Source organism: Chelonoidis abingdonii, chromosome 7 (assembly GCF_003597395.2).
Source record: "Chelonoidis abingdonii isolate Lonesome George chromosome 7, CheloAbing_2.0, whole genome shotgun sequence".
In the NCBI taxonomy this organism is placed as follows: Eukaryota; Metazoa; Chordata; order Testudines; family Testudinidae; genus Chelonoidis; species Chelonoidis abingdonii.
The window spans coordinates 104,984,175-105,054,431 of NC_133775.1; the positions used below are offsets into that span (position 1 = coordinate 104,984,175).

The 70,257-nt window shown below is 52.0% G+C and overlaps 1 protein-coding gene across 3 annotated transcripts; it reads left to right on the forward strand.

Annotated features, from left to right (window-relative positions):
- Positions 1-5,271: 5,271 nt before the first annotated feature.
- Positions 5,272-34,681, forward strand: NDST1 (N-deacetylase and N-sulfotransferase 1). Of its 3 annotated transcripts, none has more exons than XM_032772006.2 (14): positions 5,272-5,826; positions 8,962-9,444; positions 10,215-10,302; positions 11,398-11,552; positions 20,935-21,120; positions 21,894-22,022; positions 22,665-22,847; positions 23,561-23,657; positions 24,072-24,195; positions 24,743-24,917; positions 25,440-25,610; positions 27,183-27,292; positions 29,494-29,596; positions 29,910-34,681. In XM_032772006.2, the coding sequence occupies exons 1-14, from the start codon at positions 5,317-5,319 to the stop codon at positions 30,027-30,029; spliced, it is 2,634 nt and encodes an 877-aa protein (XP_032627897.1). In that variant the 5' UTR covers positions 5,272-5,316; the 3' UTR covers positions 30,030-34,681. The 3 variants fall into 3 exon arrangements, with proteins under 3 accessions (XP_032627897.1, XP_032627913.1, XP_074924286.1); XM_075068185.1 differs by having other exon boundaries at positions 5,772-5,826; positions 8,673-9,444; XM_032772022.2 differs by lacking the exon at positions 25,440-25,610.
- The last annotated feature ends 35,576 nt before the right edge of the window (positions 34,682-70,257 follow it).

Sequence of the window (70,257 nt, forward strand, 5' to 3'; positions counted from 1 at the left end):
GTGGCCTTTTTGCCTGCATCCTTGCTGCAATGTGGGTGGGTTCCAGCCTGAGTAAAGCAGAGCCCGGCTTCTCACCCGCACCACCCCGCTAGCCAAGTCAGCTAGCCCAGGCTTAAAGCACCACCACCCCCAGGTCACAGACTTTGCTCTGTGGATGGTAGGGGGCTAAGGACTGAAACGGGGGCAAGAGCCTGAGTTAATGGAGCAGTGTAAATGCACCCTGGGAGCCTATACAGAAGTGTTCACAGCTGCCCACTGGCTTAGGAGTGAACTCCAGCAGGAATGGGAAGTAGCCTCATTAGAGCTGAATTTTCTATTTGTAGAGACTGTGTGTGTGTGACTGTGATTCTGTGATTTCGTCTGAATGCTCCCCGACTTGACACAGGCTGTCTTGCAGAGCATTGATTGTGGCCAGCTGTTTCCTTTCCTTGTATCTCTACCCCAGCAAGTGGTGATCTTGCACTCCAGACCAGAAGAAACTGGGCCTTGCCCTTCTCTTGAAAAGGGCAGTGAGCCTCAGCTGGGTGCATATACTGTCCTCCCCTCTCCCCTGCCCCTTCCCCACCAGTTTGTAAAGTGGAGAAGAGGAGGGTTGTTTTCGTGCAGGGCGTTGGCTTTAACCTACAGTTGGTGAGGATGGATATAGTAGCATTTCCCAATAGTGTGATGTTGCCATGGTATCTCCATGGCCGCTGGAGCATCTCATTCATTATCACCAGCACCTTGGCAGGGAGCGTTGGGCCTGCAGTCAGCTTAGGCTAACGCGAGGCGGTACTGTGCCCTGGGGAGCTGTGGCCTGGAGGTTCCTAGAAAGCATAAGCAGGGTAGAGAGAGTAATGAAACTGGCTGGCCTGTCCTTGCCCTGCTGGGGCCAAGAGGGACATGCACGCTGCATTTTCACTCAGGGATCGTGGGGGATGGAAGCACTGCCCAGGTGTGTTTCAGAAAATGCCCTGCCTGTATATGAGGAAGCAGGTGAAAGGAATACTAATACAACATTGGATAGTTAAAATAACAGAGGGGAATCAGAGTTAAAAACTATTATATAGAACAGCAAAAAAGGGGATCTGAAAAGAATTTCTGTTGGCCCAGGGTAATGGTGGCCTGCTTCTGGGGTGTCTGGCTGTGGGAGGTTGTTGCTGAGGTTTTCTTTAACCACCATGTGCTGTTTTGTTTACTTATATGAGTATAATCTATAGAAAGCAGTTACGCCTGAAGAGATACCTAGTCAGAGAGAGATTGAGGCAGAACAGACATCCCTGGTGAGTGAGAATTGACCACAGTAAGCAATTGGCATTTCTCAAAGATCTCACTCCTGCACATTCAGCTGAACAGACTGAGCGAGGCCATCTGCAACTCAAATTTTTGAATAAAAAACGGGACATGCTTTTCACACACACATTTGAAAAGTATTTGTTTTGTGACGGGCTGGGATTACAAGTGACTGGTCACTTTCTCATTGCCTGAGAGATGAGCCCCAGGTGACAAATTTCTCGCCAGCTCTGGATTTTCCCAGAGTTTGGGTGTGTCTGACTCTGGCCCCTCTTTAGACCTGGCGGACTGTGTCTGTATCATTCAGGTCTGGGAATTAGAGATGCCAAAACTCATCCTGCCTAACTTCCACCCCCCCACCCCAGTCACAATGTCCCTGATGATGTTTGGGCTCCTACCTTGCTTAGGAGAAATGGTGAAAGGCAAAGCGGAGAGGGGGGAAAAAAATAGGCTGAGGCTGGGGTGGAGTGAAAGACCAATACCATACGTGCTGGGTGAGTAAAGCCTGCCTTCTCTGAACCTGGGTCAGGCACCTCAGCAGCTCTGAACTGCTTTGGGAATTCCATCAGTATTCTGAAGTCTTGATCATTGCAACATACTCAGTATGAAGGTTGCACGGTGCAGAGTGACCGAGAAAAGGAGTTGGGGGCAGGGAGGGGGTGTATAAATGTGAACGGGGACAGCTGCATTTCTCTCTATATCTAGTTAATTATAATTGGGTAGGGTCACAGAGGAGTGTCCTGCATTGATTAGGGATGAGAATTCTCCCCTTTTATTTTCTACCAAGTTGGCTCTCTTTCTAGTTGCTCTGTTCTGCTGCCAGAGCCAGGAGTGGGCGTTGCTGGTGGGTAGGGCAGAATTCAGTTTATTTTGACGTCTCATGACTTGCCAGGCCACCTGTGGCTTCACCAGCTCTCGGAGCTCAGTTCTGGTCTATTTCTGACTCCGGTCTCCTGCGCATGTCACATAGGAAGAGCCAAATTCAGAGGCGATGTGGAAGGTGGTGCAGCTCCAACTGCCTTAGATCGGCCTGTGCCCACTTCCCAATGAGTAAGGAAATCCAGGCTGGTGTCACTGACACGCTGGGAAGCCTTACAAGGGGGTAGGGGTTTACTACTTACTCTGCTTCGCTCTTCTCTTCTGCCCCTTGGCATGTGAGTCCCACTCAGTCTGGCTTGCTGGGCTGAATCCCGCGGTGATGCGTAAGGAAGGGGGATACAATTCCCGTTGGTAGGTGGATGGGAGTGTAAGGGGATGTCTATGCTGCAATCAGGACTTGTTGCAGTAGGTGTGGATGTTCCTGAGCTAGCTAGATCAAAGCTAGCTTGAGGAACAACAGCAGCGTAGTGAACCAGTTGTTTGAGTACATACCTGGGGTTCTGGGCTGGCAGGGCTAACTTGGGCAGGTGCAGGGGCTTCCCTGCTATTGTTACTCAAGCTACCTTTGCTCTGTGCTTACACGTGCTGAATCACACCTCCCGATGCAGTGTCGACATGGCCAAGTCCAGACGGCATCTGGATTAGTGCAATACGCGTGTTAAAGGGCAGGATATTGACTCTCCTCTGAATTTGGCCCAGAGGTTGTCGCAGTAGCAGGCCTGCTATCGCCTGGCTCCAGGCAAAGGCAGGCATGACAGGATTACCAGGCAAAGTCGCAATGTATAATCCATGTTACTTTTCAGCCAACAAAAACTTAATCCCATTATTTCTCTGGATTATATTTTTAAAGCAGCCATTCACTCGCTCAGCGCGGAGTCCTCCGTGCTGCATCCCGGGATGCAGAGTGCGTGGAGCTGGCTTCCCTGGAGGTCTCTGCCCCCCAGGCCCTGCGGGGGTGGGGGCCCACAGCATCTATCTGTGTGCTGCAGACATCGGTTGTGTTTGCGAGTGCTGGGGCGGGGGAGGAATGGGCTGAGAGCTGGAGGCAGGCAGCCTCCGAGTGATTTACATGGAAGATGGGAAAAGCCTTCGCTGTAATGCTGGTGACTCATCAGAATCTATGAATAGCCCAATCCACCTGCTAAGGTGTGAAATCCGAGGAGAGCCACTGACCTAGTTCTCTGTCCTCTCCGGCTGTCTCTGGGCAAGTTTGATCCATGCAGAGCAGGGCTGGGGGAGTGAGAGACGAGTGCGGTCCGCTGCACGCTGCAGCTAAGCCAGCACAGACGCCGTTTGGCTCTGTAGATCCCTGCCAGATCCTGTGTGATGTTGCGGTCTTGCGCACTGTTGTGGGGGGGCGAGAGGGACGGGCTGAGGCCCTGGCTCTGCAAGGCTCTCCAGCATGCACCTGGCTTGAAGCACACGAGCAGGTTGACTCAAGGCCGAGGACAATAAGCAGGAGCACTGGTTGAGTGGATCGGTCAATACATACACACGCCCCTTGTGCGGATGTCTGAGAGGCACAGATTTCCCATCCCTGCAGGGTTGATGCTTCCTCCTGCTGAGCTGCAGAGTTCCCTACAGGTGTCTTTCAAAAGTAGATCTTTAAACGCCGAGGCCCTTTCTGGTGCCTGGACATGAATGATCCTGCCGGCCTCTCCATCAGGGGATGCGTTCCCACCATTCCCAAGCATGTGTTCTAGTTCTCAAATAAACCACGGTATAGGGGGCCAGATTTGGAGGTTGGTGTAAATTCAGAATAACTCTCTCTTGGTTTCAGTAGTAGATTTGCCCCAGTGTCAGTGAGATTGGAGGTCAGGCCCAGAGTATTGGAAAAGCATTTCTCTGCACTGTGCTTTTTTCCTGCATTTTCAGTCATTTATGATTCTTTAAAAATAGCTGAACTTTGGGGATCTATATGTATCTGCTGTGTCAGCCCCTTCATGTGACTCCTCAACGCTCCCCATTGGAGATGGTGGGTGGCTGAGGCTGGCACCGAACAGGTGCTCAAATGCTTTGCGGATATGCTTTGTCTTCCTAGCACCTTAGTGTATTGCTGACCTCAGGCTGCTTGAGGCAATTTTTGTAGCTCACCCAAAATCCCGAAAGACCCAGGCCTGGGCTGAGCGTTCGGGGTGAAATACAGCCCTGGGCTGAGGGCCACTACAAGGACACCACTTATCACTTCCATGTCTGAAGTACTGAAGCTCTGCAGGCAGAGGCTTTGGAAGTGGCAGGCAGAGCTGAGAAAATGGGGCCAGACTAGTTTTTAAATGGGGCCACGTGTATATGTTTAAATTGCATTAGACTCTGAATGAATTAAACTGGGAGGAGATTCCCATGCTCTTTTCTTACTGTCTTCTTGCAGCTGGTTGGCAGGTAGCTGGTATTACCCCCATTTCACAGACAGTGAAACAGAGGGAGAGTGCAATTGTTACCTGCCCAAAGCCAGACAGTGAACCAGCAGCAGAACTCCTCATTCACCACTGGAATTCCTCATTCACCACTGTTTGCTCAAACCACAAGATTGTGCTGCCTCTCAGATACGCGCCCAGACTCACTGCTCTGTTCCCACAGCTGACACACCAGCATGTTGGGAGCTTGAAAAGCATTCTGGGTACTGGCATGCAAATAAGCACACGGAAGGATCCATTAAATGGGCTCCACTGTGGCATTAATAGAGGGTTCGGAGCAATGCAGCCTCTGTGTTTGTTGCACAAGGATCTGAGTGATGCCCCCGCAGCACCTACTTTTTAGGCAGCCCCCTCTGCGCGTTCTTTCCAGGATTGCTTACTTATGCCCCTGTCTCCCCCCTTCTCTCTCCAGAGCACCCAGAGCTGCAGCAGAACTGGGCCACCATGACCGGACCCAGGGAGCCGACGTGCCCTTGCACCCCTTGAGAGAAACGCCCGACCCCGAAGAGGCAGCGAGGTCGATGTCGGGACTCTGCTGGTGTTTCTGCTCTGCCAGGGGACTCTGAATGGATTTGCCATGGTGACATGAAAAAGACGGGGGGGATACCCGACTGCCAGCTGGGAGATCCTACACACACACACGCAGCCTGATAGTATTTTAATTTATTACTGTGTTTTCCTGTGAAGGGAGTTGAGAGCAGGAGGGGGTGGGGGGTGGGGAGGAACCTGCAGTGGCTTCTTGGAAGCAAGGATGACCATGCTGGGGAGGCTCCGGAGGGGTTTCCGACAGGTGTCTCCTCAGGTGGTGCTGCTCCTGCTCTTTGCCTTCTGCCTGCTCAGTGTTTTCATCTCGGCATATTATTTATATGGGTGGAAGAGGGGCCTGGAGCCCTCTGGGGAGATCCCAGGCCCAGACTGTGACGAACCCAAGATTGCCCCTTCTCGCCTGCTCCCCTTGAAGCCCCTCAAGGTGGCTGATTCATCCCGCACGGACCCCTTGGTGCTGGTGTTCGTGGAAAGTCTGTACTCTCAGCTGGGCCAGGAGATCATTGCCATCTTAGAATCCAGTCGCTTCAAATACCGGACAGAGATTGCCCCCGGGAAGGGGGACATGCCCACCCTGACCGACAAGGATCGGGGACGCTTCGCGCTCATCATTTACGAGAACATCCTCAAGTATGTGAACTTGGATGCCTGGAACCGTGAGCTCTTGGATAAGTACTGCGTGGAGTATGGCGTGGGAGTTGTCGGCTTCTTCAAGGTACGTGGGGACCCAGCTTGGGGATGGAATGGGCCATCTGGGGAGACAAAAGGCCAACCAGGCTCTCCGTGCAGGGCAGGGTGGCCAGAGACAAGCCCTTTGGGAGGTACCCAGGGTCTGTTTCTGTTCTGGATCCCCTGCCTTGCCGCAATTGGGAATCTCGGCTGGGGTCCCGTCACATTGCTCTGCAGAGACAAGTCACTGAGGCATAGTCAATTGATTGGCCATGGGAGGAGTTGGATCCAGCCCTGCTAAGCTAGGCAGCTGATGGCAGAACTCTGAGGGAGAGTGTCTGGGTAAAGGGGTGGGTTAAATAGGTGGAGAAGAAGATGGAGACCTTCTGCGTGACCTGGAATTGACCCATCAAACTGTTCCACTAGCAGAAGCTCTCCCCAGGCCATACTGGGCCCTGTGCATTTGTTGTGTGAGTAACAGACTCCCAGGTGACCGGAGATCATCGTGGTTTGCTCATGGGAAGGATCACGTGATCCATGATCCAAGCACGCTCTGTGGGGACAGCTGCTTTGTTTTGGGTGTCACCCTCGGGGCCTTATAAACCCAGGGCTGTGCTTTCAACTGGTGCCAAGTGTGGATTCACAGACCCACCCGTGTCGGGGTGAGGGTACGCTGCTGCCATCTTCTCTAGCTCCACTGGTGACAGCACAGGGAGATGGGATGGTCCCTGGGAGCTGTCTGTCGGTGTTCTGAGCAGAGAGCTGGGAGAGGTGTCTTGTTTTGGTTTGCAAGGGGGTCACGTATCAAGCAAAGAGTTAGCTGAGTCTGTCCTGTGACCCTCTGAGTGTTGGAGTGGATCACTCTTGCTTTCTGTCTCTTGGATTTTGGTCAGCTTAGCCAGCTCATGGGGAGGGGCGAGGGACTTTGGCCTTCCCAGTAGATGGGATGTGCTGTTTCCTTCTGTTCCAGATGTTTGGGAAGCACAGTGGCACTGGGAACCCATTTCTGATCACATCAAGCTCCGGTTCTGTGGTGCCTCTGATTTCGTTCTCTTCGGTTTGTAACTAGGATTTCCCAGCTTCAGGCAGTGGGGGGAGCTGGACCCGCTGGAGCAAACTCGGCAGAGTCCAACCACTTGAACTGAATTTCAAGACATAATAAATCCCTGTGGGTGCAACTATATGAACAGACAGAGAACCCAGCCCTCTGCTGCTGGGAACAAGAGGAGCCTCATTGACGCTAATGCAAATACACCTAGGGTGACCAGATAGTAATTGTGAAAAATCGGGACCGGGGTCGGGGAAATAGGTGCCTATATAAGACAAAGCCCTGAATATCGGGACTGTCCCTGTAACATCGGGACATCTGGTCACTCTGTATTCACCTGTTTACATCATAGAGAATCTGGTCCAGAATTGACCCCCCAGAAGGTCATAAATTAGTAGCTGATGAGACACTTTCTAAGCAGTGACCCCTGAGATGCAGAGAACCTTCACCTGGGAGTGCAGTAAATTCCCCAGGCCCTTGGGCCAAGCTATTGCTGGCCAGAGGAGAGGAACGAGAGCAGACGCTAGACAGTGTATTCAGCCTCAGGGCCAGTGGTAGAGGGAACCCTTGCTGCCTATGAAACCAATAGCTAAATATACAATACCAGCCCCAAGGGCTGCTGGCCCACGTCCACCAGTGCAGCTGTTTTGGGAGGACTCTGCGGTGCTGGGAGTGCAGGCAGGATGAAGGCTGGCTGGGCCCACCCATGGAGCGAGGCCATCAGCATTCCAGATGTGCTCTCAGCCCGTGGGGGGCCTCTCTGGACCCTGGCCAGAGGAATCTGCTCTCCTCACACGCCCAGTGGCCTCCTGTCGACCCCACTGCCCCTTCAATGGAGGAGCCTTCCCCTGCTGAGCAGCGAGGGCCGTTGTTGAGTGGGATGATTGGTGCCCTCACGCCCTAGCAGCAAGGCATGCCCCTTCGTAGCACTTCCAGCCTCTGCTGTCCAAGGACGCCAGTGTTGGAGGACAAGCCAGCCTCGCCCACCCAGCTGGGCAGAGACGCCTCTGGAGCAGCCCTTCAGGCACGCAGCTATGGGTTTCAATTAGCAGCTTGTGTGCAGATGGATGGGCTCCAGACCCTGTGTGGGTGTGAATGGTGCGGAATAGGCAGGGCTGAGCTGTCCCCAGCATTCGCATTCCCCAGATCAGACTGTCCAGGAACTCGGCGAGTTGCACTCTGTAACTTGCTGAGTCGTGCACTCTTAACGCTTGCGCTGGAAAACTCCGTCTGCTGAATCTGGGGGGCTTATCAAACGCCTTGTCCTGCAGTTCTGCTACCTGCTTTCTAAGTGTCTGCTGCTCAGTGTGTCTGAGTCAACAGGCTCCTTTTGAGCCTCTGAAATGAGATCCTGTCTGGGATCCTCCATTCACATAGAGAGCGCTAAAACCTGGCAAGGGAGAGAAGCTTAAATGTCAGCAATGTGTCTGTACAACAGCCCTCCTCCCGGAAGTCTTCTCTCTGCTCAGAACAGGGGTGTGTGTGCAGGGCCTGGGAGGTGCTGGGCGCAGCAGGAAGGGGGCTCTCGGTTTTAGGGGTAGGATCAACACTCTAGCTTTGGTGCCCCAGCTGCGTGACAGGCCAAGTTGGCTGTGGCGCCTTATTGCAGTAGAGCACCGGGGAATGAAGATGGCCGAATTCAGACGTGGATGGTGGGGGACAGGCCAGCTCTTTCTTTTGCAGAAGAGGAGACGGCACTTGCTGTGTCGCATGTGTCTGCTACTGCGCTCAGAGCCTGAGTGTGTGAATCCAGAAGGTTCCCCAAGTGCTGCTTCTGAGGGGATTGCTGGGAAGCAGCTTGTGATGTGCTGCCTTTCCTGCTTCCCCAGCTTGTGTTCCTTCAGCTTGTCCTGCCCGCCCCATCTGGATCTGACCAAACTGTCCCCCCACCCTCCTGGCAGCCCTGCATTGCTCCCTCTACCTGTCCAGGTGATGCAGTCTGGGTATGACTTGCTTCTGAGCGCAGCAGTGGCCTGGATCAGCCAGAGGAGAGCGTGGGGGAATGGCACACAGGGTGCTGCAAGGCAGGCATGGGGATGTGAGTTGCACACCTTTAAATGCCATGGTCCAGCCTTCCCCTGTCCTCTCCCTCTGAGGCCTTTCTCATTCAGTCCACGGGCTCTCCCCTGGCAGGCCAACGAGAACAGCTTGCTGAGTGCTCAGCTGAAGGGCTTCCCACTCTTTCTCCACTCCAACCTGGGGTTGAAGGACTGCAGCATCAACCCCAAATCCCCGCTCCTGTACATCACACGCCCCAGCGAGGTGGAGAAGGGCTTGCTTCCAGGAGAGGACTGGACCGTCTTCCAGTCCAACCATTCCACCTACGAGCCGGTACTCCTGGCCAAGACCAAGTCAGCAGAGTCCATCCCGCACATGAGCGTCGATGCTGCGTTGCACACCACCGTGGTGCAGGACCTGGGCCTGCACGACGGCATCCAGAGAGTGCTCTTTGGGAACAACCTCAACTTCTGGCTGCATAAGCTGGTCTTCGTGGATGCCGTCTCCTTCCTGACTGGCAAGAGGCTCTCCCTTCCCCTCGACCGCTACCTCCTGGTGGACATCGATGACATCTTCGTGGGCAAGGAGGGCACTCGCATGAAGGTCGAAGACGTAAAGGTACCCATGTCCCAGCTCAGCCAGCCAGTGCTCTCGGGGATGGGGGGCGCGGATTCTGATGTGACTAGGGATCCCTGGCCTTAGTGCACTTGGGCACAGATCCCATTGTGCATGGAGCAAGGGCTGAGGGGGTGTCTGGGACACTGGTGCATGGAGCAAGGGCTTGGGGGAGCGTCTGGGACACTGGTGCATGGAGCAAGGGCTTGGGAGTGCGTCTGGGACACTAGTGCACGGAGCTCATTGTGCATGGAGCAAGGGCTGGGGGTGTGTCTGGGACACTGGTGCATGGAGCAAGGGCTTGGGGGTGCGTCTGGGACACTAGTGCACGGAGCTCATTGTGCATGGAGCAAGGGCTGAGGGGGTGTCTGGGACACTGGTGCATGGAGCAAGGGCTTGGGGGTGCGTCTGGGACACTAGTGCACGGAGCTCATTGTGCATGGAGCAAGGGCTGGGGGTGTGTGGGGTGCTGGTGGACAAGCTCGGAGCAAAGGCTGGGGGTATGTCTGGGGTGCTGGTGCGCAAGCTTGGAGCAAGGGCTGGGGATGTGTCTGGGTCGCAGGTGCATGATTTGTGGTCCTAGTGAACTAACATGTAGGCTCTAGTGCCCTCAGAGCATCGTGGGGGGTGAGCCCTTCCACGGGAGTGTTGTTGCTAGAGGACACGAAGCAGAAGTCGCATGGGTGACTCCCGACCCCAGTGTGCCGAAGGTGCGGGTTACTGCGCGATGATGCATGTTGGGTACCAACGATGTGTCTCTCTCCACACCATAGGCTCTGTTTGACACTCAGAACGAACTGCGCACCCACATACCCAACTTCACCTTCAACCTGGGCTACTCAGGGAAATTCTTCCACACAGGTGAGGCAGAGCGGCTTTGCCTCCAGGACCCTCGCTGTCCCTCTCCATTTTGGAGCTTGCTGGGCTGCAGTATCCATCCTGCGCAGCTTAAAAACCCCTCCGGCCCAGGATGTCCGGGACTACAGAGACGGCAGCCGTAGAAGACCCCTTCCCAGAGCTCTCTCTGTCTCAGAGACGCGGGCCTCTGCACTGTTGTATCATGGCAGGAGCTTGAAAGATGGGGGCTCTGCCCCTTTAGTGTCTCCTCTGGAAAACCAAAGGAGGAGAACTCGAGGCATTAGCTGGCAAAGGCATTGGCTGGCTTTGGCCAATAAGAATCCCTAGGGCTGCTCGAGAGTTGTCTAGCCCCAGCCCCGTTCTACAGCCAGAGAGAGAGCAAGTACCTTGGCCAGTGGCAGGGTGAGAAGCCAGGCCCTCCCCGCTGGGCTCGGGCTCTCATGCCTTCCTGGCACGTCTGGCCTGTGTCTCGCTGAATTGCTGAGTACAAGCCGTGTGAGTACAGTCGCAGAGTCACCACGTTCAGCAGTAGTTTCCCCTAGGCAGCGGGCAGTGGGCTGCGATGCCAGCTTAACGTGAAACCTAAACGGAGGCTTGAATAGAGGCTCGAACTGTTAAGAATATCCCTTCAGCAATGTAACAATAGGAAGCCAATCTATCTTGGGGGCTGGGGATTCATGCTCTGCTCTAGTGGCTTATGCCATCCATCAGGACCTTCTGAGCTGCTGGGTGACTGAAGAGCCAAATTTCTCCCTGCTGTCTCAGAGGCAGGGCTAGCAAAGGTTGCTAAGCCCCAAACACGCCTTCAGTCAGTGTAAAGATAAGGATCCACTGCAGAATGACTGCAGTGCCCTGGGGGTTCTCCCACGGCTGCTCCTTTCCACTGGCCCTCCAGGGGTCCGAGCGGCAGCTGAGAGCACGTATGAGGTCCTGTCTCTGAGCTTTTTGCTGCATCTTGGATTTCAGGATGGCAGTCCAAGCCCCCCCACCCCCCTTAACGATCTCGTACCCCACCTGAGCCAGGCGTTCAGGCTCTCGTGTGAGCCGGGCTTTAGTGTGGTAGGGTTGCTGCTGATGATGGTGGTTTGGCCCCGGCAGGCACGGATGCTGAAGACGAAGGAGATGACCTGTTGCTGTCTTACGTAAAGGAGTTCTGGTGGTTCCCACACATGTGGAGTCACATGCAGCCTCATCTCTTCCACAACCAGTCGGTGCTAGCGGAGCAAATGACCATGAACAAGAAATTCGCTGTCGTGAGTAAGATGCCAGCTGGGCAGGGTACTTAGCCGTGGGGGATGCTTGCAGGGCTGGGGAGTTAGAGATGGCATCTCAAACCCTCCCCCCACCCAGTCTCATGCCTTTCCTCCTGCCTTCTCAGGCCAAGCTCTTATTCTGTGGGGAGAATGATAATGAGCAGGAGGAAGAATGCTGCATAAGAGCAGCAGGAGTCTGCTACGTTATCTCTCTCTCCTTCAGTTTGCACCCCCTGTCCTCCCCCTTCTCCTTCATCCTGCTGTGTCTGTGTAGTGAAACCTCATGAGGATGCTCTCAGCACTGAATCCTCTGGAACCTCTTTAAAAGACCCCCAAGTGTCTTTGAATAAAGTTTTGTTTGACCTTTAGTTCTCCATCTCCTACCACCAATGCAGTTTAACTGGCTGTCATGAGCATAAATCCCAATTCTGAACCTTAGCGTCAAAAATGTGGGTGCTTGCATGAACCCTCCAAGCTTAATTACCAGCTGGGATCTGATAGCGCTGCCACCAGACAGGAATTACAGTGCCTGCCTCACTCTGGTCTCCCCAAACCTTCCCTGGGGGACCCAAGACTCAGATGCCCTGAGTCTACAACAAAGGGAAATAACCCCCTCCCCTTGTCTCCTCTTTATTTCCTCCCCGGCTTCCCCTCCCTGGATGGCCCTAGGAGATACCGTTTCAAGTCCTTGAAATGCAAACACAGAGAGATCAAGTTTCTTTCACCCTCAGTCAGAGTCCCTGCAAGTAAGCTTCTGCACTCTGACACAAAAGAGATTTTCACCTTCCCCCCTCTTTCGCCTTCCTTCCCCACCAATTCCCTGGTGATTACTAACTCATGGAAGAAATCCAACAGGTCTAAAGAAACTTTATTAAAGAAGCAAAAGGATGACAATGGGTGTGTCCTGCTATCTCAGGTTTGACAATTATTACAGGTCAATTGCTTCTAAAAGAATATTGAATCAACAGTCCTGTATCCTTTAAAGAATACAATTAAACACTCAGAAAACTACGCCAAGTGATATTACAAAAACCGCCAATGAAGCCTATATTGTGTGTGTCCTACCGTAGTACTCTACAACATTGGAACAAAAAGATTAGGAGAACTTGGAGAGGAACTATCACGTCTCGAGCCGCGAGCTACAGAGAGTGACAAAGACAACACACCAGAAGTCCCTCTTGCAGATTTGAACATCTTGTTTTCCTGACTTGATCCTACTGGGTGCTATAGTGTTTGTCTATCCTTATGGACTCAATGACATTACCCTTGCATGACTCCTGTTTAGGGACCTCGTGTGGGAAACTAAAATTGTCATTAGTGGGCGTTTTACCTATAGCCCTGTCAACGTTTAGTGGAATCTTCAACATATATACGTCCTCGGAACAGGCTGGATGGTAATTGGAATGATTTCCCGCATTGACTTCAAAGGACTCTGGTCATCTGATCCAGTGAGGATGGATGATGTTGACGATGTGCCGACAAATGGCTCCCTCCTTCTAAGCAGGTTTACAATGAATGTGCAAGCCCGACCACAAGCAGTATTGAACTGAAAGAGCCAAACTGGCTTCCTTCCTCGGAAGCCAGTTCTGCCTATTGATTGCCACTCCAATCTTCACAGATTCATTCTCCCTTGCGAGTCCAAAAAGTCAGTAAATGACATGAAGAAGCAGTGGCCCATACAATTTCAGATGAAGAAGAAGATTGAAGATTGTAACATGCAGTGTTCATGCCCTCTGAGGCTAGATTAGCCCGTGATCAAGGACCCTGTTGGAAAACAGCTCCATCCAAAGGAGACATAGGCAAGGGCAATCAAAATTGATTTGCAACTCATTGGACTCCACCAGAAACAGTCATGGCAGTAGCTCCAGCAGTCTAGGAACTGTTATTAAAGTGTTCACTGACACTTACGGCTTCTTACTCACTTCTCCGGACCTTTCGTTCTCCTCGTGAACTCGGGTAGTCATTTGACGAATTGCTTTCCAACTCTAGAGCTGTGACAGTAGGATATTTTCATTTAAGACTGAATCTTGCTTTTACTCATGTGATTTTTTAGAGGTATCAGGGATGTTCTGCCACATTATCATTGTTGTCTTTTCGGTAACTTCAGAAGTCATTCAGCATACTTAACTTACTTGATTCTGATAGTCCCTTAGGTTGCAGAGAAAGGGGCCAGTTTTCCAGTGCTCTCCTACCTTAATTCTGAAGCGACTGCTACTCCTCACTATTGGAAACCAGAAAAGGGATGAAGCTGACAAGTGGTGTCTCGTAATCTGCCATTCCTAGTGTCCGTTCTAAGCGAAAGTCCACTGTTTCTCCTCAGATGTGTTAATTTAGTGGCACTCAGTGAAAGTCAGTGGACCGCCGAACCTATTTTACCCAGCTAGGAGACATTCCTTAGTGATTTCTTTGGGAAAATAAGTTTTCTGTTTCTTCGTCAGCAAGTTATCGATGAAGCCCAGTTTTGGACCTGCGCCACACTGCTGACCACTGGATCAACTCATTTGCATGCAGAAGTTACATCCTGAAATGAAGGGACTGATTACCATGCTCCCAGCCATGTTCTCTTTGAGAAATGTCTAATACTGGACCCCAGAATCCCAGGTGTCCATCATGGAAGGGTGTGCTTATTCTAGTGGTGTTTTTCATTGGTCATGTTATTTTGATAGGAGCTGGAAATGCGGCCAGCTGGGCGAGTTTAGTGCAGATTGGAGAAGAAGTCCTAGCAATTGAGAATTCGCGATAACACAACATGGACCACACACATAGGAGAAAAAGGCCACTTTCCTCTCTTGTCTCTCGTTCGTCCCTGTGCACCCTCGATCTCATATGCTAACCAAGCTTTGAAGACTATTTCGTCCCTCAGGCCGCACTCTGTATCTCTCGTTTTGCTACCCCATCTCATCTGTTGGTGCATTTCACTGTTACCTCACAATCCCTCAGTAACACTAACTTGCTTTCATGCTAGTCAGGAAAAGTTTATTTTGCTGGTGTACTATCCAGACGGGGGGTGGGGTGCCAGCGCACCTAATCTGTTTACAACTTTATACCTGCAAGACCAGCGTGCCTTAGGCAGATTGCCCTGGACTCCGAGTGGTGGATCAGACCGTCGTGGTTGTCGTGAACCCTTCAGGATCAATTCACTGAGCAAACTTCTCCCCAACTCAAGTGTGCAGATGTGTGTACCTCTTTTACCTGTCGTCCTTTGGAGGCCTCATTCCTGTCTCCGCGGAAGGGGGATTGACGGCTATGGAGACATGACGGCAGGATTATATGATTGGCGTTATTGGTACGGTCGGCCGTTACTGGTGTGGGGAGATTATGTTGATTGGCGGCGCACTGCAGTTACCTCGCGGGTTCTGCTACTTATAGGGGGATTACGTGGTTGCGTTAATCGTGCGCAATAGGTTTTAGCTCGTCCGTGGGAACTGTGACGCTTAGAGGTAGATGCTTGATCCATGCAGGTTCAGGTGACCTCCGTGGAAGAAAGTAGTTTCATGACCTCGTATCGTATTCATGAACAGCCAGATACAGATTCACCCTGATCTGCTTGGGCATGGGGCTTTCAGAAGGCTGGTGTACATGGGCTCCAGTTGAACTCGTGGAGCTGTGTGTGCTCAGCACTTTGGGTGATAGCCTGCTGCATTTTCTAATGTTACCTTATGACTCTTTCTGTCAACGCTTCTCCCATCTGGGTTGCTGATTCTCTTATTCACCTGTGTGGATATTTTGAACTTACACAGGCTGTTTTACACCTAACCCAGGGCCTTGGTGCAACCTTGAGGTGAACTAGGCGCTCGCCTCGGTGTTGGACTTGAGGTGGGCGCCACTTTTTTGGCGAACCATGGCAGACCGATCTTCGGGCCGCTCTCAGGTCGCTGCTGGCTTTAGGCGGACGGGGTGTGGAGAGGGAGAGCGCACGGGAGGGCTGCTGCCAGCAAGTAAGGGAGGGGACGGGGCGGCACCGCCGAGAACAACGCACCGCCCCAGCTAACCCGCCATGCTCTGCTCTCTCCCAATGCCATGCATGGCTGCTTCATATCTCGCGATCCCAGGCTGCCTTGGTGCACTTCGTTTCGGGGCTGCACAGTCTGTGGGAAGCCGCGTCGGCAGAGAAGTGAGAGCTCTAGCGACAGCGGGTGTCCGCTTGGAGGGATGCTCGACGGTGTCTTTTTTGTGACAGCAGTGCAGCGCGTGGTGTGCCTGCAGGTGGCTGAGCAGTGGAGCCCATCACTTGAGGTGGGTGGTGTGTATGCGTGCAGCGCGGACCTTAGGGGTGGGGATGGAGAGGCTGCCTTAAAGGCAGGTGCTCTCAGTGGCCCGAGCACACGGTGAAGGGGCGTGTGCTCCCGCGCGGAAGGAGCTTGGCGCGGTGCTCCAGTGGTGGGGCGGGGAGCGCATGAGGCGGGTCACCACAGAGCAGGGTATAAGGGGGGCACAAAGTATGAAAGTTTCGCCCTAGAGCGTGAAAGATCAGCTTGCACCAGCGTATGCAACTAACCCCACGGTGTAAAGCGGGTTCTGCAAGAGAGTGAGTATCATTACTTAATTGTTAGGTTAGCCCTTCCGAAGAAAAGAGGACCTTCTGTCAACGGGGAATTAGGCGCCCAGCTGTTGCTCTCTGTCCCTCCTCGAGTCTATCGCATGACGTATCTTTGAGCGCCTCACCTCCTTGACTTTTCTGTGGCGATTATAGCAGAAAGATTGTCTCATCTCTGCTTTTATTTCGTGTTGCTCTCATTTACCTCACTCCGCCCAACCTGAGCTGCGTCTTGATAAAACATAAAGATCTTAAAGCGTGTTGTAAAGGGGCTTGTTTGTCAAACCTCTTGCAGTTCACTCGCCTGCTTCCATGCACTACAGCCATGCTTGTGTCTGTCTAATGGACTACACTGCAAGCATGTCGCCGATTGCACCATCACTGTCGGTGGCGTCGCAGTCTTCTTGAAACACTTGCGTAGACCACAGATGGTGCTTTATGCTGCTCTCGTGTTAGTATTACCTTGTCCTGCTATGATCTACCCTCTGCGCGGTTTTGTCATTGTGGCCAGTTAAGAGGGAGCTCCTGCTGCTCAAATACACATGTGAAATCCTTGGCTTTGTGTCATACTCCTGCATGCCTCCCTGGCCATCTACCTCAATAAAACTGCACAGAGCACATGTTGATTCCCCATCCGTGGCTGACACAACCGCACCGGGCACTTCTTTTTTGTGTTCGCCCAGCGCTGCCAAGAAGTGCGGTCCCGCCCAAATTTGTTATTGTTCTGGACAGGGGCTGTGGGGAAGCAGATCTGGAAGACGGGGGGATAGACTCGGTGATTCGGCTCTGTGGCATGGATGCTGCAAAGAAGATACCTTGCAGGCTGGCGGACACACGGGTCCAGGTATGGCCTTCTTGCCTAGCCTTACCTTATTTTAGTTATTCTCTTCTGGGCCTAGATACCCTTCGAGCCGATGTTTCACTTACGAAGCTGTTGTTTGTCCTTTCTCTTCTCCCCTCATCCACTCGCTCTCTGTGGCCCATGGGCATCCGCAGATTCCCGGCTGGTGCAATTGCCCGCTTTCCTCCCCCTCCGGAGATGGCCCTTGAGTGGCCGTATGTTGTAGCGGACCCCCTGCGTCGTCCCTTCGAGGAGAGGTGATTGTCATCGTACTTGTGGAGGTTTCGGTCTTAGGGCTAAGGGGAAGGTAGTGTTAAGGTATTTAATCGGAGATACTCGCTGTTCTGGTGTTTGTCCGTGCGCCTAGGGTGAATTGGCACACCCTCTGACGGAGCCCTCTGACCAACGAAGCTCCATTTCCATCACCGCTCCTCCCTTTACGGTAATTGATCATCTCGCTATCACACCTCCAATGCTGATTCTACTCGACGGTCACTCTCATTTGGCACGTGTTCATTTAACAATAAATCGTGCCTAATATGAGACTGCTGCCGGAACATTTAATATGATCAGTAGCCATCTTCTGAAAATGTCTCTTTCTTCCAGACATTCTTGTGCTCCATTGCCTCTTCTCCTCTCAATGGATGCTCTCCTTCAGCCAGTAGCACGGCGTCCATCTGGAAAGCCATCACCCACAGGACTCTAGTGATCTCTTTTATCTGGCGTGCTCGAGCGTCCTGCAGGCTCTCATTTGTTCTCGACCCAATGCATGGTTCGTGTATGCCTTTTCACTTTCAGGGTATTGTAAAGCAGAGAGATAGGCGGGCGCAGCGTGTATTCTCCCTCGCGCCAATGTAAACAAACTTCTCTTTGTCTTGTGAGCGATTGGCTGATGAACTAAAGTGTGGCTGAGGGGAATTTGTAAGCTCTAAAGGTTTCGACATGGTTTTATTTCTTGCTCGCAGTTGGTGTTTTGCACATACTCTCTCTTTTACCTGTGCTATGATTCACCATACTTTCATGAAATAAGGGACTTACCCTATACGTGGCACTTGTTAGTAGTTGTGTAACTACTCATTGTTCTGTTGTTTCTTTTTTACGTGCAAATATTTCATCAATCAAAAACATCACTATATAATTCTATGAGCCTGTACACTTTGGGATTTGGTGGCCTGGTCGAAATGAATAGATGAGGTTTATTGAATGTAGTATGATACTCACACTCACCTCACGTTATCACTAAATTGTTACCTCTTCTTTAATTAGCGAGGAATCTAACAGTATCGTGAGGCCATCGGTGTTACTTTTTCCTCTATGCGTGTCTGCACAGCTTTCATTTGTTCTTAACTCTTACATGTGTGACGTGCCACACACCCGGCCCTGAGCCCAAATGGTACAGACCACCTGTGAGTGGCACTTCGATGGCCCTCCTCTGATTTGTACAACTTTTTGACTACTTTTGTAGCCCATTCATGACTTTGATGTGTGATTTGCATGCATTGATTTATCCCTGTCTATTGTCTTCTACCTTTTGTACTTACACTTGGAAACAGAAGATTAGAAAAGCCTGGAGATAGAAATCACTCTCATAGCCGAGAGAGCACAGAACAGAGACACAGACAAAAGACACACACCCAAAAATCCCCTCCCTGACTTTGAAAAATCCAGTTTCCTGATTGGTCCTCTGGTCAGGTGTGTGGTTCCCTTTGTTAACCCTTTACAGGCAAAAGAAACATTAACCCTTAGCTATCTGTTTATGACACTGGCTCCCTAGGCGGGATGCTAAGATAGAAAAGTATGAGAAAACCTATCTCTCTGCTCCTCTGTTGGAGGCTGAGTAGCAGCAGGAAGAGACTAAAAAGATCAGGTCAAAGATGATCTGAAATGTGAGTGGCCTCAAGAAGGCTGCCCCTGTGTTTTGTAACCCCATACATAACTATCATGTGGCAGAGAGTTCCATGGGTGCTTGCTTAAGCCAAAGGACTTGTCTGCACACAAGCTGTACTACTTTAACTATGCCAATATAGTTACACCAGTACAAACCCCATCCCAGTGTGGACGCACTTATATTGATATAAAGGTGCCTTATAGCTAATTACCCGGGAACAAGCCATGATGTAAGCACTTTATACTGGTATAACTGCATCTACAGTATCAGTTGTACAGTATAACTATTGTGGCTAAAAAACCACACACATCTGAAATAATGATACCGATACAAAACTGTGTAGCACTGTAGTGTAGACGCTTCCTACAGTGGTGGAAGGGGTTTTTCCTTCCCTGCAGTAAATCCACCCCCTCAGGAGGCAGAATTCTTCCCTTGCCCTAGCTTGACCGAACCATGTCGCACAAGGCCGACGTTTTAACCACCCCTGAGCGAGGCAGTTAGGTGGATCTAAATGTGAAGTGTAGCCCTGGCCCAGGGCTAAGTCAAAGGGTTTGTCTTCACTAGAGTTTTAACTGGAGGCAGCTACCACGTTGGCAAAGGCTACTCGGGACCTGCCCCAAATGTTTGTTCCAGACTACGAACACTGGTGCTTCACTGCCTGGAACAAATGAGTGGAGAGTGTCCAGAGTCACTAATCCAACAGGTTCGCTGTGTCCAGTGAACAGGAAATCACGTGGGAAGTCTAGTGTAGACACAGCCACAGGCCTTGTCTTCCCTAGGTGAAAGGATACGCTCTTACCTGGAGGGCACTGACACCAGGCACAAGCCTAGTGCAGACAAGGCAGGCTGTCATGTTCAGGTGAGTTAGTCTTTATCTTGACCTGAGAGCCTGGGGTTGATCTCGACCTGCTAATTCAGATGAAAACTACAACCTGCCAGGCCTTCGCTAGGCTTTACCTTGTGTTAGTTAACTTAATTAGCAATCCACCTTTTTTCCATCTGCAGAAGCTAGTAGAATTAAAAAGCTGATTACTCAGGTTACATGAATAATAAGTGCCCCTCCCCTCCCCCAAGGTGGTATGAGCTGGGAAAAGCCTGTCTGTATGTCCTCAGGCTTCAGGGCATCAGCCAGCCACTAAGGGTACATCTGCACAGCAAAAACGGTGAGCTGACTCGGGTTAAAACATGGCAACTCAGCTTATAACTTGGGTTAGCAGCTTGACTTCAAGCCTAGAGGGGAGCTAGCAATAGCCAGGTGTACTCTGGGTATTTTATATCTTCCTCTGGAGCATCTGGCCACTGTCACAGACAGGATACTGGGCTAGATGGACCATGGGTCTGATCCAGTCTGGTAGTGCCTGTGTTCTGTGTTTGGAGAGAACTTCTGCAACCTATAAAACATGGACACCCTTTTGTGTTGGTGGAGGGAAGCATGTGGTGAGAAGCGACAAGTAACATTTTATGTGGGAGTGAATTGTATTCACCCCAACCCCCAAAGGCTTCTGAAGTTTCCAGTGGACCATTGTGTTAATACGCTTGCCGTTCTGCTTCTGAACTAAGGGTGGTCACACTGGTTCTGATAAGGTTGCTAGCAAACCAGCTCTCATCCCCTAGCTGAACCTGAACTGAACCGTGAGCCAAAACCGGGCTGAGACCCAAGGGGTTCAGCTAAGCACTGCGTTCTCTCCAACCCAACGGGAGTTTTGCCTGTCGTTCTTCCAGCCCAGTGCGATGACTCAGCAGCCCCAGCCAGGGGGATACTTGTCGCGTGGCCCAGCTGACAGCCTTGGAATAGCAGGGCACGACTGAGGTGCATTGGCCGGGTCGTGTATGGTCAGACCATGCACCTGCAGCGTACCTGGCTCTCGCTGGGGCTGGCTCTCGCCTCTGCCGGTCTGGACAAAGCAAGGAGCTCAGTTAACCATGCTCCCTGGGCACTAGAATTGAGAATTCGGCCTCTTTTCCTTGCTAACCCAACCCTATTAAAGCAAAACCCAGAGTGATGTATCTGTCCATGGAAGAGCTCCACTGAGCCCCATTAGGCTTCTGCTGGGTCATTTGTAGCTCACCGATTCTGTAGCTTAGCACAGTCACCGTCCCTCTCCTCTCCCATCAGGAGCATGGCATCCCCACCGACATGGGGTACGCTGTGGCACCCCACCACTCCGGCGTCTACCCCGTCCATGTGCAGCTATATGAAGCGTGGAAGCAGGTTTGGGCGATCAAAGTCACAAGCACAGAGGAGTATCCTCATCTGAAACCAGCCCGCTACCGACGGGGCTTTGTCCACAATGGGATCATGGTAGGTGAAACAGGGTATTGGGGCTATTCCTTGGGCCCCTCCTTGCCCTAAACCTCCCACAATCAGCTGGGTTGCCAGCACGGCTGGCTCAGAGGATTCCCGCTAAGACATGGAACTCTACGCCACTAAGTCACCGGTTTGAACGTTGCCCAGCAGTGACTTTCAGCTGTGAGCATCTCTTTGGGCTGCAGGACATGGGATTGCTGCATTTCAGCCCCAGCCTAATCCATCACCACTGTCGCAAACCACTCCCTCCATGGCTGTTTCAGCACAGAGGCCGGTGCAGGTGGATTTGGCAGGGTGGGGTAAATGGACTGGTTTGGCTCTGTGGCTCAGTTAGGAGGAGAAGCAAGACCCAACTTACTGCTGCTGACCAAGTCACCTCTGCAGTGCCTCCAAGTGTGGCGGCAGCTGCTGCAGCTGCTAAGTCCCTTTGCTACAGAGCTGCCTTTTCTTTCAGGAGATCATGGTAATGATCTAGGGGTATCCAATCCCAGAAGACCCTCCCCCCCCCCAAAATATGTGTGTGTGGTTCAGAGGTCAGGAGAATTTCCCCCTCCCCAAAGGGGGTTGGAGCAGCCCAACTCCATCCCTCCTGAGTAGAAGAATCTCGTTGGGATGTTCCCAGAGTGGTGGTGTGGCCAGTGCTAATAGCTGGCAGGTTGACACCGGCGGATCTTCCCTTAGTTTGGCATGGTGAGGCAGGAGCACCGGAGCTGGATTTCTGGAGCAGGTTGCGCGATTCCTTGGCTCTGCCTCCTCTCTGCCTCCAGGTACTCCCGCGGCAGACCTGTGGCTTGTTCACACACACCATCTTCTATAACGAATACCCTGGTGGCTCCAGTGAACTGGACAAGATCATCAATGGAGGGGAGCTGTTCCTGACTGTGCTACTTAACCCTGTGAGTGCTGCCTTCAGAGTGCTCTGCAGGGCTTGGAACGGCCCCTTGGTGCACTCCGGGCTTTCCCCTCGGCTGAGGTAGATGAGTTTCCCTGTGACTTCAGTGGCCAGGGGCGCTCAGCCTGTGGTCGAGGAGGATGGGCAGGGTCTTCTCCAAGAGCCTAGTGTGTTGGCCCCCGAATTGGGCTGGCCACAGAGTGATGTAAAGGCTTCCTCTGCAGCACTCCCAGTGAGAGTCAGAGACCAGACAGAGGCCAAGTCTCCTTCTTGCCTTTTCCTCCCCAAATTGAGGGGCTCAGGTCCATCCATAACTGACCCTGCTTGGGCTGGCAGCAGGGTCTGACCCAGGGACATTCAGTACTAAAAGCACGAAACTCTGCTGCTTGAGCTAAGGCTGGTAGCTGTGATGTGAAGCAGCCACGAAAGGAGGGCAGAGACCCTTGCTCTCCTAATGGGTGTGTTACACGTCCAGGATCCCTCGACTTTTCATGTGCACCAGTCCCTGTTTGTTCTTCCCAATTCAGAGCTGGGCCCAGGACTCCCCAGTGTCGAGAGCCGCACCAAAGTGTGAACTAAAGTTGTCCTGAGATGGACTCAGAGTGCTGACTAACTCCTGTCCTGTCCTCTTGCTGCTTCATTCCAGATCAGTATCTTCATGACCCACCTGTCCAATTATGGCAACGACCGCCTGGGTTTGTACACCTTCAAACACCTGGTCCGCTTCCTCGGCTCCTGGACCAACCTGAAGCTGCAGACGCTGCCACCCATGCAGCTGGCACAGAAATACTTCCAGATCTTCTCTGAGGAGAAGGATCCACTGTGGCAGGTACAGAGGTTCCACTGCCAGTCTGTCTGGCTTGAATGGGGGACAGGAGGCCCAAGCCTGCCAGGGAATTGGGGACCGCACCAGGCGCAAACCGGGCTGGGTTTTGTTCTATTGTGAGTGAATTTGGTTCTCTTGAAAGCGAACAGCCAATCAGCTAGGCACAGTGCGTGTGATGCAGAGTGCGAGGTTCTGCTCACCTACTGCCTTCCTCCTAAGTGAGAATCCATGCTAGGGTGGACAACACACTGAGTCCTGCTCCGGACCATACCCTTGTCCCTGGGCTCACAACATGAGTGCATAAAAGGATCTATGATAGTAACGCTCAGATTCTACATATCCATGGAGCTCAAAGCTCTTTACAAAGGAGGGTAAGTTTCATTAACCCTATTTTATGGCAGGGAAACTGAGGCATAGAGCAGGGAAGTCACTTGGCCAAGGTCACCCAGCAGGCCAGTGGCAGAGGTGGGAGTAGAGGCCACAACTCCTGACTCCTAGTCCAATGCCTTGCCTGCTTGTTAGCTGTAGGGGTTTCAGCTCCGTGCTGACCTTCCAGCAGCCTCTGGCTCTCCCTCCTCATTTCAGCCTTGGCACCCATCGTCTGTGAGAACAGATAGTCTTCACTGTATTTATTAAAGGCCTATGGAGCATCGAGGCCTCTCCTCCCAGACGCCCCCAGGTTGCACTTCCTTGATCCTCTTACTCCTGTGTTTCAGGATCCCTGTGAGGACAAGCGGCATAAGGACATTTGGTCCAAAGAAAAGACATGTGACCGGTTCCCAAAGCTTCTCATCATTGGACCTCAGAAAACAGGTACTCCAGTTCCCCTCCATCGAGCTGCCCAGCATAGAACCAGTGAAAGACGATGCAGCCAATACCAGCACACGCATCACCGTTTAGCTGTGCTGTCACACCAGTTGTGCCATTTCTTTTTATTCGGGGAATTGTCTGGTTCTCCATCCAATGCCTCCCTGCATTCTGCCTACCAGGGCAGGTCTGAGCTGGTATTGTTCCTCTAGCTGGGTCCTAGAACCTCCATCTCTTCCTTGGAGGACGGCAAAACCTACCTGTGCCGGGCTGGAGTGGGAAGCTGAACTGGGTGCCCCAAACGGCCATGCATGGGGCAGCCTGTGGCAAAGAAGGGAGGGAACGTTGTCTGGTTCGCCAAGGCGCAGGGTGGTCACTGCTGTGCTCCCAACCTTGGCTCTGCTTCCTTTCCATTTAAAGGGACGACAGCCCTCTATCTGTTCCTGGGGATGCACCCGGACCTCAGCAGCAACTACCCCAGCTCGGAGACTTTTGAGGAGATCCAATTCTTCAACGGACACAATTATCACAAGGGCATTGACTGGTAGGCCTTCGTTCATGCTACCCCCTGCCGGGGTCCCAGAGTGTCCTGGGGGTGGGGGAAGCTGCAAGCTTAGTGAAGAGCTGTGCATGGGGTTTGCCATGTGACTTCGGCTCCCAGGACCAACAAGTCAGGGCAGGAGTCCAAAATTCCCCTAGCAGACTGTCTGCCTGCCTGCCACTAGACATCCACTGAGCCAAGCAGCCCCTTGGCAGGCGGGTTGATCTACATATGACAGTACAGCCCCGGGTCCTGGCCACACCACACTTGTCCCTTGAACCAGTTCCGTCACTGTTCCAGTCTATAATGTAGACAGGATGTTCCCCACATGCTGGAGTCGGAGCCCTAGACTGGTGGTCAGACATAAGGTGGCTGTTCAGAGCAGCTGCAGGGGGTGATCAGTAGCGTGTGCTGGATCCTGAATATAGAACGCAGCTGATATACAATAGTTGGCCTCCGTTGTCTCCAGGGAAGGGGGCCAGGTGTATTTCTCTGTTGCCCTCCCCGGATGCCCTCTCTTCCCCCGCCTCATGCAGCGAACTCCCTGCAGGTACATGGAATTCTTCCCCATCCCCTCCAACACCACCTCTGACTTCTACTTTGAGAAGAGCGCCAATTACTTCGACTCAGAAGTGGCCCCCAGGCGGGCGGCCGTGCTGCTCTCCAAGGCCAAGGTCATCACCATCCTCATCAACCCTGCAGACCGGGCCTACTCCTGGTACCAGGTGAGCTGCTCGGCTGTCGCCGCCTCTCTGCAAGGCGGCTCCTTATGCTCCCACTTGGGGCTGACTCGGGCCAGAGCACAGCATTGTGTGCTGAGTGAATGGAGAATCTGCTGTCTCGCGCTGGGTCAGGTGCGCTCTGCACTGTCCTGTGGGATGGCCGCAGGTTGGCAGCCATGGCAGGGGTCCTGCTCTGCACCAGAGGAGACTGGCATCCTCAGGCCAATGCTCGAGGAAGAGGTGACCCAGTGCTGTGTTGAGTTCAGTGTGGGATGTCATAAGCTGTTCCCTTGGGGGCTGGGACGCTTCCCCGTGGAAGGGACAGGATGTGGTGTACGCAGCGTATCCCACCGTTCTGTGCAAAGCAGCAAGCTAGATGCTGGTAGCCCACTGACTGCTCTGGCACTCAGAAACCTCCCAGGGGCTCACACGCAGCCTTGGACTCAGATCCCGGTAACGCTGGCCACGCCACTGGGGTTTTGTCATGCTGCCTGAGAAACTAAACCGGTTTGCTGCTGTTAACAGCACCAGCGAGCTCATGATGATCCAGTCGCTCTGAAATTCACCTTCCACGAGGTGATCACAGCTGGGCCTGAGGCTTCTCAGAAGCTCCGAACGCTACAGAACCGCTGCCTGGTACCGGGCTGGTACGCCACCCACATTGAGCGCTGGCTGAACAGCTATCATGCCAACCAGGTAGGAAGGACAGAACCTCTGGGAGGTGTTCTTATTGCAACCAGCAGTGCGGAGAGCACTCCCTCTGCGGGGAGAGAAAACAGCGATACACCGCTTGGGCATAGAGTCCATTGTCAAAGCGCTACCGTGGGATTCGTGGACCACGAATAGCATCCTCTCTCCACCCAGCCCTGGTTAGGGGAAGCCGTGATCCAGAACTCAGCATAACAGGATGTCTTTGGGACCTGTGACTGTTTATGGCCCAGAGCATAAAACCATCCTCTTTGCCCAACTCCCAGTTTCCGTGGTTGTTTCTCACATCATGGGGGTGGAGTTGGCAGGGAATTTATTAGTCTCTCCTCCTCTCATATCCGTTGCGTTGGAGAAAGGGTGTGTGTTTGTGCAATGTGGGGGAGCGCATGAGTGTGCAGAGAGGTGTCAACCCATCAGAGATACATCTGGCTCCAGGAGCTCGGCCTTCAGTCTCACTTTTGAGCTCTCAGACACTCGGAAAGGGAGTCAAAGACTGGAATTTATGTCACAGAAAAGGGATTTCTGAAACTTGTCCAGAGCAGGAAGGAACCAGAGTCAGTGTGGTCATGGGAGGGGATGATTACATACCACTGGTGGGATATTATGCCAGGTTGCCGAGTGTGTACTGTATGCTATGCCAAACAAACTGCAGGGGTCCCTTTTAAAGAGCTTCTAACCAAAGGGAATAGAGGCTACACCACAATACAGAAAAAATGCACAGCAGAGTGTATGGTGTTGATAGTTTTATGGGGCTGTTTCATGTCCTTGAATGCCTTTCATACACCTTCTGGCTGTGACTGCAGAATCAAAGTGCATGACAAAAATAACACAAGCTCTGTACTTCATAGCACTCTCTGCAGCGGATTTATACCTTGTGATCGGGCAGCTCTCGATGTAGTTACAGCACATGGGCACTCTTCATTGGCTGTGCCTTGTCCTCAGCTGCAGCAGTGCTCCTGACGGGGGTATTCTGGGAGCGAGACAGAGAGGGGCCATCTGAGAGGTAGTTCGCGCCTAGCTCACTGAGGGCTCTGAAATAGAGGACGAGCTCTGAATGGAGAATCAGCATCGTGCTTGGTGATCTGGTGTGACGTGTTTCACCTGTCCCATATTCAGCCGCTGGCAACTTCCGAATGGCTTCCATGGCCAGGCCAGTACTGAGGAAAGTGGAGCCAGTTGCAGGGAAGTGAGGAAGGATTGTCTAGTGGTTAGGGTGGTAGTTGGGGGCTGGAGAAGCCTGGGTTGAATTCTCTGCTCTGCGACAGACGCCCCCTGTGACCTTGAGCAAATCACTTTGCTCCTCTGTGCTTCAGCTCCTCATCTGTAACGTGTGGGGGGGGGAGGGGGCAGAAATAGCCCTGTCCCACCTGTCAGGGGTGTTGAGGGTAAAGATGGTGGGGTGCTCGGACATTGGGGGGCTATAGAAGTACCTAAGGCAGATTGTAGCAGCCCAATGCATCTGTCTGTTCTTAGGGGTGGGGACGGATCCAATTTGAAGCCAGCATGGAGCTGGTACCAGACTAGACCTGCCCTCCCCGAGCTCTCTCTTTATTCTTCCAGATCCTTGTTCTGGATGGCAAGCTGCTCCGAACGGAACCAGCCAAAGTGATGGAAACAGTCCAGAAGTTCCTTGGCGTGACGAACTTCATAGACTACCATAAAACCCTGGCGTGAGTTCTCCTTGTACCCTCCTCTTCCTCTTTCAGCTAGTGTGGCCCTCAAGGCTGCTGCCCGTCATTCCAAGCATTGGGCTTTCTCTCTCTTTCCCCATGGCAGGTTTCCCACCAGGGGGATGTTTTGGTAATCAAGTGGAGCCGGATAAGCGCCGCGATAGAGAGGAAATCCTGGCCCCATTGGCATCAACAGTAAAGCTTTCACTGATTTCAGTGGGGCAAGATTTTGCCCCAGGACTCAAAGCCATATTTGCTTGGGACCAGAACCAGCACCTGAGTCTCCTTCCATGGAGGCTTGGATGACTTTTCTGAACACAGTTCCTGAGACACTAGTACTGCAGCTTTGTGAGCTCCCTCCCTGCAGGCCAGAAGCTTGCAGCAGAGGAAGGGAAGTCGGCTCCTTCCTTGCCAAGATGCTGGATGTCCATTTGTGCTTCTTGTTTGTGACCTCAACAGAGGGTCTGTCATTCTCCATTTGGCCAGTGCAGTATTTTGCAGTGCTGTAGAAACCACTGTTGGCAGAAGAACCATCTGTGACCATCCAGACGCATGCACAAGTTCTGGACACAGAAACTGAGCAGTTCATTGCCTGCATCAGGGCCAGAAATGGGGTAGGGAGGCGGTTTTGTGGATCACACTGAAGTTGCATCTGGCAGCTTTCCTTGTACCAAAAGAAATGCTTGGTACGGTTGGGTGGTTGTTGTCTTTTCCCTCCACTTCTGCTTAGAATCCACAGAATATTCTTCCCCAGCTTATGACAGCTTTTTAAAAATATATTTTTCTTAGGAGAGCCCTTCATTAAGAGTTTAAGAAATTAAAACGTGCCATTACAAACATAAGTTACCATGGGCAATGCTCCTGTAAAAATGTGTACTTAACCCCAGGCCTGGCTTGCTGTCCACACAAACTGCTGTGTCCTGTAAAGCGCGGCAAAACATTACAAAACAAAGTGCAGTGGCAGTCTGCAAGAAGGATGAGCCTTCCCTTGATTGCCAGAAGCTGCAAATGGGCGATGGTGGTGGATCACTTGATGATTATCTGTTCTGTTCATTCCCTCTGGGGCACCTGGCACTGGCTACTGTTGGAAGACAGGATATTGGGCTAGATGGACCTTTGGTCTGACCCAGTATGGCCGTTCTTATGCCAGCATTTCACAGAATCCTAGAAATGTAGGGTTGGAAGGGGTCTCGAGAGGTCATTTAGGCCAACTCCACACACTGAACCAACGTACCTAGAGCATCTCTGACAGGTGTTTGTTCAACTTGTTCTTAGAAATCTCCAGTGATGGACATTCCATACCCTCCCGTGGTAACCTAGTCTAGTACTTAACTAGCCTTATAGTTAGAAAGGTTTTTAAAAATATCTAACCCAAATCTCCCTTGCTGCAAACTAAGCTGATTACTTCTCCGTGTCCACTGAAGATAGGACAAGAACAATCATTCAACGTCCTCTGTATAAACTACCTCTTACATATTTGGAGACATATTCATGTACCCCCACAGCCTTTCCTTCTAAAGGCTGAACATGCCTAATTCTGTCAACCTTTCCTAATAGGTCAGGTTTTCTAAACCTCTTACCATTTTTGTTGCGCTCCTTTGGATGCTCTCCAGTTTGTCCATATCTAAGTGTGGTGGCCAGAATGGGACACTATATTCCAGCGGAAGCCTCATCTGGGCTGAATAGAGCCAGGCAATTACTGTCCATGTCTTACATATGAAACTCCTATTAATACAGCCCTGAGCAGCATCTCCTTTTTTTGCTGCTGTATCACACAGTTGACTCGTATTCAGTTTGTGACCCACTGTAGCCCCCAGATCCTTTTCAGCAGCACTGCTGCCTCGCTGGTTATTCCTCATTTTGTAGCTGTGCATTTTATTTTTTTCCTCTTCCTAACTGTTGTACTTTACGCTTGTCTTTATTGAATTTCATCTTGTTGATTTGAGACCAATTCTCCAATTTGTCAAGGTAATTTTGAATTCTGATCCTGGGCTCCAAAGTGCTTGCAACCCCTCCCAGCTTGATGTCATCTGCATATTCTGTAAGCATGCTCTGCACTCCATTATCCAAGTCATCAATGGATACATTGATAGTACCAGACCCATGTCCTGGAGAGCCGTCCGTTCCTGAGGATCTTGGAACAAAGCTGTTTCGTGGGCATGTTCTGATAAATGTTGCTGACTTCTCCCCTCTTGTTGTAGGTTTGATCCAAAGAAAGGATTCTGGTGCCAACTGCTGGAGGGAGGGAAGACCAAATGCTTGGGGAAAAGCAAAGGGAGGAAATACCCAGAGATGGATTCAGATGTAAGTATTGGAAACCTTACATGATTGCCACTAAATGAGCTTTGCTTTTGCTATTTTTGCTGCTAATGAGGACCACAGTTTCCCAGCAACAGTAGAACATCTGTGTGTCTCAGCAGTCCGAGTGCACTAGAAAACCACATTTACGTGCGTGAGTCTGGTTTGGTGCTGAGCACGCAAGGGAGGGGTTGGTGGGTGGATAGTGTAGGGTTGGTGCAGGTCACTGGAGCACACTAATGCATTGACTGCAGCACATTCCTGGCACACGCTAACGGTTACCGTTCGTGATGATCTCTGTCCTGTCTTACTGTTGCAGTCACGAGCCTTCCTGAGGGATTATTACCGGGACCACAATGTAGAGCTGTCCAAGCTGCTATACAAAATGGGTCAGACGCTGCCAACCTGGCTGCGGGAGGAACTCCAGAACGCTAGGTAGCTGCTGCTATTATCGCCTTACTGAGCAATAGTGACGCGAGCCCACGAAGAAGATCCCAAATCGAACACCGAGCCAAGCAGACAGGAGCGGGAGGGAAAGGCTGCCGGGAAAAGCATTTCTGAGCAATATTCAGCCAAGGTCTTTGAGCGAGAACCCATGTGGTCATCAGTATGGCATACGGGAGCGAACTGTCTCTTCTGAGGGCCCTTAAAGTTGTGCGACTGCCTGACTCTGCAAACCCAGTGCAAATTCTCCAAGAGCTGTTGTCTTCTGAGGTCCCTGTCAACGAGGTCACTTCCTGGGTTGTGATGTCATTTCCTATGAGGGGGGATTCCCTGCTTCTCCATACCTGGATGGGGTTAACTTCTCCATATCTAAGACAGTATTACAGCAACTCTGAGACTCTTCTCGTCAGATAATGGAGCTGAGGACCCTTCCAAGATGTGGACAACTCTTTGCAAAGCTGGCTTGGAGAACAGGAGCACGACGTGCTGTTTGAGGTCAGAGTCACAAAGGGGCCGACCTAACCGACCCAAGTCTGCAGTCACATTTCAAACAAAGTGAAGTGAGACAACATAAAAGAATGGAGTGTCCTGGGTTCTCGCAAGACCTAGCGCTAAGTGCTGGAAGAGGTCTCTGGATTTTTTTTAAAGAAGACTTTAAGACGTGGCAATATTAGTTTGTCACCAGTGAATTCTCCCTCTCCCCCAGCCTTTTATTTTATTGTATTTTATTTTATTGATGAGTGAGAGCTTGACTGGTGACTGTCTCATTTGGTAAGAGAACTGAACTGAGAACTGGTTCCAGAGTGGTTACAAAGGAAAAATATGCACCCTGCCCCCCTTCCCGCGTGGCAATGTTTTATATACGTGGTGTTTTCTGTGGTAAAAGACTGAGGTTGTCCAGTAGCCTGCTCACTGGAACGTGCTTCGATATTTGAACCACCGGCTCAGAAGGGGGCAGACGTCGAGCAGGGCAGATGTTGGACTAACAGAGACCGAAAGGATTCCGAGCACATTGGACCTCCTTGGATACTAAAAGCTAAAGTATTTTAATAATTTGTTCTGTTTTTCTGGTGCCACAAGTTTGTACCTGAGATACCAGGGTTTTATTTTGTCTCGTTCACTGTTACATGTGAAGGTGGGCAGCCGGTGCGGTTGACTGACTGGTCTATCCACTGATCAATGATGAACAATTCTTTTTCTAATGACAGGATAAGTACCTTGCTGCTCCATCTCTGTCTCTCTCTCAGTTCTATTCACTGCCAATGTTTCAGTATTGAGGTTTCCTGCAAGTTTCTGCCCCAACTGTCCTGGCGTGGGTGGGGCCGGTAGCAATGCTAAACCAAGAACTGTTGTCATTGGTTCCTGGGTGAAGGTCCTGGATCCCTAAGCAGGCTGATGGTGTATCGCTCACTTAGGAGCAGACGTGGTCCAGGGTCAGGGAAGACCTAGCTGAAAGGCTGAGAACCCCCAAAGAGTTGATCTGACAGTGCTGTTGGCTGAATGAGCCGCTTGCATGGTGGGCCAGGAGACTCTGGGTGTAGTAGTTTTGGGGAGAAGGAGTGGGATGGGGTGAGTTCTTTTATCTCGCTGCTCCAGAGAGATTGAGAAAAGAGGACTGAGAAGCCTAGGCTGGGGAAGGTGCATCCAACAAGGAATGAAGAGAGGAGACAGTAGAAGATGATGTGAATGCCAGTGTCTCATGGAGCAGGTACCAAGGGCTTATGCAGGGTTCTTGGACCCAGTACTCTTGGGAGCTAAGAATAGCCTAAAATTAATTCATCGGGTATCTCCCCAACTGGACGTCATTGCGTTAGCAGCTGAGTCTATTTGCACTGAAGAGGAGATTGGGTGGGAGGGTTCCCCTATAGGCCCTCAGGCTTCCCCCATGCCAGTCCCTGAGTTCCATGTTGTCTTCCTCTCATGGTGCCATGCTGGAACGGTGAGGGATGAGAGATCCACACAGACCTAGTCCCTGGGCCGTGCTAGTGGTCTTGCGTTGTCCTCTGCCACCAGCTAGGCTCTGATTCTGAGAGTCTGCCCTGTCCTGGGACAGCCCCCTTCTCCGAGAGTGCATTCCTAATGCTGTTTTAAAACCTCAGTGCCACGCGTCCCCTCTGGCACTTGCAGTAACGCAAAAGCTTCCTCTTCTCCTCAGACACTAACCTCCCCCGAGAGAAGTCAGGGGCCTCTCTTTGCAGCCCCTGTTCAGTGACGGTATTATACATATGCAGTGTTGTTGCAGCCATGTCAGTCCCAGGATATTAGAGAGACAAGGTGGGAGAGGCGATATCTTTTCTTGGACCAGCTTCTGCTGATGAGAGAGACCAACTACACACACCGCCCTTGTCTTGGTATTATACATGGCCTTTTCCTTTGCACCGAGCCGCCTTCCCACCACTGTTAAGCAGCGTTAGGTACGTCCGCACTGGAGCAGAAGGTGTCGTTTCTGGCTCAGGCAGACATCGAGCTAGACCCCCAAGTGACAGGGTGGACTGAGTCCAATCCCACCCAGGCCTTAAGCTGGCGAGCTTCTCCCGCCGCGTCTCTTTTTAGCGTGCTAGGAGTGCTCACGCAGCTATGTCTGCTTGGGCTGAAAACGACTCCTTCAGCTCCAGTGCAGACGTACCCTTTGAACAACCAGAGTAGGAGCTGTGGCCAGTCCAGGACCGGCCGTTCCCCTCTAGTTTTGTGGGGGAAGGTGTCAGTGAAATGCAGTGTGATTCTTATGCAGCCTGTTGTAGTTTCCACCCGCTGGAGCTGTGCTGCAGAGAAGCAGCATGTTCTCCTGCTCCATTGCTTGATGTAGTTACGGCAGAAGAGCCGAGGAGATCTTCCCCTTCCCGCATGTGTCTTCTCTTCTGCCTTCTTCTTGCTGCAGTGGTGGGCGTTGAGTTGAGGCTAGCAGGCTGCTCTCTCTCATTGAGCGCGGTAAGAAGGAGGGAGTGAAACCAGGCCCGTATGCCAGCAGCCAGTGAGGCCGGTTTATCGCCCTGGCCGGTGTGTGTGTGGATTAGGTGCGTACCATGCTGCGGCTTGGGGAGCATTGATCCCAAAGAACAGTTTGCAGGAGGTTTCAGTATACCACGACGACACCGACAGTGTCAGTGCCATCTTGGATTTTCGCCTTCTCTGCTCAAACAGGCTTTTTAAGGTTAAAGCAAAGCTTCCACGGTGGTCATGAGGTGAGATGGGGACTCGCTGCTTGGGGGCATAAGTCCGAAAAGGCAGATGGAGTTGGTGCTTGGGGGGCTTTGTGGGCCCCACCGGGTAGCGTATTTGAAATCACTAGTGCCATGGGTCGGTCTAAGCCCCTGTGTGTGCTCACATATACACACATGCTAATCTCTTTCAGTTGTGAGTGCTGGACTCGGACGGTTGCACATCTCAGCCATGTCAGAACTCCCTGCTCTAAGGGTCTCTCCTCCTCGATGTGCATGTGCATTGCCCACCAATGCATAGTATAGCCCCTTTGGGCCGTGGGGTTTAACAAACGAGACCCTTTCCTACCTACTCTCTCTCCGTTAGTCACTGTTCTGCTAGCCTCCAACACAGGCTTATATAAAGGGCAGCCTGCAGCTTCTGCCCCCTCTTTGATTCATTCCGCAACGCTGCAGTCTCGGGCTGGGAGCAACCACAGCAGCAAACTGTGACCTTCCCGAGCGGAACGGAGTGGGGTAGGAGTGGGCCGGCTGGAAGAGGGGAAACAGCAGTGACAGCCCGATGAGCCCATGCTCCTCTTGGCACCTAGGCAGCTCCTATCGCTGCTGTTGTCGACTCTACAGGAGCCAGGGGAGAACTGGACTCCCTGACCCCTTGATGATTGGCAGCAGCAGGAAGGAAAAGACAGCAAAAAAGCACTTAGTGCACAATCTCTCGGCCTTTCAAGAGGGGGGAGGCTCACTCCTATGGTGTCTGTAAAGCCAGGATCCCACAATAGGGCCTCGGTTCCCCACCTGCATGCCCAGGACCATGGTCCCTAGAGGGATGTTGTGAGACTAGAATGAATTAACGTAAAGTGCTTTCTCCAGCCACTGATGCAAGTCTGTCCCGATTGCGTCTGGGTGTCTTAGGCTCAGCTTAGCTCACGAGGAAGTGTGTCTGAGCGCTCCTGTCCACCAGCCCTCACGTGGCCACCGGGGCAGAGACGGGTACCGTAGGAGCGAACCACCTAGCCTTGTGTGTATTGACAAAAGCAGCCATGGGAATGGTCCCACAGTGCTGCTGCGGCTTTGCCTGCACTTTACGAGAGGAGAATGGTACCTGCCATGCCTGCCCTGTCTGTCACTAGCACAGTCACTGGGCGGCACTGGAGAGCGAGTGGGGAGAGAGATTCCCAATAGCTGGGCTTTTTTAAATTCTTCTGTTACCTTTGGTTATTTACAAAAGAGGAAGCCCCCTGTGGGTTCTCGTTTTTTATTTTTGCATGAAATTCTGTATAATTTCCCCGGGGGTGCGGGGTGGGAGAAGTGGGTATTTCCTGGGGGAGGGGGAGTTGGAGGAGGGGATATTTCAGAGTTGTCTTTGCCCCTCCTTTCAATCTTGTTGAAACCAGCCATTTTGGGTGGTATTCAGAGATTCATTATCACTAATAATGTACGGTCCTGTTGAACTAACTGCTAATAAACTGGGGCGCTCTGTTCGTAGTCACTTGCCTTGCCTCCCCCTTTGAACAATATCTCGACAAGAAAACAGAATGTCAGGGTTAAAGAGATCGGCTTGCTCCCTAAGGGGGTTTACACACACACCCCAACGGCCTTGTCAACGCACGTCACTGGGATAGTTCAGCCTGGCCACAGCTATGTGGTATAACGGTACGGGAAGGAAAGTCAGCTATCCCGGGCTCAGGTATCTGTACAGTGGTATAACTGTGTCCACGTGATGGACGGGCCAAGTATAACTATGGGTAAAAATCACCCCCTAACTCACATACTTACACTGCTACCTAAACTGTGCAGACCAGGCCTAAAGTACAGCCATTCTCAGCTCACATAGACACACCTGCGCTAGCTTGAGACGGTGTAGCAAGGGCAGCGGCTCAGCAAGCTACCCCAGTACGTACCTAAGGGGTCCAAGCAGGTACCTACCTGATCGAGCTGCCCCTGCTCTGCTGTTCTTAGTAGTGTGTTCGCCTGAGGAGAGCTGGGAATCACGCTTCCCCCTTCGAATGCAGACATTCCCTTCTGGGAGTACAGGTGCCATTGGCTTTTAATGAGACTTGTTCTTGGACTTCCTTTCAGTGAGACTTGTGCTGCCTGGCACGCTGGGCTTCTCCATGCACACACATTGTACCCTACACACACACGTTCACGCTCCTGTTGGTGTGTCAGTGCCCTCCACGCGCACTCAGCTTGGGAACGTCCCTGTTCGTTCCATGCTGCTGCAGTACCAGCAGGGTAAGCGAAAAAGACCAGCACATTAGCTTTTGGGTGCTTTGGTTAATGATTTTCAATTCCCAGAGTCAATGACAGGGAAGTACCTAACACTGAAACTCACTGAGGAGATTCAGCGCTAGATTGAGTCCTTGTGGTTAAAGCCCCATTTGCAGGCAAATGGTCACAGCTGAGAAGAAAAGAGGTTAGATATGCATGCAGTTTACTCTTGGTTTTCAGATATTTTCTCTCTCTCCCCCCCCTTGAAATAACCTGTTCTGTTACACAAAACTGAAGGCTAATGAAGCTCAGGGCCTGTATTTTGCAAGCCCTAATTTGAAGCACTCAGTTTGGATTCTTGGTGCAGTGTTCCTATCACAAGCCCTGGTTCCAAGTAGTCAGACTCCTGGATCCCAGCTCTGGTCTAAGTACAGGCCCCAATGCCTGATTATAGTCATTTAGCATCCTACTGGTAAGGGCCTAATTGAATAAGTTTTAAATCACAAGGTTTCAGTGTTTCCGAGGCTGCATTTAGTGTTTCCCTGTCTGTGAATTGCTGATGCCCCTGGTTTCTGCATGCGAACGTGAAGGTGATGTGGCCACTTCTTGGACTAGAGTCACCTGTCTGTCTGAGAATGGTGGTGCCGGTCCAGCCCAACAACCCTGGAGCTGAGTGTCACTGAAAGACTGGACATGTTTGTCTCTCGCCGGGCCTTTGACAGCACAGTGTATCAAACTCACGCAGATTAACTGCTCCCCAGCTAGTCTCTTCCCCTCTTCGCTGTGGCCGGCTCGTGGAGAAGAGAAATGGAGCAGAATGAGATCGTAAAACCCAAATAGTTGGCAGGGAGACTCAGACACAGAAGCAGAAACCACCTCTAATTTAACTCCATTTAATTTTAACTAGGCTTCAGTTAGCGCTGCCCCTTTTGAAATAAGCCCCAAGTAATAAACAATGAGACCCGACCTTGCCTTCCAAACCTGACTGATGCAGCCTCCAAGTTCCTAGCTAGGGAAGCCTGGATTTCAACCGGTTGCAATGAGAGTGGGGTGTACAGTAAATCTGCGTCCACAGGGATCCCAGTGGGCTGTTGCTAGGCTACTGCACATCCTGCAAGCTCAGTGTCATGGCGACAGTGGGGCTAGACCTGGGATTCTGCTCCACAATCGCTCGTCCCTGCCCCTCCACTCACAAGGGAATCGGGGGTATGCACAAGCCCCGGTATATTGCATCATCATGATAAACAATGGTGTCAGTGGGGGCAGGGGGGAGCGAGCTCCAATGACACACCTGCCCCTCTAGACAAGGCCTGTCCTATTTCTACTGTGTTAGCGCCCACAGGCCCCTTGGACAATGCTAGGTACTGTCCCAACACCTCGTACTGCCACCAAGAGCCTGCAGCGTGACGGGAGTTAAGAGATCCCTTTATAGTGATTGCATCACACTTGGGATTGTAGTGGCTAGGGTGACCAGATAGCAAATGTGAAAAATCGGGATCGGGGTGGGGGGTAATAGGAGCCTGTATAAGAAAAAGACCCCAAAATCGGGACTCTCCCTATAAAACTGGGACATCTGGTCACCTTAGTATTGGCATCCTCTGACTTTGAGTTAAAGACACAGCAACTGATTCTTACCTGTCCTTGGGAGTGGTTTCAGTCCAAGTTTCTCTGGACAAGTAAAACCTGATAAAGTCTCTTAATTCTTTTACTGGGTATGTTCCAGCTGGATTACTTCCTCTTGTGTATTAGCTCTTCTGTTTTTTTATTGATGCTGCTGAGATACCATGGTTACCGGCATATTATTTTCACTAGTTTTCTGTTGCTCCAGTTGATTGTCGATTAACTTGAGGTTCTTCACACATTTGCAGAGGCCAGTGAGGATCCTCCCCTGTGTATGGCTGCTCCAGGCTACAAACTTCTGCTCTTCTCCGTGGGGCTTAGATCAAATCTAGGGCGTGTCCTTGCTCACCTTTACGAACATGAGAGAGAAAGTCCAGAGAAGATACGCTCGTTATTCAGGTGGAAGACAACCTGCTAGAGATCCAGGGCCTTTCTGGGTAGCCACGGCAGGCCATGGAGGGAGAGCTATACAACAGCCATGAACTAAGGTCTTCAGCCAGCCAAGAACGACAATAATCGCCAAGAGCAGCCTAGCTGCAGGGCCTGTTGGCTGGGCACTCTGTTGTTCTCTTGCCATGTGCCACGGGGTCCAGGGCTTGGCATGTGACGACCCCAGGGGGTGAGATGTTCCTTCTCTGTATGGCAGGAGTACTGCCCCTTGCATCCCTAAGGATCCTGTGAAATGCAAAGGGGGAGTGATCCCAGACCAGTGTCTTCCCCTCACCTGTAGTGATGGAGTTTGTTCACAAGGTGGCAGCATCCACCCAGCGCCAGACTCTATCCCTGGGTAATGCTTGACAAGTGCGTTCTGAGAGCAGCTAGGAGTCGATTTTTTCTCTCCCCACAAATAGTTGGAGGGATGGGGACAGTTCCAACTCCTCCTTTCTTGAAATGTTAGAGAGAACTTGTGGATTCTCTTTCTCCACCCGTTGTTGGAGGCTGGCAGTGCAGATCTGGCACTGCCCGACGCTGTGACAGCTGGCCCTGCTGGCTACTCAGGCTGATTTGCCAATGCACCTCAACCTCCCACTAGCCACTGCTGCATTTCCCCAGAACTAATGCACCATCCACTGCTGCTCTAGCCAAGGAACCCAGCACCTGACTTGTACCACCCCAGCTGTGCTAGTTCTGAGTGCAGAGCTCCGGCCGTACAGGAGAACAGGTTCTGGTTCTTTGGCTTGTGTTATGCAGGACAGTGAACAAGATGATCATAATGGTTCCTGCTGCCCTTAAAACTCTACGGATCTACAGACCAAGGATCCAAAACACGGGCGGTTTTGTGACTGGAGCTAAACTGAGATGTCCTGCAATTGCTCCACTTGTGATCTGACGGGTCCCAGAGATGATGAGGCCTGGGCATTTAGCCCGCTGCACTCCTGATCCCTCATCTACCCAGTGGTAACATCGGGGCAGAAAGGCTTACAACGAGCAGCCTGCACCCGCTTGGAGGATCTCTCTGCTGCTGGCGGGTGAGCCTGAGGCAGGGTCAGTCCTACCAGCCCTGGGCACTCGGAAATCACGAGTCAGGCCTCAAAGTCATGAAATTGCCTTAAAAATCTTGAGATGAAGAAAGAAGAATAAAATCTGGGCTTCTTTTCTTTGTGCAGCCCTGGTGCAAAGCAGCCTCATGCCGACTCCAGCATGGGGCATGCGAGTGGGGCACCGCTCCCTTCGTGACATATTCAGGCTGAGGGCTCTGGCTCAGAGCTTATAGAGCTGCCAGCCGGAGCCCGTCCTCTCAGGGTGGGAAGTGCTGTCCCCGATGTCCTGGACACTGCCGTGAGCATGGTTCCAAAGCCAACGGATTTCCCCCGACGTTAACACACTGGGGCCCGTTTTAGGCTCGGGTCTCCACAACGGACTTCAAAGCCCTCGCCCGTGCGAGGAAGGAAGCGCTTAACTTGGCGGGCTCCCGCCCCTTGGAGTGACCTGCTCAGAGATCTCAGCCCCGAACGGCTGCTGCTGCCTTAATGACTGTGCTAGGCAAGGACAGTGTGCAAAGCCAAGCCATTGCAGGGCCCCTCTCCTGTTCTAGGGTGCTCCTGGACAGCAAGGGGCTGACTGGGGTGGGGGCAGCTAGCTTCGGCGTATGAAGGAATAACAAGTTTCTACTGCCTTGCTCGACCAATGCCTCCCCCCACCGCTATCTCAGTCCCATACAGGGCTAATGTCGCCACCAGCCTGCCAGTGGTGCTGCCCCTAAAAAGGAGGAAGACGCTGGTTGCTCAGCTGCTAAGTGCAAGGCAGGGAGATGCCCAAGGCTAGGAATCTCAGGACAGTCTGATGGGGGGAGGGATCGCTCAGTGGTTTGAGCATTGGCCTGCTAAACCCAGGGTTGTGAGTTCCATCCTTGAGGGGGCTATTTAGGGATCTGTGACCAAAAATCTGTCTGGGGATTGGACTAGATGACCTCCTGCAGTCCCTTCCAACCCTGGTAGATCCAAGGAATTTGAATCTAGTGTCACGCTGAAGCCAAACTTCCCTAAAATTTGGGATGTTCAGCTGTGGGGAAGTGGTGGCTTGGCCTGTCACATTATCCTTGTTCAGCTTCAGAGTCCAGAGACAGGCCCAATACAGAACAGAGGCCTGGGAGGAATTTCAAGATTAAATGTTTTGGATCAGGCCGATCTCTCTTCTTAAAGAGCACTGGACACACCCAGCATGGCTGCCTGTAAGTCACCCCCGTTCTGTCCCAGCCTTTGAGTGAGGCCTTGAATGATTTCTTCATGCTCTGTCTTCACCAAACTCCCCAGTGTAGAGAATGGAGGGGATGCTACGAGGGTACAATGCTGGTGGGGGCTTGGCCCTGCCATGCACAAAATGCCAGCCACAGGCGAACAGGAGCCCAACTCCAGGACACTTCTCCAAGAACCAGCCATCTTCCCCATGGAAGTCAGGGCACCAAGTGTTTAAAGGGACAGGGTTGCATTTTGGGATGCACGTGACAGGGCAGGGCTCTGAGCCTCAAGCTCGGTAACCTTGAAGCAGGGGGTGTGCACAGGATCTGACTGAGTGCTCTCCCCACCCACTGGCCGGCCATGGACTCAAACAGCCACCAAAGCACCGTTTGGATGAAGGGGTGGGGGTGCTTGTCAGCCTTTGGATCCTGCTGTTCCTTTGTGGAATGCTTTGCAAAGAGATCCAATAACAGAGACAAAAACATTCCCCAGAACCTCTGGGGTTGTGTTTTCGTCTCCTGTGTTGGGTTTCCTGTTTGTTGTGCAACACAGCTGGTGCCTGTAATTGACTCTGAGAGTTGTGTCAACAAAACGCCATGGAAGCAAACTGGCTGGGTACTTAATCTTCACTCTGCCTCTAGCTGTCTTCACCTTCACAGTCATGCAGGGCGGTGTGCAAGGATGCAGGTGTCTGCACAGCCATGCAAGCCCACAGACGTGCCCAGGCTCATGGTCGTTTGCATGCTAACATACCTGAAGGGCCTCGCTCCAGCGTGCATTACTGCAGGCGGCCTAGGGTGACCAAACGAGATGAAGAAAATATCGGGGGAAGAGGGGGGTCCGCTGGCAGAGGGAAAAAAAAAAACGCTGAGTGCTGCCGGTGGAGCGAAATATTGGGACAACTTGCGTCCCAACCAAAGATCGGTCAGGACACGGGACAACCACTCATGTCGGGACGGTCCTGATTTTATCGGGAAGTCTGGTCACCCTAGGCGGGCCCCAGCACATGTCAATACAGATACCCTCACGTGAATGCACAGGTTCAATTGCAATTAGCAGGAGTATGCCCTAGTGCATGTACGCAGGTACAAGAACATGCTTGAAACACAAGCCGTACACCAAAGGAGCATATACATACATACATACACTCACACAAGCATGTACACATGCAAGCCTATCCCTCTGCACCCAGCCACAGCTACAGAAACAACAAGGAGTCTGGTGGCACCTTAAAGGCTAACAGATGTATTTGGGCATAAGCTTTCAAATGGGTAAAAAACCACTTCACCAGCTGCATGGAGTGAAAGTTACAGCTGCAGGCTTTATATAGTGACACGTGAGGAGAAGGAAGTTACCTCACAAGTGGAGAACCAGGGTTGACAGGACCAATTCGATCAGCGTGGATGTGGTCCACTCCCAATACAACGTGCTTGTTTAACCTCCCATGCAAGCATGGATGGACCCATTGCCCAGGCCATGCACACAGGTTCAAACTCCCCATCTGATCCTGCTGGCATACATGTGCATACGCTACACGACTTCTTTATCTCCTGTGATAGCTCCAGGAAGACCCACTCAGGCAGGGGAGGGAAATCTGCAGTAAGAACCTCAGGACAGTGCCAGCTCCAGGCACCAGCCCAGCAAGCAGCTGCTTGGGGCAGCCAATGGTGAGGGGTGGCATATCCACGGCTTCAGCGGCAATTCGGCGGCAGGTCCCTCAGTCCCTCTCAGAGCAAAGGACCAGCGGCTGAATTACCACCGAAGACTGAAGCAGCAGGGGTAGAGCTGCAGATTGTGATCGTGGCTTTTTTTTTTTTTTTTTTTGCTGCTTGGGGTGGCAGAAACCCTGGAGCTGGCCCTGCCTCAGGATTGTTTCCCTGGAGAAGACACGTTGGGTTGGTGGGCTGCAGCTTGCCGTCCTTTGGCTGGGGGTGGTGGGCATGGTGGGACTCGTACTTTCTCTTCTTTCTGAGGCTAGGGGTCTGCCTCAGCTCTAGTGTATCAACCAGGGCAGCAACTGGCCCTTGCCTCCCTGGGGCTGCCTCGCAGCCTAGTAAACACGTTTCAGATGAACACCTCCAGACGCAGCACTTGCCAGGCAATCAATCAGCCCCTAAGTGCTTTTCACAGCCTTCCGTTCCAAGGCACCAGGTCCTGCCAGCAACAGCCCGGGGCGGCAATGGACTTGCTGCAGCAGTATCCCCGCCTGGGCCAGGCGTGCCGGAGGTGGAAGGGAACACGGCTCCCGTTGCCGAGGAGTCTGCTGCAAGTACAGTTAGTACCCCCTTCTCCATGGCTGAATAGCACCCTGGGGAGATTTGCCAAGGGTGACTTTTAGCTGAGACAATATGCCACTGGCTTTGCCTGTGCTGAAGCTCCTTGTTGGCCCTCTGGAAGGGGAGGGCCTGGCCTGGAGCTGTGGCTGCAGTACTGCATGCGCTGGGCCCATCCAGCCTGGTTATAACACCACAGTTACAGCGGGGTTGGGTGGGATGGATTTGGCCCTTGGCCCCCAGCAGGCAGACACAACAGCCTTCAGGAACACAGCACATTCTTGATCCCCGTGTGGGTGGGCAAGCCTGGTGCTCCCAGCAGCATGCCCTCCCCGTCCTGCTCTTCTCCCCTCGCCAGTGGGCACAGAGTGAATAGTGCCCCCCGCTGCCCAAGGAGAGTGAGTAGAGGAGCGACGGGGGAAATTCAGAAATGCCTCCAATTAGAGAGGGAGCTGTCGTTTCTGGGCCTGGACGAGAACCGGGCGCTGCCAAGTGATTTTTCATAGTTGTAGACGTTGCTCCCTCCTCCTCACGTTGATAAATCCCTGGGCAGCCCGAAAGAACTAGCAGCTGCTTTCTTGCCAACCTGCCACCCACTGCTGGCTGGACGGACGGGCCCCTGGAAGGACAACTGCTCACGGTGTTGTAGTGGTCGCCTGTGTGCCCCGTTTGTGGTGTCGGCAGGCTCAGGGGTGAGAGCTGAGCGGTCCTAAAACACCAGCGATTGCGGAGGTGTCTCAGGAGCTACCCAGCTGTTGCTAAGAGATCCACGGGGGGATCCCAGGTGTAAGAGCGTCACAGGCCGAGCTGCCTGTGGAACATGCATCCTGGCGTGGTTGGCCAGGAGCAAAGGCTGTTGGGTATTTGGGTGAGGGAGCTTGGGGGATGGGTATCGGTGCTAGCGTTTGTCCCTGGGGCGCTCTCATCCACAGCGGCTGAGTTTTCTAGTGGGTGGCAGAAGGCGACAGAGGTTTCCCCGTGCCCTGGCCGGGTGGCCATCGGGATGTGAACTCAACCCGCCTGGAGGAATGTTCGGATGCTGTGTTCAAACTGGGGTCTCCTCTAGCCAAAAAACCAGAAACCGACCGAAGGAGCCAGCCAGGGCTGCCCCCTCCTGCCTCCCCATCTCAGCCTTATGGAAAATGCGTGAGGAAATGAAGACTTAGCCTAATGAATACCAGACAGGGCATCAGCCAGGTTTGTTTTAACCCGTCGCAGTGAAAAATGAAGTGCTGTTCAGTGGGGGCTGCAGGCCCAGCGGCTGCTGGAATGAGGAGGTGCTGGGGGCAGAGGAAGAGGGGAGAGGCTGCTGGGTAGTGGCAGGGCCTGGAGAGGCCATGCATCTTGCTGCACGCAGGGAGAAAAACTAGGTACATCTGCAGCAAGTCGGGCTCCTGGCCCTGGTAGTGCTGAATGATGGAGCTGCTTTGCTGCCCTACGCCTCAAGGAGGAAAGAGTGGGCAAGAAGTCAGGCTCCATGGCCTAGCTGAATCACAGGCTGCATGTTGAGGCCGTGCCACTTTGCCAGACCATCATCTACCTTCTCTGCCCGACGAATATTGCCACCATTGCTTGCTGACCTCCTCGCCTTGCTGGTAAACAGGCAGAGGGTTGTTTGGGGTGGGGATTGTTTTTTTTTGTTTTGTTTTGTTCGGCTGGACATATTTTAAATACTAACCCACCAGGCAAAAAGACAGAGCAGTGACCAGGTATGCTGATACGCATCCCAAAAGGCCAGGCCAGTTTCTGCCTCCCCTCAAGCCCTGGCCCCGAGTGGCAGAGTTTGGATTCAGGACTGAGCCTTCCCCACTCCCAAAGAGTGCTCCGCTCTGGGGCTGGGGGACTGGGTTTGGCCCTGCCTTAGCTCAGCTCTGAGATGTAGACTGACCGCTGAGGCAGTGTTAACACAGCGAGTCCCTCCTGCGGGAGATGGGGCCCAGCCTTGGCAGGTAGGTCCTGCTCTACGTTAAAGAGATGCAAGTCAGGCTGTGAGAAAGTTGGGATCCTTTGGGCCGAAAGCTGCAGCCACAGCTTGTTAAAGTTGTGGTTGGGGTTGTGTGTAGGGGGTGTGGGCATGGCTGGGGCATGCATGGGGGGCAGTTGGAGGATGCAGAGTGGGGAGGGGCATGGGTGGCTGGATGGGTGGGGTACAATAGGGGTGGGGGTGCAGGTGTATGGGGGCAGCGAGGGGGGTGAAAGTGTGTGCAACTGAGGGCCTAAATTCTTGTTTTGTAACTAATTATCTGTCAAGTTGGGAGCAGGAGCCTTTACGTGCCAGAAGGGGCTGGATTACCTACCTATTCCCTTTTCTCCAATCACTAGGGTGGAGTGGGAGGGCCTGCGCCCTAGAGCCAACCCCAGCTCAAAGACTCCTGGAGGCCCTAGGGGGGGCTGGCATCGCTGGGGGTCCCCAGTCCCACTCCTGGGCCCTATGAGAGGCAAAGCATTGTCAATTCTCCTGGTTTTGCCAGGAGTCTTCCTGAATCGGACTCGATCTCCTGGAGGCTCCTGAAGCCAAGTCGGGAGATCGTCCACTAAAAGTCCAGTGGTGTAGCAGGGCTAAGGCAGGCGCCTTGCCTGCCCTTGCCCCGTGCTGCTCCCGGAAGTGGCCGGCACATCTCTGCAGCCCCTACCCCCCGCCTAGGAACCACAGGGATGGACTGGCCGCTTCTGGGAGCAGTGCAGGGCCAGGGCAGGCAGGGAGCCTGCCTTAGCCCCACTGCACCACTGCCTGGGACTTGGAGCCGCCCAAGGTAAGTGATGCCCAGCTGGAGCCCGCACCCTCTATCCCAGTTCTGAGCCCCCTCCCAGAGCCTGCGCCCCCTCCTGCCCCCCAGCCCTGAGCTCCCTGACACCCAAACTCCCTCCCAGAGCCCACACCCCTCACCCCCTCCTGCACCCAATCACCTGCCCCAGCCCTGAACCCCTTGCCGCACCCGAAATCCTTCCCAGAGCCTGCATCCCTTCCTGCACTTAACCCCCTGCCCCAGGTTCAGCCCAGAGCCCCCTCCCACACTCCAAAACCCTCATCTCCAGCCTGGAGCCTGCACCCCCTCCTTCACCCCAAGCCCCTGCCATCCCAGTGCAAGTGAATGAGGGTGGAGGAGAGCGAGCAACAGACGGAGGGGGAATGGAGTGAGTGGGGGCAGAGCCTTGGGACGGAGGGTGGGGCAAAGGGGTTTGGGTTGTGGGATTTGACAGCCCTAGAGCGGCACAAGCCCCGGTCCCACTCACCGGCGCCTCCCCCAGCCTGGCTCTGGCATGCCTGGGCACTGTGAAGCCCTTGAGGTCACACCAGAGCCACCGCTTCTTGGCAGGCCTGGCCGGTGCCGCCTGTGGGTGGTGGAAGTGTGAGGAAGGAGATGGCGGGGCGAAAGCAGGCTGGATTGAGGGCAGCCGGGCTTTGGGTACCCCTTACGGAGGGAGTTGAAGGCTGCCTGCAGGGAGAATAGCTGCCCTGTGTGACTGAACACAGTAGGGCCTGTGGTGTCTCCATGGCCCGTGTGCTCCTTGGCTCTGGCCCCTCGGTGCTGGAACAGCACACAGGGTTGCTCCTGGCATTGATCGGCCTCTCTGGCCCTCGCAAAGCAGGTATGAAGGGCAGCTTTGAGTCCGCAGGGCCCGAGCCGTCCCCAGCGCCTGGCTCGCGGCCAGCGGCATTTTCCAGCTTCTGCCTCTGTGGAAAATCTGCAAACTAAGCAAAACCAAGACGGGCTGGGTAAGGGCCAGGGGCTCAAACAACTGCGGCTGCCAGGGCTCTCCGAGAGGAAGAGAGCCCCAGCCAGCATTCCAGCTCTTGGCCTTTAACTCCCCTGCTCCCGAGCCATGCGGCGTTGTACCGCACTGCAGGGAATCGCTGCCCCTTGACCACCCCTGCCTGTGGTAGCCTACCCCAGCCCCGGGAGCCCTAGCTGCTGCCTCAGCCTAGGTCCTGTTAGCGGAACCCTAACGCAGCCCGCCCACTTGGAGTTACGACTAGCTGATCTGGGTTCATGTCCATGTAGTTAGTTCCGCCTGAAGTTGCCTGGGAGGGTCCTATGCTAACCAAGCAGGTGCCCAGATGCTATGGGGAGAAACCCAGTGTAAGGGCCTAAGTAGGCATCAATGGGGCATGGGCTGGTGGACTCCTGCGTGCTGGCATGCTCTGTGGGACTGGCAATAGAACCAGGCTGCCTGAACCAGGCTGTGCAGCAATCAACAGACGAGCCTTTCATCAGAGCCTTTGCTCGGCCGCAATCTGGCTGCCCCAGCAGGAGAGCGGCCTAGCGACCGCACAGCCCCACGGTGTCCCCTGCCCAGTGTGGCCAGGAGGCGGGTTGTGCAGGCAGAGGGGCACAGAGCAGAAGAGAAGGGGAGCCTGGGGAGGTGCTGTGCAGGGAGCTGTGTCCGGCTCAGGGCTGGGGTCTCCGGTGCTCAGTGTGTTGCATGTTTACCAGCTGATCCTGGAAAGCAGAGTCTTGGCATGGGGCTCAGGGGCCTGTGGAGACCCGCCCAGAGCTTGGCTCCAATAGACCACCTGGCACCCTCCAGGTGTCAACCCAGCCCTCTGGCAGAGGGGGTGGCCTAAGTGCTGCCACAAGTCTGCGTTGCCAGGAGGTTCTGCCCCCAGCCTGTGCTCCCTGCCTGGGCCACGTGCTGCGGTACGCGGGGAGGCTGGCTCTTTGGCATCTGGCCACTGGTCCTGCCAGGGTGCTGGGCCTTGGCCAAGCCCCCTAGCAAGGGGGCAGGATTCAGTGTTCGTCCCTCCCAGCCCCGGCCCTACCAGGGCTTCAGCCTGGATGTGCAGGGAGGGAAGGAGCAGCAATGCGACCCCTTCCTTTTGTCCCAGCTATGCCGTCTCCAGGGCCCCGTGTGTTGTCAGCTCTTCTCTCCCCTAGACCGGGGCCTGGGCCGGGACAGGTGTGTGGCCCCCCCTGGGCCCACGTGGGCTCAGCCATGAACCGGCCATGGCTCCGAGGGAAAGGAACGGGCAAGCCAGCCTTGAGGGAGGGAGGTTACACAAACATTCCTGGCTCCCAGAAAGGAAGTGGAGATTAACCAGCTCCACTTGGGGCCTGACTGGCGGTGCGGGATGGCTTGTGCTCTGCCTCTCGCTGGGCCATTCCCGAACCTGCCAGGGCCTAGCACTCACAGAAGGGCCCCTGTCCTGCACAGGCGGAAGGCAAGGGGGGTGGAGAGTGTGAGGCGGGCCCCTGAGCCCTGCAGAGCCTGGCTGGAGGGAACACAGCAAAGCAGGGGGAGAGGAGCTTGTTGGGGCAGGAAAGAGCTGGGCTGAGGGGCCCTTTGTCTGTGTTGCTGCAGGGGGCAGCTGGAGGCTGCTGGCCAGAGGAGCGATGGGAGCAGGGGCCCCCAGAACAACACGGGTGCTGGGGTGTAGCCAGCCTTGGATTCCTGCCCAACCCCTCTCAGGGTGCCCCCATTAGCAGCTCTTCTCTAAAGCTCTTAAGTCCCTGGAGGCTTCATCCTCCCCTCGGAGTGGTGCCCAGGTCCCGATGCCTGAGGCTGGGCCGGATAACTCCATCCTCCGCACTGCAAAACCAAAGGCAGAGAAGAACACGCTGGGACTGGAGGGAGAGCCGAAGTCAATCTCAATAGTGGGCTGGGTGATGATGGAGGGAGAGCCAGCCCTGCTGGCTGGAGGGGTGGAGTGAGCCAGCAGGAGGACTGGCAGAGGGGAGAGAGGCGAATGCCCCGGAGCAGGAGTTCCCTGTCACCCTGACTCAGGTTAGCTAACTTGGCTTGGCAGAGGAGCTACCATCCTAGGGTGAGGCTCCTGTGTTTGCATGCGTACAGGAACCTAGCTTGGCAGGGCATTAGCTTCCCGAGCTGCCTCTCCTGCTGTGGCCCCGCTCCCCAGGCCCAATGCATCCCTCGGAAAGAGGGGAGCGTGATGGAGAGGAACAACCAGGGTGGGGACTCCTGACTCAGACACATCCCGGCTTCGCTTGCTGCTGTGCTCTTCCCCCTCAGTCCTGCTCCCTCCCAGCCTGCTTTTCCTGCTTTCCCATTCTGTCCTTGCAATCTGGGGCATGCAGAGTCCCTGGGCTGGGGGCTGGGAGCTGGGCCAGGATGATGAATTCACATCTGTGGAGTTCCAGTAAGTGCTCAGGAAATGGGGTACTGGAAGGAGCCAGCTAGGGTCATGTCTGAGCCCAGCTGTCCGAAACCAAAGGGAGCAGGAGTGGGGAACCCACACAGTCCCATGCCTTGGGGGGGCCCGGTCTATGCTAGTGCTGTAACCCACCAACAGGGCAGCTCCCCCCTAGGTCAGATCCCACGGTGGTATGAACAACTGAGCCGGGTCTGCATTGCAGCCCACACCAGAGCTAGCCCCATGGTGAGTTGTGGGACTCATTGGCCTCTGGGAGGTCAGAGATCTTAGCACAGTGGGTCCCAAACCTTTTTTATTGGCAATCCCTTTCATAGCACGAGCCTCTGCGTGCGACCCCCCCTAATAAATTAAACACATGGTTGAAAATATTTAACACCATTATAAATGCTGGAAGAAAGCGGAGTTTGGAGTGGAGGTTGACAGCTCATGACTCCCCATGTAATAACCTCGTGACCCCCTGGGGTCCCTGTCATGGAGTCCCCGGGTGATGCTCTGGAACTGCTCCCCACAAAGCCAGTCAGGACTTTGGGGAGTCTCCTCTCCCTTGGAGCAGACTTGTTCAGGGCAAGAAGCTCACACGTCTTCACCTCCCGGGTCTCTCCTTGGAGCATTCGCATCCTCGCCCCCGTGTGCCTTCCTTAGTAAGCCCGCCCCAGCGGGGCTCCACTGGGGAAGCCACAGGGTTCTGCACCCCCACTTTGCAGTCAGACGTTGACTCTCGAGCCAGCCAGTAAAACAAGGTTATTCGATGACAGGAACAGGGTCTAAAAGAGCTTGTAGATACAGACACCGGACCTCGGCGGGTCCATTCTGGGGGGCGTGAGCCAGACCCACACGTCTGCCCTCAGCCAGCTCCAGACTAACAACCCCCTGCTCAGCTCCTTTCCCGGGCCAGGAAGTCACCTGAACCTCTTTGTCTCCAACACCTTCAGCTGGCGCACCTTTGCAGAGGAGGGGCCCAGGCCATCAGTTGCTAGAAGACAGAGGGTCAGGCATTCAGGTGCACTGGCCCTTTGCTCTGCCAGATACTTAAGAACTGCACAGGGGACACTGAGGCACCAACACAGTATTCAGAGAAAACATTAAGAACATTCCCAGTTCGTCACAGTCCCCACCCCTAGTTTGAGAACCCCTGTCCTAGCAGGAGGAGACCCAGGAAGTAGACCCAGGAGCTGGGATTTGCAGGGAGCTGTCCTGTGACTATATGCAGCCTTTGTGTGAGTGGCTTTCGTGGCAGGACTGAGTGTATAGCCTGGAGCGAGACGGGGGCTGTGTTCGCTTCCCCCAGGCAGCTCTGCTACTGCAGCTTTGCTGCCGATCCAGCCCTGTGCTCCTGCCTCTGCCAAGGGGGCTCACTCCGTTCCTGTCGTGCTCCTGGTGCTTCCCCCGGGGCCTCCACAGCTCTGCCAGCAATAACAACGGGCTCTGCGCTGCCAGGAACAACACTTGTTTGCAAGTCTCCTAGCACCTGCCAGTCCAGCTCCTCCAGGGCCCCTGTGTGTGTGAATATCCTTAGTTCTGGCACCGAGGTTAAGGGCCCACTACATTCATGGGAGTCTTCACATTGAGTCTGGATCAGGCCCTGTTACCATCCTTCCCCTCATGCACCTCACTCCTGACCGGCAGCTCCAGCGTAACCCAGGCTGGGCATTCCAAAGTGGCCTACACAAGGAAAGCCCCCAAACCCTATTGACTTCTGGTGGGCATTAAGTGCCTAATTCCCTTATGCCACTTAAAAAAACCAGCCTTGCCTCTAACTTGCAGCATCCCCATCTGTTGCAGTGCTTGGCCCCCCTCCATGCATTTCAACCCTGATCTGCAGTCCTCTCCCTCCCTGTTCTACTCCTGGCCTCCTTTCTTGGGCACAGCTGGTTCCAAATTGTCCCAGATTGGAGATACTGAGGACAGTTTCCCTCAGGCCCAACCTCATTTCACTTGTAGCCAAGGGGGTGGGTGGGTTTGAAACTGTGTCTTCAGAGGCACAAGAGCAGTGCTACATCTGAATCCTTTTTCTAATACCCTTTGGCCTTTCTTAGGGTGACCAGATGTCCCAATTTTATAAGGACTGTCCTGATTTTGGGATCTTTTTCTTATATAGGCTTCTATTACCTTCCACCCCGTCCTGATTTTTCAAACTTGCTGTCTGGTCACCCTAGCCTTCCTCAACCCCCCAGATCTGGCTGTGGGAGGAGGTGGCCCTGCTCTCTGGGGACTGCCTTCCCACCTCGCTCTTTCAAGCTCTGCGTTGAGCCTCTCTCTGCAGCTTCAGGCCTGCGCATGGACAAAGAAGCCAGCGTGCAAGATTAGAAGCTGGAGTCCTGGGCAGATAGTGAATTGTAGCATGAGGCCCGTGGGTCCAGGTGAGCGGCTCAGCCCAGCATCTCTGGCTAGCAGGCACCATCTGTCTCCAAGCCCTGTATTTAACCAAGAGGGACACTTCTCCCCTTCCCCTCCCCCCATACGTCTCCCGCATGACAAACACTGACATTTGCTCAGGGTAATCCTGTTCTACCTGGGATGCTGTGGCAGAGGCTGTGCTGTAAGAAGGCAGGTTTTGCTAGGTGAGAGACAGTATTATAAACTCTGTCTTCGTGGGCAGTGGGGAAAGGTGGGGTTTTTGGATTGACCTGGCTCTCTTGAAGTGAAACGCTAGAGGCAAGGCACTATAGTTTTTACCTGGATGTAGCTAACCAAGATCAGCCCTGTACAATCCCCTCCTCCCCCCACCCCAGGCTACATCTTGATGTAAACCACACCTTTTTTTTTGCAGTGAAGAAATAGCCTTAGAGATACAATCCACGGTGAGGTGGGTAAGCCAATTCCCAGCGATGAGCAGGGTGGGCCAGGCTCCCTGCAGCACAGAAAAAGCCCCTTTTCTCTTCGAGGGAAAAGGCAGTGTCATGTGTAGCTGGTGTTTCATGCCACAGGGCGCAATCACACGTGCACAAGAGGGGAATACTCTGCTTTAACCAAAGAAAGCTCCTACCCTAGCTGCCTGCTTTTCGTTAGAGATGTATAATCTGTATTCCAGCAGGCAGCATGGTTCACTGAGTAGGGTTACCAGCTGGGAGGCCTGAGCTCTGCTTCTGGCTCTGGCACTATGTTGCAGCATGACCTGGGGTAAAACACGTAAACAGCCCTCCCACCTCAGTTTCCCCACTTGCAAAATGAGACTGATGCTGCTTGCCTGGCAATGGAGCTATAAGGTCTATGCACTGGCAGTGCTGGCTGAACCTTGTTCTGTTAGAAACCACTGCCTCCTTTCTTTGCGCTGCAGATTTTGAATGTCAGAGACGGCACGGGGCTGGAAAGGTGTGTCACGCGCCGAGAGCCGAGCTGCCGTTTCGGCACTTGCCTTATAGAGTTTGCCAGAGCAAAGACTTTGGCAAGAGGGTGTTGGAAGAGAGGAGGGAGGGACTCGACACTTGCTCCAAGAGCTCCTGTTGGAAGGTTCTTGAGAGGGAAAAGGGAAGCAGTAGGAAGAGAGAAGTGAGAACAAAGCTGTGAGATTCCAGGGTTCCTGCAGGGATCATTGCTGGGGAATTACAGGCCTGGAAAGGAAGATGATTTATGGCCACTCGGTTCCCCTGAAAGGTCCATCTGCTACTAGAAAGTGCTGTTCAGCCACACAATGAGCAGGCTCGCGGGGAGAAGGGCGGGCAGTGTACGAACATAATGCTCATAAAACTCGGGACTGGAGCGAAATTCACACTTTAAAACACTTACTTTATTTTTAAAAACAAAAACATAAGTATTTCTCCCTAAAGCTGAGGAACTGGTGTCAGGCTCTGCAGTGGAGTGAAGGTCATTAATGGGACCAGAGATAGGCAGAGGATAGAACAGCAGTTGATGGTACCACCTAAGTGTGCCAGGATTCTCTACCCACCTAGCTCCACCAGCAGCAAGTCAAGGTGCTAACTCTGGGACCGTATAGGCCATATAGGGGTCTTAGCTTTGTGTTCAGCTTGCGTTTGAGAGACTCTGTCTTAGGACTGCCCTGTCTGGCTCTTGCACTAGCTAGCGAGCAGAGCTGCTTGGAAGGAAACAGAAATACCATGAACATTTGGAAAACTGTCTCCGTTAGATGTGTTTCCCAATGAACGGATCTATTTGTGTGTTGACATTTTCAGGGCAATTTTCCCTCCGTCCAAAAGTTTTCTCTTTTTGAAAATCGTAGCTCTCAAATGAAATGTTTTGATCTTCTGAAATCTGAAAAAAATAAATGTTTGTTTGATTTTTGTAAAAATTACCATTGGGAACAAAATACCAAGGGAAGTGGTGGATTCTCCATCTCTTGATGTCTTCAGATCAGGATTGGATGCCTTCTGGAAGATATGTATTAGTCAAACACGAGTAACTGGGCTCAGTACAGAAGAAACTGGGAGAAATTCAGTGTCCTGTGATAGACGGGAGTCAGATTAGATGATCTAATGGTCCCTTCTGGCCTGGGGCCCTGACTACGTCAGCACTACCACCGATGGAATTGCAGTGGTGAGCAATTTTTCATAACAAAGGCTAATGCCTTCGTCTGACCCAAATCATAGCACTGAGCCAGCAATCTCTCAAACCCCAGATGCAAAGCATCTACAATGCCATCTGCTTTCCCCACTCTGCGCTTCTCTGGTTTTAGCTGTTTTGGGAGAGGGCAGCTTTCTGCTAGCTCCATCATCATGGTGGCAGCTGAGCAGTATATGGGAAATACTTCTCTTGTCTGCCCTAACTGACCCCCCCATACCACTTCGTTTAGGGTGGATTAGTTTCCCTAACAGATATATTTATTGCATTTTTGTTGCGGGAAGCCAGAGTCTTGGGAATTTGAGGGAGGCAATGTCTAGACAATGCGGTGAGACAATAAGAAGTCAACAAGAAGGAGAAGAATGTTGACGTTGCTGAGATTCTAAAGCAGAACTGTGGAGAGACATTTTTTTTGAATTTACAATTGCAATTGTCTGGGAAGACCCCACTTGAAGGTTTGAATTATGTGTGTATGGCATATGTGGGGATTTAATGGTATGAATCCATAAAAAAAAAAATTCTCCTTTTGTCCTCTTACTTCATTGGAGGAAACAGCATCATGTGCTCTTTAGAATTGTGCACGATTGTCCAGGAAACTCAGACAATATATCACACAGATCTAGGCACCATTTTCCTGCACATGTTCAGGAACGCCACGCTTTCAAGAAACAAGATGGCCAACACAAGAGAATTTCTGAGCATTTCCAAGTACAGTTTGTACCATTCATATTTATTTTGAAAATGTCATTTAAAAAATAGTGACTGTTTCCTTGAGTAAAAGGCATGCAAAATATTTCTTCTAAGTTCTCTACCCTGATGGAACAATATTCAATTTCAGTACCCTTTCTAACCCTAGGGTAATATTATACCCTTGCTGGGTGTTTATATAGGCATATACTGTGTAATATATATAAACCTGGTGCAATCAGATGCAATTTATATATTCTCCTTTAACCCTGTTTATTATATAAATATCTTATCTTGTAGATGTTATAAATTATATATTACCATAAGTTTATATATGACTAATATATTTTCCAAAATATGACTATAAATGAGTCATACATTTGCATGATATCCCATTGAGTTTAAATATAAAAATGATCTAAGAAGTAAAATGGCTTTTAAATGTCAAAATATAGATTTCAAAAAATTTGTTTCTGCCACATGGGGATTATTGCCTTCAAACTGGATTTACATTAATGGTGACTTTACAATGACTGGAATTAACAAAGTTTTCTACTTTTTGTTTTTATACAAGAAAAATGAAGAAGAAAAAAAGAATGAAATAATTGGCTCCTGATCATGTGTGTAACTTTACTCACGTGAGTATCTGAGTTTTGGGTAGTGCAGCATCACACGAATAGAATTTGGGTTTGTGAACTCATTTTCATAAAGCGCAGTTCTACGCCAATAAATGACTCTGCCGATGTTGTATTGTTTGTTATCTCCTCATGACTTCCAACTCGTTTAGGAAATACATCATTTTACTTATATCTCCCAGCCCTGCCCCGGAGGAAGAGGACTAAAAAAAAAATGACATATTTATACTCAGCATATCTGCTGAAGGTTGCTGATTAGGTGGTTTAAGAAGGCTTCAAGTTTGCACAGTCATTTTTTCAGATCTTTAAGAGTGCCTTTTACGCCATAGTGTTCCTATACCCAGTGCTGGCTGGTTCTTATGTGAGCAAACTTTCTAATGATTCCCCTGCCTCCTTTTTTACAAGGCTTCCGTGACTTCCTGAAAGCATGATCCTGCAAAAACTTGCACATTTGACTAACTTTATTCATGAGAGTTGTGCTACTGGATTCATTGATTAGCCAGATCTGGAAAATGGGGTGAATTTTGTGGGTGCTGCTAAATGAGGCACTATTGCAAATAACGGGGAGCAATGGAGAAGGGGAGAATTTGGGTAGGAAATCAAGGAAAACTTCATGCCAAGGAGCTGTACTAAGCTGTGGAATAGTCTCTAAGGGAAGTGGTGGAAGGCTGATTGCTCTGGTCATTGAAACCTAGGCATGGTCTACGCTTATAATTTAGCCCAACACAGCGACAGCATGCCGGGGTGAGAAAACTCTATCCCCTGAGCGCAGTAGCTTGGAGCCTGGCTACCCGAACCTGATGGGGACCCAGCTACAAGTGCCAGGTCTGAGTCAGGTGGGAAAACAACTGACCCTCTTGGGCTCAGGTCAGTTTGGGATCAGGCCTCCAGTGGGGTAGGAGATGCGGCAGCTGCATGCCCAGCTCCTGCTGGCCACTGCCACCTCGCTGCATCATGTGTGCTATGGAGTGTGTGCAAGAAGTCGCAGTGCCTCTCTCTCCATGGCATGTGCCCAGGGCAGCAGGGGACAGCATGTAGGAACAACAGGCAGTGCAGCCAGTGCCCGACCCCACAGGAGGAGGAAGGGAGCCAGCCTCACGGGCAGGAGGAGGTAGTGCCGCAAACTCAGGTTTGGAGGGAAGGGTCAGGTCAGAAAACAACTTGATCCACTTGGGTCCGGTCAGGTCAGGTGGGCTTGGGTACCGGTCAGACCTAAAAATGAGGCCTCAGCAAATTCTACCAGAGCTGTGCCGACCTAACCCTAGTGTGGATGCAGCTAGTGGGCTTCTGTCGACTAGCTACCATTTGTTGGGGAGGTGATTTTCCTACAGTGATGTCACAGTGGGCCTAGCAATGGTGCCATAGCTACACCGGCGTAACACTACAGGGTTACGCCGGTGTAGCTATGGCACCATTGCTAGGCTGCTCTACTCCCCATAGCATGGACAGGTCCCTAGACCAGACAAAGTACTAGAAAGTGTAGCAGGAAGCAACTTTGCACTGGGAGTGGATGGCTCTAAAGGGCTTTCCCATCAATGAAGGAAAATAGGACTGGAAGGGAAAGTGACCTCCTGTGTCACTGAGTCCAGTCCATTGCTATCACAGGCAAACCTGTCATATCATCCCATTCAGAAACCTCTCAAGTTCCATCTTAAATCCATCTCTTAACTCCTGTGACACTGTGATTCCCCAGGGAGCGCGGGCTCCGGCAGAAGGCATCTCTCTTAAGGAGAAGTTTCTTGTGAGGGGTCATCTCCATTGTGAGGTGGTCCCAAGTGAGAGAAATCCTTCCAAGTCCCTCCTAAGTCCAGAAAGATCTGGCTTAGACATGATGGTCCCAGCATGTCCATCCCGGAGCATCCATCTGACTCACAATGGGAGTGAGGGTGATGACAATGGAGTGATGAGTTGGGGGAACCATGGTCTGTTTGCTCGCTGCCCAATGTTTCCTACAGGCCAGTAAATGAAATGATTCAGTCAGGGATGGATGGGCCAACAGGCTTTTCTATCCCTTCTCCTCGTCAGTGCAGGATGGCTCCCAACAGCACATTTTCTAGTCTTGCTGCCGTGTTTATTTATCATTGCTTCAAGAACAAGCAGTGTTCTGGAGCTCCCAGGGGAGTCTCGTACAGGGCAATGGCAGAAGGTGCGGAGATGCTGCCCCTGGTTGGGTGTGGAGGTCCCTACCCGCCCCATGCCTCAGAGCCAGAGAGGCGGCGATGCCCTTGCCCTGCCGTACTGACATCTAACAGTCCCCCTGCCGACTGGAAAGAGCAGGGCTGGTTCCCATTAGCAACGTACATAGTACAATGTCCTTGCATTAGCCTGAGGGAGCATCAGCAGTAATTAAAAGTGCAAGCGCTGCCATAGCTCTGTGTAATTTATGGGCTGAAATCTCCTTCCCGCCTCCACCGCTGTCCCCCACCTAACTCCCACCCTCACCACCTGCCATTCCCTGCCGCTGAGGTGAAACATATGCTTCTCTCACAAGAAGCCATTGTCCCTCCCAATGCTGCTTATTAAAGCCACGTGTTGGAATGGACTCCGGACCTGGAGTTGTGCCTGGTCATTAACTTGCCGAAAGCCTGGAAAGACCTGGGGCACAATTTCCTCCTGTCTGTGGCTCTCGTAAACCACTGCCTGCAGAGGAGTCCCAAGTGGACAGCAGAGACCCCTTGCTCAGGCAGGGGCCCGTGGCTTCATTTGGAGCTGGCCTGCTTCTGAGACTGGAAATGTCGCAGTAACAGAACATCCCTCTGACTCATCACCTGAAGGCCTCTTCCCTCTTGCATCTTCTCCTGACCCTATTTCGGGTTGTGAGTCTCACTTTGTGGCCCATGTTCCCCCTTTCCCCAGATATAACCCCGGGTTTAGGGCTCCTACTCTGAAAGTCTCTGTCCAATGGGGTAGCTCACAGGTGCGAGGTGCCTGCAACGCTTGTTCTGCTGGAGGGTGCACAGCTCAGGAGCTGGATGGAGTTGGCTTTGGAAAGCACATGCCCACAGTGCTCAAGAAATGTGCTAGTTCAGAATATTTCCCAGGCAGCCTCTGATGGCTGGGTTTCTAGAGGAACCCCCCCTGCCTGCTCTTGGTGGACCCTATTAAGGAGGCAGCGGTACTGGTGTGCACATTTCCAGCCTTCCCCCAATGAATGACTTGCCCTTGGGGCCAATGGCAGCTCTTGTGGCACACAGCGGGGAGTGAGTCAAACACTTTGTCTTCTCTCCTTACCTTTTCCTCACCTTACCGTCCCCTCTTTTGCTGGCTACTTCTCTCTGCCTTCCCTTCCCAGCGTGTCCTTAACCCTTCTGCATAACAAGGCAGCTGGGCCAGGTGCATTTCGCAAAGATGGGATCTGCAGCTGGCAGCAAAGCCTGACAGTGCTTTCCACGGGGAAGGCCTGAGCCAGAAGCCTGGGTCCAAAGACCCTCAAAGATGGGAAAGTTCAGAGCCGAATCCAAACGTTCCAGCTCTCTCTGTGAGAGGAAGCGGGCTGACCCCTGTTTCGTACCCCCCACAACATGCCGCACAGAGTGTGCAAGAGCAAACTTGCTTCCTAGCATCCAATGGCTTTGCCACGAGAATGATCTGGAGGCAAGAACGAAGAGAGAGAGATTTCCTTTCTCTCCCTGCACAAGCCCGTCCTGGGCACCAGATCAAATAGGAGCCATTCTAAAGCACACCCAGGCCATTCAGGGAAGTGAAGAAGAGCCCTGGGAGCACCAGGTACGAACATGGAGCTGCATGCCACTGGCTCAGCACTGTTTTTCTCACAAACAGTGCATTTATCCTGGGATTGTGAGCGGTCGCAGAACTGAGCTCCTGGCTGCACTTGTCCGGCAGGGTTGGAGCGATTGACTCCAGTTACAGAACACTTCCGCTGGAAAGTGGGTCCTTTGGGGCCATGAAGAGGGCTCTCTGGAGGTAGCCTTTGAATGGAAAGAGCCACTGTTGGGAGCAGCCCCCTAAAAAGCAGTGGAGAGGCCCTCAGAGAGTCAGAGCTGGAGTGGCCAGCCAGCCTGGAGCTGACTGGTGGAGAGGAAGAGAGCCCGGCAGTTGCTCCTAGCAGATCCTGCTGCAGGATTGAGAAGGGCTTTGAAAGGCTCAGGTCCCTGGATTCCTGCGGCCTGCTAGCACCGCTAACTCTTTTCCACGGGGGAGGCCAGCTTGCGAGGAGGGAAGAAATGCACAGCAGGGCCAGACGCCACATTCCCACCCCATCTGTAATAACACGGAGTGTCTAGACGCCGGAGTGTGGAACATTGACTGGCATTGTTCATCCAAAACAGCCCAGTTGCCAAGTGCCAAGAGGTTGTACCAATCACCTGGCTGGGCGGTGCTGGGACAGGAAGGCGGCACAGCGTGGCATGCTGGAGGAGGGGGTTCTCTGGAGGGGGGGGGAGAGAAAAGTGACAGCAGAGTCAGTTTCTTGACATTTTTGAAGCCTACTCCATCTGCAGAGCGAGCCCTTCACAGAAACGCCGTTTCAATTCTGCAAGAGCAAATTGAGGGGTGAGTTTTTTGTTGTTGGTGTGATCAAGGGCTTCCTGTGATGTGAGATGGATCCCGACAGGGAGAGCTCCTTCTGCAGCTTACTAGCAGCTGGAGCGGAGAGACAGACCTTTTGCAAGGCTCCGCTAAGTACACACATATGTGTTTACAAGCTGCGGCAAGCCAGCAGGCTTCTTTTGAGCTCACCATTAACCCTTTCCTCAAAGTGGCTTGCCCTTTGGCTGCTGCGCTTTGAAGCCTGACTCCTGTGAGGTACAGAACTCCTTTGTCTCCTGGTGAAGTTAGGACCCGAAAGCCTCCCCCCGTACCTTTACCTCCCGTGCTTAACGCATACCTGAGAGCCAGAGCAACCCTTCTGAATGCACATGGACCTCACTGACCATAAAATAAAGGGCGAGTGGGGGAACAATGGACCTGCTCAGTGGCTTCTTTCTCCCATTCAGATCCTTCTGTGATGATGTAGCCCAGCGTTTGTACCCACATGGGAGGGATGGTGGTCATCCCAGTGCAGAATTGTAACACCAACGATGGGGACAGACGGAAACAAGAGCGTCAAATAGAATTCTTGGGTAGCCGAGTGAAAAAGAGAATCCATGCATTAGTTAGAAAAGAATAAGCATGTGACGGACACCCGGGGAAGCAGCAGGGAAGGGAAAGGAAACCCGGGCAGGGAGTAGGGAACAGATCAGTTGGGTTTTGGCAAGTTTCATTCTTTTTAAAACGACTCCTTGCATGGCTAGAAGGGTTAATTTTGGAATATTTCTGACAGAGCCTAATTAAACCAAAACACACAATGGGAAAAGAGTAACAAGCCAAACCCCGAGCTGCTTCCCCACAAGACACACAATCTTCGATGGTTCAAATAAACCGGAGCCCCAGAGCTAACCCGCTGCTGGGTTTCCAAAACAACACTTGACTGCCGTGATCTGGGATGTGCAAAATCTCTTCAGCTTTTGCCTGGCTCTATGTGATTCAGAGAGGAGCCAAGCCCAGTATCGATTTGAAACCCACCCACTTTCCTCAGTGCTTTGGGGTTTGAATCATATAGATGCTGGAACTGAACCAGGCTTGGTTTGGGATTTACACAACAGAAAACAGAGCAAGGCATTGCAAAATCCAAACCACCGTGAGTATTGCCTGTCTCCATAGCTCCTGTGATCTTCGCAAAACTCCCACATTACAGCAAGGCACTCCCATTTCTTTGGGGAGCGAAATCTATGAGGCTTTGGGAGGTCTCAGGAAGAGCTGAGCAAGGCAACAGCCGGCAAGATTACTCCCTCTTAATGATGCAGTGAAACACAAGGGGAACCCAAACAGAGCTCACTCTATGAAGGGCAATTTTCAGGATCACAAAGACATGACGCAAAATTTCTAAGCACCGCATTAAACCACCCAAAATGCACCTGAATAAAACCAAATGCACTTGTGAAACAAGCAAGGTTCAAAGTGCAAAGAAATCAGCTGTCTAAGGCCTAGTCTACCCTAGAAAAGCCTAGACAGTGTCAGCAGAGTCCTTTATAAAATAGGTGAGATCTTACTGGGAATCTGCATTTGAGCATCCCTGCACCTTGAAGGGGGCTGTTAAATTCCAGTCCCCAACCCAGATCTGACTATGTTGGCTTGTTGTTGTGGTTTAGTTTCATTTCAGTAGTGCCCAGGCCTCCCAGTCAGAGCAAGGCTCCCTTTGTGCTGGTACAAACTCACAATAAGACACAGTCCCTGCAACACGGAGTTTGTAGCCGAAGGCCCCGACCTTTTCATTGATTCATAGATTCTAAAGCCAGAAGGGACCATTGTGATAATCTAAGTCCAGCGGTTCTCAAACTTCATTGACAACAAAAATTATTACATGACCCCAGGGAAGTGGGGGTGAAGCCTGAGCCCGCCCGAGCCGCAGCGTCCCGCGTGAGAGGACCAAAGCCAAAACCTAAGGGCTTCAGCCCCAGGCAGGGGGCCTGTAGTCTGAGCCCCCTGCCTGGGGCTGAAGTCGTGGGGCTCAGACTTTGTCCCTAGGTTCCAGCATGTCTTAGCCTTAGCCTTGGTGACCTCATTAAAATGGGATTGCAACCCACTTTGGGGTCCGGACCCACAGCTTCAGAACCCCTGATCTAGTCTGACCCCCTGTAGAGCGCAGGCCGTAGAACTTCCCCAAAATAATTCCTAGAGCAGATCTTTTAGAAAAACATCCAGTCTTGATTTAATAATTGTCCGTGATGGAGGATCCGCCCTGACTCTTAGTAAGTTGTTCCAGCGGTTAGTTATTTTCACTGTTAAAAATGTAACCTTATTTCCAGTCTGAATTTGTGTAGCTTCAATGTCCAGCTGTTGGATCATGTTAGATCTTTCTCTGATAGACTGAAGAGTCCAGGATTAAAGATTTGTTCCTAGGTATTTACAGACTGATCGAGTCACTCCTTAACCTTCTCTTTGTTAAGCTAAATAGATTGAGCTCCTTGAGGCTATCACCATAAGGCAGGTTTTCCAATCCTTTACTCATTCTTGTGGCTCTTCTCTGAACCCTCCCCAATTTATCAACATCCTTCTTGAAATTGGGCCCGTGCAAAGCTTCTCTGAAGTCCATGGGGCTTTTTGCAGAATCAGGACCTTGTTTAAGGCAAGATACAGCAAGTGGGTGTTTGGACAAATGGAAGGAGTGGATCAGGAAGGAGACAGGACAATGACAGAGCTGGGTTGTAGCTTGTCCAGCGCCGTGCATAATTCATAAATTTCAAGCCTTTTTTTTTCTTTTTGGCTGGTGCCATTGCTAATTTCCAACAAGGCTTACCTGAAAATCAAGCTCTTTGTTTCTGAGAGGTCCGCTGTACTTGCTGTGTATGCTTATTCCCCACCAGACGGCTCTTTGGGGCAACAGGCAGTGTTGGCCTAGTGGGTCGAACACTAGACTAGGAGTCAGAACACCTGTGTTCCAGTCTCTGCTCTGCATCTAGCCTCCTGGCTGCCCTTAGGCAAGTCATATCCCTATGGCATGCCTCAGTTTTCCCATCTGTAAAAGTGGGATGCTGATCATATTGACCTGCTTTGTAAAGCCCTAAGAGATCATGAAAAGCTCCCTAGGTGAGCTAGGTATTATCATTATCCCACAGCACCTAACCGTGTGGTGCTAACCAAGAATAGATCTGTCAGCCCCTCAGCACATAAGGAAAAATGTTCAAGTACATTAAGGAAAAATGTTCAAGTGGCCACTGTTGCTAAGCTGAGTTCAGCTCTACTGGTGTTAGCAACGCTAGCATGGACGGGCCATCAGCTGCTGGCACCATTTTCAGCACCCTGTTGATTAGCCTGGGCTGTGCAGTTGTCATGAGATTACCTTTGTGATAGCTAGTGCTGGGGAAAATGCAACTTCTAAAAAAACCATGCCCATCATGTGGGTATTCAGTGCAGTGCTGGACTTTGCTCACCTGCCTTTGTGCCCCAGGCGAATGCACGCCACTGTCTGGATAGACTAAGCATGGCTTTCCCAGCACCGAGCTTTGCAGATCTTCGGGTGATGGGTTACTTCACCTTCTCTCCCCACTGCTTCTCCCCACTAACATGGACTCACTATGCTCAGGCGCTTCCCAGCAGATGCAGGCTGGTCAGACTCCAAAAGTCGCAGCCTCCGCCTCCTCCTCTCTCTTGCCCTTGCAGCCTGGCATCTGTGCAAATCACAGCCATGCAGCCGCTTTAAAAAACAAACCAACCTGTTTTTCCCAGCCCACCTGCGACATCCCAGCCCCTAGCGGGCCCAGCAGCACATCCATAACACGCAAGCTGAGCTGGCTAAGAGCGGCAACATGTGTTTCATATTCTGCCTGGATATGTGTGGATTCTCCTGCCTCTTTCCATAAATACCACATGACGAGCATGGAGGCAGACTTTGCCTCCCTCATAGGCCGGCAACAATTACTGACGTGTAGTCTCATCGTTTCCATGTAATGTTACACCTCCCTTCTATTGCTTGAGGCCAAGTCATAGTGGGCCATTGACAAGACAGGGATGTTTGCAGTAATGCCCAATGATTTTGGAGTAATTGTCTAATACTCCGCGTACCTTGCCGGAAGGGCTTTCCAGCAAAGAGGAGAACTTCAGTGCATGTGGATCTTCATAAGAATGAGGTCTACAAGACATCCCAGAAGCATAGCGGGATAAACCACTAGCTTTTCATCTGGGGAGCCCTACGAGTGGAAGGAGTTTGGTATGTCTTTCTAATCCCTGGGGAAGTTTATTCGTACAGTATTACAAAGCCACTTCATGAGCAATGGTCCACTCCAGACGGACCCATGCAGGACTGTGAAATGCCCACAGGCAGCACGGGCAGCAGAGTTAGTCCGGTGTCAAGTGCAGTTGAACATGGCACCCTTTGTGCTGCCTCACGTCTTAATAATAACGAATAAGCTACAGAAAAAAAGGCTGCTGGATTTTCTTGCTCTTAGAAATTATTCTTCCACTTTCCTCATTCAGGGAGGATTGGCTTATTTTGTCCGACTGGTGTCGATTCTCTGTGCCAATGCCAGCGTAAGTCAACCAGTTGCCTGGTAAACAGTGCCAATGGTGCGTGGCACAATCGGTCGGGCTATGCTGCAGCGGGAGCTTGCCAGCCCGGGTTCACAGACTTGCGCTAGCTCCGCGGCTAAAAATAGCAGTGTGGATGCTGCAGCTCTTGCGGTGACCCAAGCCAGCCACTTGAGTTCAGCTCCAATGGGTCAGGTCGACTGGAACACCTGAGCTGCTGCCTGCGCCATACTGTCCATGCTGCTATTTTTAGCTTGCGATCTCGAACCCTGTTAGTATGAGTCTGGCCACCTTCTGGGAGGCCCTCTCCCAGCTGCAGTGGAGAGGTGTCCTCCGGGGCTTCCTGCTGGGGAATGGTGGGAGGCATTAGTTTGCCTCCTGCTGGGTGGGATAAAGCATTGCATGTAGATGGCAGCCATGCACTTTCCTTGCAAGATCCCATCTTCCGTCTCATTCTACCTGTGGAGAATGGGGAGGGGCAGGAAAGCCCAGCCTACTGGACCTGCCGATAGGTTGCAACAGTCTTTGTGCTTAAGACACTAGTGCATCCTTGGTAGTGATCCCCATTCCCACCTTTCCTTTGCACCCTGGGAAATCGGTGGGACCGTTCTTAGTCGCTCTCTTAACTGAGAACATTGAAGACAAAACACACATTTCTTTGAACCATCTCCATGCCCACGTGGTCTCTCTTCCATCCATCGCTTTGGTCCATTTGATGTCACCCCCGAACACGCCTGCTTGCTTCCAGATCTTCCCTGTGGAAATTCAGAGACTCTTGCTAGCAGCCAACAGCCCCCAGAAGGGGGAAAGGACAGGGGCACCGTTCGACGATGGAGGTGAGACAACAGATGGGGAATGCAGACTTGTAATTATTTAAAGAGGAAGGGAAGGGCAATTTATTTTCAGATTCTTCTAAAGCAGGAATGTGCTGAGCTGAAATCTTCCCAGAGGGAGAGACTGATGGAGTGGGGAGAAGATAATTAATATTTCTCCCTCGCTGTTGAAAAGAAAATGAAAAACTACCCTCCGTGTCCCACTTCACCTGATCCTTTCCAGAGCTGGGGGAAGTCTGGCCAGGCCTTGTTTGAAGTACCCCCTCCCTGTTCTTTGTACTAGCACTGGCTACAGCGTGACAAGAAAGGGACTGGAAAGGATGCTCCATTACTCTGGACTGCCCACAGTTCTCTATGCGCCCAGCTGGGCTCAAACGGGTGATTGATGGCAGTTGGAGAGAGGGAAAGGAGGAATCCACCACTAGCCATAACAGCTAGGCCTGGATTCTTTCCAGCAGCCAGATGTTCTGAAACAGCAGCCTTCAGTGTCTCAAGGTGGGGAGAACAGGCCAGGGCAGCCAGTTTACAGCTGCCCAGGTTTGCAGAAAGTCAATTGCTTCTCCGGTCTGGTAAAGTCAGGGAGAGGGAGTGGAAAAAGACCCCCTTTGTCTCCTGGCTAGGATCTTTACAGGTAACACATTGTGCTTCCCCTGCCATTCTACGGTAATTTGCCAGCACTTGTTCCATGCTGAGGAATAATGCACGAAAAGGCACCCTACCCCGGATGGTGCCAATGAACACAGCAGGAATCACCCCTTCTCCCACTCCACCCTTAATTTGGGAGCACTGGGTACCATGTTCCTCAGCAATGTGCGCTCACAGCTGCCCTCACCTTCATCTGATGCATCTAGGAATGGGAAGCCCTTGGCACATGGCTGCTCCACTGTCAAGGGTTCCCCCAGACCCTCATTCAATTAGCTGCAGAGATCCCACCTTTGTGTTATTGGGCACCAGGTAACTGGTGTCAAGCTGGGGTGTGTCTTAGCAACACTCAGTTTTACTTCCTCTCCTCCCGCTTTTAAAAGCATCTCTGCAATTAACCCTCTTCATGCTGCGCTTCACATGGGGTGAGCACCTGCTTTGTTTGGTTTTCTCAATCTCATTCTTTTGAGTGTAATTTCTACTAGTAAAATGACTCACTGTGCAGCAACTGGTGCTGGGGTGGGGGGGATGTTGTAATTTACAAAACAGAAATTAATGTTGCAAGGGCACCTGATTCCACAAGCAGGTGCTCAGATTGGCACTCAGGGGGTGCCCAGATACTCGTTTTAAGTAGCATTAGCATCCAAAGACGGAACTGGCTATGCTCATCCAAGCGCCCCAAAGTGAAAACAGCTCCCTCCCATGTGCCATGCACAGCCATGTGTCTATTTATAAATGACACAGCACACACATACTGATCCTTTCACAATCAGGGGCATGCAGGCACGCACACGCACACACACAAGCAGAGACATAACTTGTGTAACTCACTATTGTACACACACAGGCCTAATCAACACCCTCCCACCCCTACACGTGCACTCGGCAAGTACGTACAGCCCTCCATGCATCAGACCCCTCCGAATAAGCCAGAATAAATAGTTTATGGTAAATGACCAGAGCTAATAATTATAAAAACCTGCGCTTATGACCCGAAGACAAGAAATGATTTCCAAGCAGCTGGTGAACACATGACCTAGTGTATCGCTGCAGTCTCTGTTCAGTCTGCCTGGAAGCATTATGTCCCAGGGTTCAGAACAATCTCGGTACACAAGGCTACGAGGGGAGAGTTCAGGAGCAGTCCCAGGGCTCCAGTCCATTACAGTGGACGAGGCCAGAGGTCTGATTTTTCTCCCACTGGCTTCAGTGAATGGGAGTTCCTGGTGCCTTGCAGGGAAGCAAACTGGGTTGCAGATGTGCTGCCAAGGCCAGATCTGGGGTGGTCTCCAAAGCCCTGCTTAGGGGGCTGTCGGAAGTTGCATCGAGGGGAGATGTTTCAGGCTGGGCCAGGCTAATGGTTACAGAGGCAGATGTGAAAAATAGGTTTAGTTTCCTGGCGAAAGAGCCTGATTTTCAAGAAGTTGGGACAATTTTGTTGCTGAAGGCATCCCAGGAAAAAAACCATTAGAGCAGGACGCTAAACAAAGACGGAAGCAGCCGGTGAAGGAGAGCAGAGCGAGCTATAGGCTAACAAGCCATGAACAGGGGCAGCCCACAGCCGCTGAAGAAGGCAGCACTGGAGCCATTGTGGCCAGAATCCTATTTAAACAGGGTTTGTGACTAGCAAGGACACGCTGATGCCATTTGCCTGGCCTGTGCGGGCAGGGACGAGCCATTAGGAATCCCTGGCTAGGGACAGTCCATTATTATCAGAGTTTAGTGGCTGGGGAGGGAGGTGCAGGCCACAGGGACAAGGAGGCGTTGGGGTGCATGTACGGCAGGTGTATAATTCAAATCACTTTCACAGAGAGGCAATTCCCAGGTAAGCTGAGCCTCAGTACTGCCCGGGCTCACTCATTTATGCATTTAATGTTACCCACTGCAACTGGGTTTATTTGCAAACCGCTTTCCACCAGGCCTGCATGGCTGGAGATGCTACCACTGACCTCTGCTCAGCCAGTGGAGCTGCTCCATTGGCCCCTGGCTTGCTGTGTTGCCCCTCCCCTCTAGAGGCTGGAGAACTGTGCTGGAGTGGGGAGAAGCATGAGCGGTGGTGGCTGATGGAGAGTCCTTGGCGGCTGTTCCTAAGCACTCCTCTCTGGGTTAAGACTCCTTGGGTGCAAGGCAAGTAGCACCCAGTGATGCTGGGTGAAGGGCAAGTGCGGTGGGATCGTGTCAATCTACCGTGACAGCTGAGTTTAATTTCTACTGTCTCAATATTGTCGTTATTGGTAAGTTCCAGGCACAGAAATGAAGATGGCTCCTGCCCCAAGCAGCTCGCAACCTGAGACAAGCAGCGTAGGTCCAGGCTCACTGGGGCCCCAGAGGAGATGGAGATCAGAGAGCTTGGACAGTTATTTATGTTTTCATGTTCCCCGTCTTCCCCCTGCTACTAACAGGGTGAAGAAGGCAAATGGCTGGTGAATATAGGTCAGCAGTGCTGAGTGCTGGGGAAGAAGTGACTCTCAAAGGAGGATCTGTATGGGACGAGAGTGGAGGCCAGATGTAACGAATTAGGAGTGCTGAGAAGAGTGAGGGGGATGTATATCCCAGAATGGGGACCACCAAGGAGGGTGGGCGCACCAGGGTGGGGATTGCCGAGGAGTGTGAGGGAGGTGGGTGCTCCGGGATGGGGAGCACTGATTAAAACAGCAGAAGGAAGAAAACTGAAAACATCATCTCCCTTTCTAAGCTGCTTTCTCCTCCAGGTATCCCAGTATTTGTTGCATTGTCTGGCTGGCTTGTAGGCCCTGAACATATGGTTGGATCCGCTCGGGCAGACTCTTGTGCCTGGCGTTGAATTCCATTAACTTCGGCGAGACCCCGTGTGGACATAGGATACCTTTCCCATATGGCTCAGATGGCAGGATTGGGATCTAGGATTGGAGCCTCTGCCAAGGCCGTGCTAGTGGTTTCATGTGTTCTGTGCAGCACCTAGCACATAAGGAATCCAGAGCAGCAGAGAGGACAGCATGGAGACAGGAGCTGGGGAGAGCTGGGGAGAGCTTAGCTGTTGGGGAGGGTTTTTCTACCTCCGGCACATAGCCTCTGCCAGCGAAGTGCCTCATGTGGATGAGAAAAAGAGATGTCTTGTTGATCCCCTTATGTTGATTTGGAGAAAAATAAGCTGATTTTTAGGTCAGCACTGAGTTTTCCCTCTCGGGCTCCTTGGGTTCGTGACAGATGATGACTCAGGCAGTAAACAGCAGCCGTATCCAAAGCTGAGCTCTCTGGCTGGCTGAACTCCACACTTCGAAGAACTTCACAACAATGGGGTCTGGCCTTGAGGGGAACTTAGGCCGAGCGTTACTGGCTCCACTAAACACAAGACAGCTGAGAAGTGGTTTTTACTGAGGCAGAATGCTGTGTAGAAAGAGAGAGCAAGGACAAGGGAGGGAGGTGTTCCGGGAACTGGGTACGGAGAGGTGGTATGTTCCATGTCTAAAGCAGAGGAGCTCCAAGCCCTTTTCAAACACTCAGAGTGGCTTTAAAGGAATTCCTTTCCCCAGCCCTGCTGAGAGTTAAGTAAATACAATTTCCACCGTTTTGCAGAAGATGAAATCAAGCCACAAAATCTTGTCCAATGTCACCCATGTGGCAACAGAACCCAGGGCCTCCTGAGTCCCGGCCCCCACGCTGGGATCACCTGATGCACGTACACATGATATTGACCTTGTTTTGCAAGCTATTGATCCCCCACAGCTTCTGTTGATGTGCAGCACGTCGGGAAACTAGACCCACCTGGGCTCATATATAAAGTAAAAGCATTAGAAGCTAGAGTGTGCCTGATGTGGGAATGGTCCACCTGGCAGCCCAGGCCAGTGGGGGTTGGTCTGTTGTAACATAATTCCCAAAGGAACCATTCTGAAAGGCGAGTCCTGCCACAAATGACATAGTCGCAGCCGCAGCCAATCATTAGCCGCTGACTCAATGATGTCACTCCTGAAGTACTGTCTTCCAGAGGTGGGACTTCCTGGAATGACCACTATGATCAGCTCAGTTACAAAGGCAAACGCGTAACTTGCTTGCCGGCTTCTAACTGCCTCTGGACCCGGTTGTGCTGACTTCAGTGCAGCCCTCGTCTGTATTAGGAATAGAGGATATTAATTCACTTGAGTTTCAGTCTTCCTGGCCTTCTGACTCTGTTTAAATGTTGTCTTTCTGCCGTCAACAGGAAGTGGAAGATGAATTTCTTGGTGAGCTAGGTTTTCTGCAAACAGGCTGGAGGCCTGACCCAATCTAAGCCGGGGCAGGGAAGAACAATCGCTTGGGAAGTTTACAGTTGTTTATGACATTCTTCTGCTCTCATTTCCTGTGATTGCAACGCTGCTTGGAGTTCTTCCCCAGGCTTTTAGTCTTCATGGAAGTCAATATGCAGCTGATTGCAGGTAGTTTATAGAACCTGGTGCCCGTCATCGGTGATGGAATAGGGTTGTGCCAACCCCCAGGGCAGGGTAAACTCACATATACACAACGTTGCAGACTTGCACGCACAGAGATTCATTACATGCAAACTACCTCACGCACATATCCATGTGCGTATCCAGTGTGCCCTTCCAGCTCCCTTTCTCACACACATGTGCATACTGTATATATTGTAAATACTGTAGCCCTCCTATGTGCTATGATGAAATCATAGGATGAAATTCAATAAGGACAAATGCAAAGTACTCCACTTAGGAAGGACCAATCAGCTGCACACATACAAAATGGGAAATGACTGCCTAGGAAGGAGTACTGCTGTCATAAACAGATAGCTAAGAGTTAATGTCTCTTTCACCTGGAAAGGGTTAACAAACAACACCTGACCAGAGGACCAATCAGGAAACAAGATACTTTCAAATCTCAAGTGAGGGAAGCCTTTGTTTGTGGGTTTTGGGTTTGGCTTTGTTCTCTGTTGGTCCTGGACAGGACTAGAGGTGCAACCAGATTTCTGCAATCTCCCTGCTACAGTCTCTTATCTATTCAGAATAGTAAGTAAGTAAAAAGGCGGTTATAGTCTTTTTATTTGTTTTTTCTTTATGTGCAAATGTGTAGTTTGCTGGAAATATTTTAAATTGTATTTTTTCTGGATAAGGCTGTTTATCCATTTTTTATAAGCTAAATGACCCTGTAATATTTACCATCTAGATTACAGAGATAACTTGTATTTTTTTCTTTCTTTTTATTAAAAGTTTTGCTTTTTAAGACCTGTTGATTTTTTTCCTAGTTGAGGCTCAAGGGGATTGAGTCTGCACTCACCAGGGAATTTGTGGGAGAAAGGAAAAATGGGGGGAGGGAAAACCTGCTCTCTGTGTTTATCTCTCCTAGTGTCCCCAGGGCGGGAAGAATCTGGGAGGAAGAGAGGAGGGGGAAGGGAATGATTTGTTCCCCTGTGTTGTAAGACTCAAGGAATCTGGGTCTTGAGGGTCCCCAAAGAAGGTTTTGAGAAGACCAGAGCTTATCAGGGGCTCTATCCTAAGTCTGGTTGGTGGCAGCACTACAGAATCTAAGCTGATAATTAAGCTTAGAGGATTCCTGCTGGTACCCATATTTTTGGACGCTGAGGTCCAGATTTGGGAATTATACCATGACAACTGCAGAAATGGATCTGAGGATCCTAGTGGATCACAAGCTAAATATGAGTCAACAGTGTAATGCTGTTGCAAAAAAAGCAAATGTGATTCTGGGCTGTATTAGCAGGAGTATTGTAAGGAAGACATGCGAAGTAATTCTTCCGCTCTACTCTGCGCTGATTAGGCCTCAGCTGGACCATTGTGTCCAGTTCTGGGTGCCACATTTCAGAAAAGATGTGGACAAATTGGAGAAAGTCCAGAGAAGAGCAACAAAAATGAT

What these genes read in the sequence shown, in the direction of transcription:
- NDST1 (XM_032772006.2), top strand. Translation starts at nt 5,317, where the DNA reads ATGACCATGCTGGGGAGGCTCCGGAGGGGTTTCCGACAGGTGTCTCCT. An exon ending in TGACTGTGCTACTTAACCCT is followed by an intron (nt 22,023 to 22,664) that starts GTGAGTGCTGCC and finishes GCTTCATTCCAG; the next exon opens with ATCAGTATCTTCATGACCCA. An exon ending in TATCACAAGGGCATTGACTG is followed by an intron (nt 24,196 to 24,742) that starts GTAGGCCTTCGT and finishes AACTCCCTGCAG; the next exon opens with GTACATGGAATTCTTCCCCA.